This window comes from Arvicola amphibius, chromosome 14, assembly GCF_903992535.2.
Source record: "Arvicola amphibius chromosome 14, mArvAmp1.2, whole genome shotgun sequence".
NCBI lineage: Eukaryota > Metazoa > Chordata > Mammalia > Rodentia > Cricetidae > Arvicola > Arvicola amphibius.
Window position 1 is genome coordinate 62,912,312 of NC_052060.1, and position 72,089 is coordinate 62,984,400.

At 37.4% G+C, this 72,089-nt stretch overlaps 1 protein-coding gene across 1 annotated transcript; it reads left to right on the forward strand.

The window, feature by feature from the left end:
• The first annotated feature begins 658 nt into the window (after nt 1–658).
• Rpe65 (retinoid isomerohydrolase RPE65) lies at nt 659–17,944 on the forward strand. Its single transcript, XM_038311764.1, has 14 exons — nt 659–669; nt 1,723–1,805; nt 5,133–5,283; nt 7,797–7,904; nt 7,994–8,135; nt 9,934–10,081; nt 11,476–11,557; nt 11,759–11,891; nt 11,996–12,135; nt 12,629–12,758; nt 15,956–16,070; nt 16,158–16,252; nt 16,356–16,467; nt 17,793–17,944. The coding sequence occupies exons 1-14, from the start codon at nt 659–661 to the stop codon at nt 17,942–17,944; spliced, it is 1,602 nt and encodes a 533-aa protein (XP_038167692.1).
• Nucleotides 17,945–72,089: the final 54,145 nt, after the last annotated feature.

Here is a 72,089-nt window from a genome sequence, read left to right on the forward strand (position 1 = left end):
TTATCTATCCCAAATTACCATTTCAATACATTGACTATAACATAGGTCTTTAAAAATGCTAAGTAGATCATGTCATTCTTCAGTAAAGCCTCTTCTCATGAAAAGCTATTGATTTCCTTACTTTGTTCTACAAAATTGGACCTACCATTATCTCTAGACCAATGTCTTATTAAGGTTTCTATAGCTAGGATTACTACATGAGGATAGTAACTTATAATATAACCAATTCTAGATCATGTAAAATAGATATTTTTAAATAATTGAGTAAATTAATGAGGGTGAGAATGATAGCAAAAAGGTATTGGGTAGAGGGGACACCAAAGAAAGAGTGGCAACTGAAGTCAGCTAATGGACTGTAATGGCATGCTCACACAGTTCCTTTCTGTTCAACCCACTTCTCATTCTCCTTGGGAAGAATCCAGGTCTGTGGAAAACAGCCAAAACACTGCTATGGAAACACCAAGTCCAAATAATGTGTAAGCATCTAAAGTGCTGAAAGCCACTTCTGTTACCCTCCATCAGCTGAGGGGTGGAGAGGATTCCCAGAGCTACAGCCACTTCCGGGGGGATTAGATGGCATACAAAAAAGCCCTGGCTAAGGACTTGGTTCCTTGTCTTACAGCTGCTACCACTACTCTCTAATCTTCACTGGGAGAAAATGTCTATCCAGTAAGTATCTCTAAGAGACCTTCTGTCATGAATTATTGGTAGTAAATGGAGTATTTCAGGATGTCCAAGAGAGATAATATTAGGTAACAGCTTTCCTAAGTCCCTTGGGCCTGCCTGGAGTTACTTCTCCTTCCACTGACTGAATATGCAAAGTTTAAATGGTCGTGAGAGATCTATATATATGAATTGCAATGGGCTTGGAAGGCAGCTGTGAACACTGAGATGAGTTTTATGTCTTGTCTAGTCATTTCCTAGCTGTATGTCTTTGGCAAATTACATATGCTTTTAATCCTAAACTAATTAATTCTTAAAGGTTTTCAACTTCAAAAGTAATATATTAACACTACTTACCCTACTAGTTTTGAGAGATTTAAATGTTCAAGTATAATTTAAAATTCTTTTTATAATAAGTAATTGATAAATAGTAATTAAAATTAAGAGGTCTAGACAGGGCTGAAATTTAAGAAGTTATAAAACGGAAGCAAAGATAAGACAAAAGAAATAGGCACACACAAAACATTACAGAACCTGAATCTCTTGACCTAATTTTTGAAAGAGCGATAGCTCTTGAGGATTGGTAGAGACATAAGATGATGGGAAAAGCTAATAGCACAGTAGGGTGAATAATAAAGGGTGGTGCATCTGACCCTAAATGCTGATCTCATTCTGTGTGAATGAATGAGTTCACAAGAAGGTCAGAGATGCCTCAACTTGTGTGTCTCTAGGACAGGATAGTTCTTGAGAAGAACTTTGTGGGTATCACAATTCAGAAAGAGAAATGAACACAGCAGAACTAGTTGATATGTCCTCAGGGACAAGAAAACTGCAGAAAGTAGGTTTAGGACCATATGGCCACAGTTAGGAAAAGTGAGGATATTCTCTTTGACATGAAACGAAAGTCCTAAGCAGCATCCTATAAAACCCTAAGTAGACTGGGCTGCAGCCAAACTGGAAGGAGTCCTTAAAGCATCTTTCTCCAAGTACACTGTCTTTCATTTCCTAGAACTTTTTGAGAATGACCTATGCTTCTTTATCATTACTCCCACACTTTAGAATTGAACATCCTGCTGCTGGTTACAGGAAGTTATTCGAAACTGTAGAGGAACTGTCCTCACCACTAACAGCTCATGTTACAGGTGAGTCTCATTGTTATTACCTTGTTTGTTGTTTATTCTAAATTAGAGTCTTACTGTATAGCCTAGGTTCATGTAAAACATGACACCCTCTTGCTTTAGCCTCTGAGTACTGAAGTTTGACTCTGCTGAAAGCGTTCATTTTTGTCAAGATCATTTCTCTCAGGTTTCATGTTCACTCAGGTTTCCCAGTACTGGTTATATTTCCACAATACAGGGAAGGGATTATGGAACTCATTTGTTTTGTCTTCTTCTAAAATATTTTACTAAATAAAAATACATCAAATAAACGTGAATACAAGTCTAGTGTAACTATTGAGTTTTTATAAGCCCAAGACTTATTAATTCATGAAAAAAAAATCCATGAGGCAGGTAAGACAGTTCAGCAAGTAAAGTTAAAGGTTCTTGCCACCAAACTTGACAAGTCTGAGTTTGGATCCCAAAACCCACATCTAGGAAACCAACTACAAGTTGTCTTATGACCTCCCATGTGTTTTTGGCATATGCCTGTATGTATATAAACAGAGCGAATGATTTTTTAAAAATTGAAAGGATCTGAACCTAGAAGAAAGATGAAGAATAAGATGAAAACAAACAGATTTAAAACATCCAGGACTTTGAGAATTGCCTCTGATGCTGTTTTATGAACCTCGGGCATTAATATTAAGAATTTATTTCCTCTCCTTTACCTCTACTTGCCTTTCTCAGTGTGGATATATTATTGAACTGAAATTCCTTGACAATAAAGACTATACCTTTGTCCTCTTTAATATTAAAGTGCCTGTTCAATGTCCTCCATAGAGAAAATGTCTTATGAGTATTTGTCCAGAAAGGTCTTAAATGAGAGCCTAGTGACAAGAGTCTGAGAGTTTTTCATTGAAAGTTGGTGGTATTATGCCTGTTACATCAGAAGCACTTGCAGACGATAGTATTGTTATAATACTACTATTTCATCGTCTGTGGTTCCTATCAGCAGCTTAAATATTTTTGGATGGACCTCAGTTCCTTCACTTTATTTCTTCATTATTATTCTATTTATTTACTTATTTTACATACCAACAGGTTTCCCATACCTTCTCTCCTCCCATTCCCTCTCCCCACCTCCCTTCTACACCCCCTCATCCACTTCTCCTCTGTCTCCATTCAGAAGGCGTAAGGCCTGGGGCTGGAGAGATGGCTCAGAGGTTAAGAGCATTGCTTGCTCTTCCAAAGGTTCTGAGTTTAATTCCCAGCAACCACATGGTGGCTCACAACCATCTGTAATGGGGTTTGGTGCCCTCTTCTGGCCTGCAGGCATACACACAGACAGAATATTGTATACACCATGAATAAATAAATAGATAGATAGATAGATAGATAGATGATAGATAGATAGATAAATAAATAAATAAATAAACAATAAATGTTAAAAAAAGAAGGGGTAAGGCCTCCCATGGGAGTCAACAAAGCATGGCATATCAAGCTAAGGCAAGACTAATCCCTTCCCCCTTGCATCAAGGCTGGGTAAGGCATTCTACCACAGGGAATAGTTTCAAAGAGCCAGCTCATGCATCAGGGACAGGACCTGGTCCCAAGGAGCCCCACAAAAGACCCAGCTACACAACTGTCACCCACTGTCAGAGGGTCTAGGTCTAGGTCGGTCCCATGCCGAGTTCCTAGCTGTCTGTCCAGAGTCTGTGAGCTCCCACAAGATCAAGACATCTGTCTTTGTGTGTTTCCCCATCATGATCTTGACACCCCACCCTTGCTCATATAACACCCCACCCTTGCTCATATAATCCCCTCCTTTATTCAACTGAACTTCTGAAACTCAGCCCAGTGCTTGGCTGTGGATCTCTGCAACTGGCTCCATCAGTTACTGGATGAAGGCTCCTGTTTATCTTTCTGGGTCTTGGTTACCTCACTGAAGATGGTTTTTTTTTTTTCTAGTTCCATCCATTTGCCTGCAAATTTCATGATGTCATTGTTTCCCCCGTTCTGCTGAGTAGCAAATATTCCATTGTGTGGATACCACATTTTCTTTATCCATGCCTCAGCTGAGGGACATTTATGTTATATGGCTTAGCCATTAAAGGCTAGGCTCACACCAAAAAAAAAAAAAAAATCCTTCACTTTTTAAAGATCAACATTGATTTTGTGGGGATATTGTGAAGATTAAGAGGCAATTTAAATAGATTGACTAACCCAGTATTAGATACCAAGGAAGCAACAGACAGCAATCACTGTTACTATTATCAACTCTGTCCAAAGACCCCATGTGACTCATCCAGGCCTTGTTGGGTGTAATAGGATGCTATGTGAAATGTCAGTGCTTAGGCAAATCTTTTCTTTTCTTCCTGTTCTATAAAAGTTAATACTTCTCAGCTAGATGGTAGCACTAACAGTCTAGCTCTAGTACCAAACATCAAGAATGTGCTTCAGTCAAGGCAAACATTGTTTTCTAAATTTTTGTTTGTTTGTTTTTTAAAACAGGATTTCTCTGTTGAACAGTCCTAGCTATCCTGGAACTAGTTCTTGTGAACCAAGTTGGCCTCTAAATATCAGAGATCTGCCTACCACTGCCTCCAAGTGCTAGGATTAAAGGCATGCACCACCACCACCACCACCACCACCACCACCACCACCACCACCACCACCACCACCACCCAGCCTCTAATTTTTATCTAATGTCTGGTAGACTATTAATCTTGATTTGTAAGTTTCAATACTTTGAAAAATAAAGATGGAGTAAGAATTAAGAAAACATGTTATATTTTTCTAGAGGTAAGAGGACAGACCAAGCCTCACAGTGAAAGATGGAAGTCCCCAGTGAAATCCTGGGTCCCCCTCAATTTTCAAATAAACAAAGGCTTCTTAGTTCAGGCCCTAACACCTAGCTCTGTACCTTCTCTGCCACAGAGGATGAATTTCATCAAGCATGCTGATTTACACCCAAGAGAACTGACAGTTTTAGATTTTAAAAAACTCAGGATTCCTGTAGATTCATTTAAAAGGTTTTTCTATGTGGGCGTAGTGGTGTACAACTTTAATCTCAGTCCTCAAGACACAGAGGCAGATGAATATGAGTTTGAGGGCAATTTGGTCTTTAAACTGTGTATAGACCATCAAAGGTACCTCAGTGAAACCCTGACTCAAAATTTAAAAAAAAAAAATTCTATATCAACATACCTAGTTAAAGTATTTTGATCCATACTCCTAAAATCCCTCTACTTTTCAATCCACCAAATTGCATAAGAAGACCTGATCTTCTATCCAAAGGCAAGCTGACAAATGGACAGGCATCTAGGGAATCTAGTGAGTGTTACGACGTGCTCTCTCATTTTGCTGCAGGTAGAATTCCCCTCTGGCTCGCTGGAAGTCTCCTTCGATGTGGGCCAGGGCTCTTTGAAGTTGGATCTGAGCCCTTCTATCACCTGTTTGATGGACAAGCCCTTTTACACAAGTTTGACTTTAAGGAGGGCCACGTCACATACCATAGGAGGTAAATCAGCACTTTTATAGGACTGTCCTCACCGTAGTAGATTCTATTTCAGTTTTCTTCTTGTGTGAACTTTCATCTTCCTGAACACCGAACAGACCTCCAAACTCATTTCTTTCTTATTTCTTCATGCTCTATGAAGGTTTGTATATCAAAAAGGTCACCTAAGAATGCTAAAATGGGATACCTAGGGTAAAGAGCTCAAAGCAAACATGGCTGTTTTCAAATCCTGAATCCACCAGGCACTGCTTGTCTTCACTGATGACTTATGGAAGGAAATTGGCCTCTAATTCTTTCATTTGTCATCTGTAAAATGCAAGAAATGAATCTACTCAACACTCATGACTAAATGAATACTAAGAATGCAGTATGAAGAAGAGCTGCTATTAATGTAATTATTAGACTACTGTTAATCTTGTTTCCTTTCATTTTTATCACCAGAAAGATCTGAGAAGGTGGCTGGTGAGATAACTCAGAAGGTAAACTTTGCATGCCACTAAGCTTGACCACCTGAGTTCAATTCTTGCATGGTAGTAGGAAAACTGACTCCAGCAAGTTGTCCTCTGAACTCTATGTGCATTCAATGGCACATGCACATGTTCCTGTGTACATATACACACACACACACACAAACAAGTGTTTAAAATTTTTTTAGGAACTGGGAAAAAGAAAGGGTGATACAGAGGAGGGAAGGGTCAAATACGTCACAGAAACACCAGAGATAAATGGACCAATACAGAGCAGAAACATACAGGGGGAGAGAAGAGACACAGAGAAAGAGAGCCATAAAGTTTTTTTATTTTTGTCTTTGGTTTCTCGAGACACGGTTTCTCAACATAAAGTTTTTTAACAAGAATTATTTACTAAAAGGCTAGAGCAAAGACTCGGTACCTGCTCTGCCAAAGGATCCAGGATTCAATTCTCACACCATGGCTGCTGCAGTTCACAACTGTCTGCTACTCAAAACCAAGAAAAAATAATGACCTGCCTGACCTTTGTGGTCAACAAGCACACATGTAGGACACAGACATTCTAAAAATATCCCACATCAACACAGTCAATACCCTGATTCCTTTTTGAATGTTCAAGCCTGCTAGTCGTATGATCACTATGAATTTCAAGTGTTTTGAAAAGACGTCAAAGGAAGAGTAAGGGGAAACTGGAAATAGGATTTGAAATGTGACAAAAGAGAAATAGCGTCTGCCAAACATAAATTTTTCTAGTAAAGCAAATTTGGAATTTAGACAAAGTTTCCATATATCTTCTTATGTACACTTTTATATACAATCCTCTTCATAAACACACAAAATCAGAATTTACTTTACCCTCCATGTGATAAACCTTAGATAGCATTTGCCAGGTAGTCTGGGAAATAGTTCAGCAGATCTATTATCTGCTATTTATCTGTGGGAGATATAAAATTCAATAATAACTAAGTTTTAAAGTATACAATGAATTCTGAAATTAAAAACACAAGGTCAAAGGGATAATGAAAAGAATATAACCCAGCATGTTGTACCCTATAATGTGATGAGTTGTGTATGTGAAGAACCCATGTGTCATAGTTTGTTTTCTATTTCTGTAATAAAAATCATGGCCAAAAGTAATAAAAGAAATAATTCTGAAAGGATTAATTTCATCTTACACTTTACAGTTTATCAATACAGAAATCCAAGTCAGGAAGAATTGAGGAAATGGAGCAGGGACCATGGAGTTCTCTCTCTCTCTCTCTCTCTCTCTCTCTCTCTCTCTCTCTCTCTCTCTCTCTCTCTCTCTCTCCTCTCTTTTGCTCTCTCTCTCCTTTCTAAATTTGTCTTTGGAAATTTTAGTTCATGTGTATGTTTGAGTGCTTGTGCTACATCATTCAGTGTCTGCAGAAGCCAGAAGAGGGTGCCAGATCCTCTGAGAATGAAATTACAGATAGTTATGAGTGACCACACAGGTTTGGGGAATTGAATCCAAGTCCTCTGGAAGAGTAGCCAATGACTTTAATGGCTGAACCATCATTCCCGCCTTCAGCCAGCTTTCTTATACCACCTGCTCAGTTATGGTGCCACCCAGTGTGACCTGGAATCTCTCATATCAATCATTAATTTAAAAATGAATGCCCCATGGATTTATATAGGAAATTTGGAGGATTGGAGGAATATGGAGGCATCTTCTGAACTAAAGTTCCCTTTTCCCCCAAAGACTCTAGTTTATGTCACATTGATGAAAAGTACTGATCACACTGTGTATGATATAAGACATTCACTTTGTCTAACTTGGACCACTCTTTCAATCACATATGTCAATTATTTAACTTTTGGCACCTCAGTTTCCCCATCAATCACAGACAGTTTTAGAAGACTCAATTTAAGCTCTTTCCTTTTATGGTCATTCCAATAAAAGGAGTTGATGATTCTGTCGATTCTTTTTGAGTTCCTGATTCCAATTTGATGGAAACACGTTGAGTGACTCCCAGTTCATTTATCCTGTGTGAATGGATCCTTTTTCCATTTCTCAATGTCCTGCAGATTCATCCGCACTGATGCTTATGTTCGGGCAATGACCGAGAAGAGGATTGTCATTACAGAATTTGGCACCTGTGCTTTCCCAGATCCCTGCAAGAATATATTTTCCAGGTTAATAAAACCAAACTGCACTTTATATCAACCTTTTTTTGTTCATGAAACCTAAATTTAATAAACTAGAAAATCATTCACTTCTGCAGGTTTTTTTCTTACTTTCGAGGAGTGGAGATTACTGACAATGCCCTTGTAAATATATACCCAGTGGGAGAAGATTACTATGCCTGTACAGAGACCAACTTTATCACAAAAGTTAACCCAGAGACCTTGGAGACAATTAAGCAGGTAGGACACTGTGCTCAGAGAATATTGTTAAAGTACATAAAGTTGAAAACTTAGATTTAAAACATTAGGATAAATTCAAAAGAGAGAACATGAGACACATTAATTTTCAACTTCTTCCTGGTCACCAACTGCTAGGTATGTAATATATAAGTGGTGATATTTATTTCTTTTTTGTTTTTGTTTTTGTTTGTTTTGAGACAGGCTTTGGAGCCTGTCTTGGAACTCACTTGGTAGACCAGGTTGGCCTCGAAATCATGAAGATCTGCCTGTCTCTGCCTCCCGAGTGCTGGGATTAAATGTGTGTGTCCCCACGCCTGGCTATAATTTCTTTCTTAATCTATGACATTTTAAATACATACATTTAAAACAACTAACATTCATTCATTTATAACACAAATACTCTCTGAGACCTTTCCATGTATCAAAACTTTTGTAAGATACAGGGATATATCAATGAGTAGCACAGCACTGTCTCCAACCCATAAGATATAAACACCAGTATTCAAAAATTAGATATTAATGTTGAAAAACTGCCATTGGTAGTTCTAAACAACTACGTTGCACCAATTTGTCCCTTGTAGATACCTCTTATTATAAATAAAACTGTATTTTAAATGAATAGCATTAATCAAAATATTAGAAAATTACATATTTTACTGATGGCTTATACAGTATTCTTTAGTATTTCTTTAAATAGACACACAGTCTCAACCAGTATGTATTAACACATTTTTCAAGGTTTTGTTCTTGTCTTTAGTAATCAAAGAGGAACCCAATAGCAGGATTCAGAATGAAGTGAATCTTTTAAGAAAATATAAACCTAAGGGAAGCAGATACAAAAGTATGTGTCAAGGAACTTGTTTAGGGTAGAGAATGCATGTAGCTTCAGTGAATTTGGTCAAAGAACATTTAGAATGAGGGTTGCATTATCAAAGGCACAGAGATGGAGAAATAAGGGATCTGTTTTCATGAACTGAGAATAATCTCTTTAGACTAAACGTGCAGCAGTTCTCCGTGGAAGCTTTGGGCAGATGACTCTTATTTTATTTATTTATTTATTTATTTATTTATTTATTTTGGTTTTTTTGGTTTTTCGAGACAGGGTTTCCCTGTAGTTTCTAGAGCCTGTCCTGGAACTAGCTCTTGTAGACCAGGCTGGCCTCGAACTCAGAGATCCGCCTGCCTCTGCCTCCCGAGTGCTGGGATTAAAGGTGTGCGCCACCACCGCCCGGCTGGGCAGATGACTCTTAACTGAAAAGTTGCCCCACAGGCTACAGAGGCTTGATGGTCCCGATCTTGTCCACTAAATACCAGAAATGTCCTTGATCATTATGCAATTCAAAAATGGTTCAGATATTTTAAAATAGGTGTCAATCTGTAAACTGAAACAAGTCATCTAGAAGTGTAAGTAGTTTCAAAGGGAGCAATGGTACACAATTGCATAAATCTGAAAGCTTAAATAATTGGCTAGAAATTTGAAAGAAACTGTTTTCCTGATGGAAAGTTACTGAAAGTCTTTGCTCATAGGAATTATATAAGCATTTATACTTTAAGGTGTTTACTTAGAAATGGGAGTACAAAGGAGATAGGGCTATCTAGGAGCTCAATCATTGAATTCAGGACTATAAATAACATTAATGTGATGTAATTTTCAAAGAGATAAAAGAAAGGAGCTTGAATATTCTGGCATTAGTTTATTGACCTCAACCTCAATAATATACCCAGTGCCCTTTTTCACATAGTTTACAACTGAAGCTGACAGGACCCCCCCCCCCCACATCTGTGTTTTATTCCACAGGTTGATCTTTGCAACTATGTCTCAGTCAATGGTGCCACTGCTCATCCACATATTGAAAGTGATGGAACTGTTTACAATATTGGCAATTGCTTTGGGAAAAATTTTTCAATTGCCTACAACATTATTAAGATCCCTCCACTACAAGCAAGTGAGTCTGTTATCTAAAGTGCTGGAAATAGAGGATATAGATTATAGTATTAGAATTATTCTCAGGCTTGATAAGAATTCTCTCATTCCTATCCTACCAGATGACAAATGTCCAGAGGCAAGACAATAAACAATGATGACTTCAAAGTCCAAAAATCAAGGGGATAAGTTCTATTCTACAATGTTTCAAGACCTAGTGCATGTATATTTAAATATTATTTAAATTTATATTTAGCAAACATTTATTGAGAACTTATTCATATGCCAAGCAAAATATTGAGTTCCTATTTGGGTAAACTGAGAAATTTTGGAATGAGGACCTTACCATGATTTAAGAAGTCATTTATATTGTTTTCTCATGCATGAACTTTAGCATGCATAGTATTTATTGAACAGAACTTCATATTGGACAGAACTGTTGATATCACTCATCCACGCTGTACTTTTATGGAATATTTTTATGGAACTTTACAATACTATGAGGGAGTTTTGTCTACACTAAAACACTGCTTTACTTCCCTGGGCTTAAACCTGACTTCCACTTGTTCTAAGATGTGACTCTATAGTACTCTTTCAAATTTGCTGCTGTTTGAATTTTCCTAGGTTAGAGCATCTTCACAATGATGGGACTCAGCACAACATGGACAGAACTGAGAAATTAGAAGGGCTTGTTAAAGAAGAACAGTTTGGTGCTTCCAGGGTGGGGGTAGCTTTCCCTCCCTGAAAGACTGACACTGTTTCTAACTGTAAATGAAAGGCTGAAGGAAAAGAGCCTATTGAAGGGAGGATATCAGGGCCAGAGAAAAGAGGGGGGCCTGGGAGAAGGGAACCCCTAGCCCTATGAGAAGGTAGAATGGAGTTGGCCTCTGGAGTTTCTCCTATGTCCTCAACAGGAGCAGTTTGTTAAACTCCAGTTTGGGGTGTTTGTTCTTTAATGTCCATCTACAACTCACTTTCATTCCATTAGATGCCCTAAGGTCTGTACCTACTGCCATCTGTACAGGACCCTCAGCTGACACTTTCTTGTCTTCTGTCTGAATTCTTTAGCTGACAGCATGTCAATGGTTCCCCTCTATCCAACTGTCACTCCACTTTCCTGGGTGAGGCTTCTTTCTAAGACGTACAAATTTTTGTTCTTACCCCCAGAAGGTGCTGAGCAGCAACCTTAGGTAACTACCATTCACTCAAGAACCCCTTAATAACATGAAATTCCACTAAGATATCCCAGTGACTGAGGAGATGAAAACATGTTCTGAAAAAAAATTGTACACCTGGAAATGCACTTTTCGCTTGTATAAACTGTTTAAAATGCTTTATATAAAGGAAAAAAGATGATGAGGAGGATTATTATGATGATTATGATGATCAAAAGCCTTTAAAACTACTTTATTTCAGACAAGGAAGATCCAATAAACAAGTCAGAGATCGTTGTGCAGTTCCCCTGCAGTGATCGGTTCAAACCATCTTACGTACACAGGTAATTTGAAGAAAAGATCAAATGTAAAGATCTCATTTGTCTACCTGATCAAGACAGTTCCTTGTAGAAAAGTAAGTTTAAAACTAATTGATTTCATGTAAACATTATAGACCTGAATAACTAAATATACTGTATAGACCTCTTTCTTAGTAACCAAGAGCTAGCCTGCCCATTCATAAACCCATCTGTCTTTCTGAACAGTTTTGGTCTGACTCCCAACTATATCGTTTTTGTGGAGACTCCAGTCAAAATTAATCTTTTCAAGTTCCTCTCTTCATGGAGTCTTTGGGGAGCCAACTACATGGATTGTTTTGAGTCCAATGAAAGCATGGGGGTATGTCTGATTCATTTATTTGTTTACTAAGTTGTGATACTGTGGAAAGTACTTTATTTTCTTTTCCTTTATAAAATTATGAAAACATTTTCCTACCTTTCCAGGTTTGGCTTCACGTTGCTGACAAAAAAAGAAGAAAATACCTCAATAATAAATATAGGACCTCTCCTTTCAATCTCTTTCATCATATCAATACTTACGAAGACAATGGGTTTCTGATTGTGGACCTCTGCTGCTGGAAAGGGTAAGAAAATATGTTGGATAAATAACCCATCTCCAATTTCTTCTGGAAACAAAGAGCTTTAATAGAGGTGGGAGTCCTTATCCCTTATTGTGAATATATGAAAAGAGAAGTGGTATAAAATAGTAAAAAGTGTAATTGATAGTAATTAGAGAGTTTAGAAAATCAGAAATAGACTGGCCATCAGAACTATAGTTAATAATGAAAACCAACTGGATCTGAAGCAGACCTGAAAATAGAAGGTTCTGTGACTCTAAAAGTAACTTTAAATTTCATAAGTTCTGTAAGGTTCCTTGAATCCTCCCTCATTCTGAATAAGAGAAGCACACAAGCTGCTCTCTGGCTAGTCATTAAAAATACATTGATTCCTAAAGACACAGAGTGGAGGCAGCAAAGCAGAACAAAGAATATGTAAGATTGCTATTACTGCAGCATATCCATGAGGCAGACCTCTTGATTTGTAATTGTGTTCATGCTTGAATTCTTGTTTCCACAGGTTTGAATTTGTTTATAATTACTTATATTTAGCCAATTTACGTGAGAACTGGGAAGAAGTAAAAAGAAATGCCATGAAGGCTCCTCAGCCTGAAGTCAGGAGATATGTGCTTCCTTTGACAATTAACAAGGTTACTTCCTTACAATTGTGATTCATTTCTCTTGGAAACTGTCATGTCTATACATATAATCTTGACATTTCAGATCTGGAAGGAGCTTTAAAAATACTAACTAAATCTCTCATTTTACAAAATGAGGAAACTGAAACTGAAAAAAATGCTATGATTTAGAAAAGATAACTTCCATAGAACCAGTGACCTCTCAACATATTTTGCCTCAATAAACTACCACTACACCTTCCTTTTCTGGTAGGCCTATCACTCAGTCTTTGCTCCCATGCTGTCTTTTAGTATCCACACTGCTTAGACATATTATTTTAAAGTACCCTTCATAACATCTCTTCCGGTTTATGAATCTCAAGATTCAAGTTATCAACCACTACCTCCACTTTTCCACTTAATATTCAGAAACAAAACCTGACTTTTTTATCCCCTCCTCCAAAAAGTACACTTACCTGTAACAATTTCAAGCATTCTGAGACAATACCAACCTTTAATTGCTTAGATTAGATACCATGGTGCAGGGTTACTGCCTCTCTCATTTTCAAACTCCATTCACCAGGAAACTGTCAACTCCCATCTACCTTGTCTTACAGACTCTAATGTTACCAGCCTAGCTAGAATCATTTTCTCTAGATTGGATTTCTATAAAACAAACTTCTTTTGCTGAGTCCAATATTTCATTATTATCCACATTCACAAAACAAACACCCAAGTGTAGACTCAACATAGCATCAAAGGGATTTCTTTAAGGATAAATCACAGTGCGTTCCTTATCTAAACAAAGCCCTCTGTAGCTTTCCCTCATTTATCCACAGTGAGAGCCCAGGTCCTCACTATAACCTGTGTGCCTTACACAGTCTAAACCTACTAGCTCCCCACAAGCTCTCCTAAATACCACCATACAATCCCTAGTGCTTCTGGAACATGATCATCATATTTTTCCCAAGATCTGGACAGTTTTTGTTTTGTCTTGAGGGATTGTTTTGTTTTGCTTCTTTTTCTCCCTACTTGAATGCATTGCAGGTTTCCTCATCTAAGAGTATTTTCCACTGTTTTCAGGCAATCATCTAAAAAGTTGTGTGCATGTGTATGCATACTACTACATGCATATGTGAAAAAATAAATGTCTTTTTTTTTTATTTGACAATTTGACTACATGTCATTCTTATATATCCTAGCTAGAAGGTAGAAACTGCATTGAGCAGTTGAAATCTTTTTGTTCTTCAAAACTATAATTTTTTAAAAAATTTACTTTTCACATGGATCCTTCCTCAAAACCCTTAATTTTCTCTGAGGACAGTTTTATTTCACTGATAAACAAATTGAGTTCCTAAGATCCTATGTGACTTCCTGTGACCCACAGGAGTCTGGGGTACTAAGTCAGCTTCTGACCAAGCAGATGGTTTAAGACTGGGGTGGAGGCACACCCTAGCTCTGTTCCTTAGCCATGGTGCTCCATCTGAGGTACAATTTTCTCATGTGTGAAATGGGGGAAAGACAGGACTTACCTGCTGTGAGGGCCAAATGTATATGATCCATGCCAAATGCATTGCACAGTGTCTAGCATCTAAATAAAAACTGCTGATACTGTTCACTAACGTTGTCGTTGTGAAGTAGCAATGCTCTGCATTCGTAACAGTGATAAAAGGGGATGTTGTTCCAGTCCCCTTTGATAGTGCATAGTGTATGTGATTATGATAGTTCGGTATATAATGTCATCACTTCCCTATTGCCTCTCTTTACTATTGTTTTTCCTTCATGTTCTCCGTACCATTTTCCTTTTCACTCAGTTTGACTTTACCATTGTACACGTAGTTTCTTTTCAGTCAATTCTGAGCTGACCTTTCATTAATTATTCTCTTCCCCACTGTTCCCCTGCATGGAGCTCTGTCACATTTCCTAAACTTTTTGAGTCTTCAGAAACTTTGAATGGGTAGAAGTAGGAAGCCATCTCTATGCTTCCAGGCTGTGTCTCCAGCCCCACAGTCTGGCTTTCTCTGTTTGGGTCCGAGTCTTACCATGGCTCAAAACTTCTGCTTGTCACTGTCATCGGGACAATCTTCCAGTCATACCTGCTTTCTCACAAGTCCCTAGCATGCTGATTAATTCTATACCACTTTTACTCCCTGAAAAGTCCTTATTTCTTCCTGAGTTTTAAAGTCCTGTTCTTGTTTTATTCTGAAGTCAAACTTCAATTTCAGACTGTTCTTAGGCCTTGTATTTTGACTCCTTAAAACAGACAGAAAGTTTCCTACACACACTTGACATGGACACACTCACTGTCTTATGTTCTGAGCCACTGTAATACCCTGTCCTTCTTACCCACAAGCAAGTGCTACATATTTTCTCCTTTATCCTACAGCATTAAAAAAACCCTGGATTGCTGGGAGATGGTGGCACATTCCTTTAATCCCAGCACTTCGGAGGCAGAGGTAGGAGGATCTCTGTGAGTATAAGGCCAGTCTGGTCTACAGAGCGAGTTCCTAGACAGGCTCTAAAGCTACACAGAGAAACTCTGCCTCAAAAAAAAAATGAAAAAGTCCCAGATTATAATGCTTTTATGTGTTTTCCCAAATTCTATATTCACAAGCCACATGGGCCATTTCAGCCCTTCTTATAGCTCTCTCCCCAATACCTAATATAATCCATGATCTATAGGAGATGCTCAATAAACACTTGGGAAGTAACCAAATGACTACATTTTCAGTCATGCCAATTGCATTTGTAGCTTAGAGAAATTGTAGACAATTGGAGAATCCCTGAATATCCCTTTTTTTCCTAGTACCTAGCATGGTGCCTAGCACACACACAAGTAAATAAATGCTTAAGAAACCTATTTGCCTCACTGACTGGCTACATAGAAGAATGAAGTTTCAGGACAGGAAAGTGCCACATGCTACCTTTTCTGAAGTACAAGATAATTATCCAGAATTTTAAACTAATTAATATGACTGTCACATTCAAGTAGAGGTTGACATTATCTCTAAACAATGTGTTTCCAGTGAATCACTTATAACCTGTTAATATGCCATCTGAGAGACTTTCTAGTCTGATACAGTAGCCAGCCTCCTAGTCTGCTTTCTGTTTTGTTGTTTCTCCCAGTAAGGTGACCTCTGAATAGAGGAGGCAAAATTTGAGAACTCTACATTTACAGATGCTTGGATTTCCTTCCCTGATCACTGAGATCTCTGTTATCTTCTTCTAAGGCTGACACAGGCAAGAATTTAGTCACACTTGCCCATACAACTGCCACAGCCATTCTGTGCAGTGATGAGACCATCTGGCTGGAACCTGAGGTTCTCTTTTCGGGGCCCCGTCAAGGTAAGCTGATCTAAGGAAAACATTACAAAACAAAGATGTCCTTCTTAAAGAGACTGAGTTTTCCTATGTCTGTGTTCTGTTTTGAAGCCTTTGAATTTCCCCAAATAAATTATCAGAAATATGGGGGGAAACCTTACACCTATGCATATGGACTTGGGCTGAATCACTTTGTTCCAGACAAGGTAATGAAGCGCCTTAGTAACACCCAGTAGAACTTTGAGTCATGTGCTAGTCAACCAAAGCAGCTCATAAATTAACCAATTGCTTTTTCTTGGGCACAAGCAGCTCTGTAAGCTGAATGTCAAAACTAAAGAAATCTGGATATGGCAAGAGCCGGATTCTTACCCATCTGAACCCATCTTTGTTTGTCATCCAGATGCGTTGGAAGAAGATGATGGTAATGAAAGCAACGCATGTGTCTGAACTTCACTTTGTGGTGAAACTCTGTGTTTGATATTAGGAAAGGGGTTAGGCTGATTATTCCCTAACTTTCAAAAGTTATTCTTAAACTGTGAATTTTACAACACCCAAGAATTTAAATTTTTTCTGTGGTCAGGTCTTATTAATTGTTAATAGTAAAAAACAAATAAGCAAACAAAAACAAACACAGCAAAACACCTTTTGCGTCATACTGGAACTCTGAATGGAAGGGATGAGAAAAAGGTGTGACAGCAATAATTCTAGGTATTTGCTTTTCCTGACCAAAATATATTTCTGACAAAGTAGTAGAGTTATAGAAAACAAATAGAATATTCTAGCAGATCAATGAACGCATAGCTTTCGAACTCTAGTGGTTTTTTGTTTGTTTCTTTGTTTTAGTAAGTTTGGGCTAAGAAAGAATTCAGAGCCTCAACATATATTGAGCAACTGTAATACATATCCACAGTCTCAGTTAAGCATTAATGATAGCGAATATTGACTGCTCTTGTGAAAACTGGGTTCAACTCCCATTGCCCACATTATAGATCACAACCAGCTATAATTCAGGTTTTCCAGTATCCTCTTCTGGCATCTATGAGCACCATACATATAGATAGGTCCACAGACATTTATTCAGGCAAAGCACTCATACACATAAAAATAAGATGACTTTTAAAAATTAATGCCAATACAGGGAAATATACTCTACAAGATTAATATATTAAAATAGGAAAAGTGTAGAAGAATGAAATAAATAATTATGGGGTCATTTTCTGATAAATAGTTTGTACATTCATACTGCTCATTCTAAAGTATAAAATGTATGCTTTTATTTTGTCTGGAAGAAGTAAACTTACATATAGGTCTTGAAAATTATAATTAAAACACACCCTTTTGCTTTAAAAGTTTTAAAGCATGCATTTTTACTTTGTCATAACTTTTTGCAGTAAATAGAACAAAGACTATAGTATTATGTTACAGATAAGAACACAGATCCATTAACTTAGTCAACATTGGTGAGTTTCTACTTTGATCTAATAATTGTAGTAAGATGCTGTGGTTGCAGCTGTAAGAGACAAAGACCAGATCATTCCCTTTCTGGAGTGGTCCTAGTCTAGGAAGGAACAGTTTAGAGAACTCTTTCAAGTGGTCACACAGGAAGGTAATTGAAGAGCCAGAACAAGCTAAGTCACATAGTTTTCTATATTTGATAATGTAATACCACCTTACTATCTACATAATTTTAATGACAGATAATCTTAAGACCTGATTTCAAAATTTCAAAACTGCCTTAATTAACAGGTGTGGTTCTGAGTGTGGTGGTGAGTCCTGGAGCAGGACAAAAGCCTGCATACCTCCTGATTCTGAATGCCAAAGACTTCAGTGAAGTTGCCAGGGCTGAAGTGGAAACTAATATCCCTGTTACCTTCCATGGAGTGTTCAAAAGGTCATGAACATATTCCAGGTCAGCAAAAATGACTGTGTGGGTAAAGTCACTTCTTGCCAAGCTGAAAATCTGAGTTCTGAAATTTGTCCTTTGACCTCTACACACACACACACACATACACACACACACACACACACACACCACACACCACACACCACACACCACACACACACACCATGGCACATACATTTCCATATGCAATATATAAATGTAAAGTTTAACATTTTCTAGCAAGACATGTTTCTAATGACAAAACCAAGAAGGTCAACTAGCTCCCAATCTGTCATCAAATTCGGCTCTAGCTTGAGATCTATCATGGTTTTAGGTTGAAGATGTACATAATTTTTCAGGGCTTTTCAGAAATTACTGAGTTAAGCAAGTATTTCTTTAAAAATTAAGTGCTTACTTATAATATGATATGTTTTCTGTGTGATAGACATAAACTGAAAAATTATTTGAATCATTTAGTAATCAAATAAGAAAAATGTAAACTTTTAAAGCTGCCTATTTTATAATAACTGTTGCCTTTAGAACACTATCTGCCTATATATTTCACATTATTGTCTAATATTTAAGAATCAAAATCTTGTATACTTGATTTGTATGTAGCATTGCTTGGTCAAGGAAGAGAAAGTATACTTACTGTCAAAGTAAACATTTTTCTTAGACCTGGGAATGTCATTCAGAACTAAATAGCAATTATTTTGTGTGTATGTGTGTGTGTGTGTGTGTGTGTAATTGCTAAAGGATTTTCAAACTCATCAACTTTAACTTTCTTATTCTATAAGTTCATACATTATTTTATTCTATTTAATGTAATCAATATTTATATCTGATTTTTCAATCAGAAAACCTGGGTATAACTGACTGAGGACCCCATCAAATAAAGTCTCAAAAATTAAATTAACTATTAAAGGCTTATGTCATTAATGAAAGTATATATGATAGTGTATTAGGGTTCTCTGAAGAAACAAAATTGATAGAATTAACCAATATATATGGAAAAGTAAGGGAAATTAACACATAGACTAAATTAATTAAAGAAATTTCCTTTTAAGGTAAAGCTATCTACTTGAGAGACTGAGAGAACCATGACCTTTCTAGCAAAAAAATAAATCTGTTTTAAGGAGAAAAATTTCAGTTGAGTTAGTATAACTCTACCTGATAATAGCAGTTATATTTAAAATAACATCTGCTTATAGATAAGGTCTTCTTTTTCTATTTTGAGTATCTTATATTCGCCTTAGCCAATAGGGAAAAAACAATGAAACTTCTGATGTTCAAGAGGTTATTTGATGGCTGAATATAAACCTGTATTTCGGGGCTGGAGAGATGGCTCAGTGGTTAAGAGCACTGACTGCTCTTCCAGAGGACCTGGGTTCAATTCCCAGCACCCACATGGCAGTTTACAACTGTCTTATAACTACAGTTCCAAGGATCTGACACCTTCACACCAATGCACATAAAATAAAGTTAAATAAACCATAAAAATATTTAAAAAAAAAAATAAACCTGTATTTCCTATCACTTGGGAAGCTGAGGTAAATGGATCACAAATTGAAGTAAAACCTAGGAGACATAGTGAATTTAAGGGCAGTTGGCCTATATAGCAAGACCCTATATTAAAAGAGAGAGAGACAGAGACAGAGAGACACACAGAGAGAGACAGAGACAGAGAGACAGGAAGAAAGAAAATAAGAAAGGAAGAAAGGAAGGGAGGAGTAATTAGTAACTGTAAACAGTCTTGACATTACAAAGTAGAAAATGCAAACAGACATCAGAGAGAATCCATCTTCTAAAATCCTATTGCATTATGAACCTAATACTCCACAATTATATTAAATAACAAAATACCATGCTTTCTTATAGTGGCCTTATAGGAAGTATGGTGGTTTGAATAGGAAAGGCTCCCATATGAATTTTTGGTAATTAGGAAGTGATGCTACTTGAGAGAGAACAGGAGGTGTGACTTTAATGGAGTGTGCATGCCATTGTTGGAGTAGGTATGGCCTAGTTGGAGGAAGTATGTCACTGAGGGTGGGCTTTGGAGTTTCAAATGCCCAAGCCAGGGCCAGTCACTCTCTCTATCTTCCTGCTACCTGTAAATCCAGATGTAGAACTCTCAGCTACCTCTTGGGCAACGTGTCTGCCAACCATTCTTCCCTCCTTTCATTACAATAATGAACTAAACCTCTGAAACTGTAAGCCAGTCCCAATTAAATGTTTTCTTTCATAAGAGTTGTCCCAGTCATGCTGTATCTTCAGAGTAATAGAATACTGACTAAGACAGTAAGAATCTAGACACATCCTCTGAAGAATACAACAGCTATTAAAATTCAATATTGATGGGAAATAAACTCTGAAAGCCACCACAAAGAAATTAACACGTATGGGGTACCTACAATGAACTAAACTCCTTCCTTCCTACATTTATGATATAAAAATGAGACACTGATGCTTAGTTACTTTCTTAAAAAATAACAAAACTATCCAGGCATTGGTGGTGCACACCTTTAATCTCAGCACTTGGGAGGCAGAGGCAGGTGGATTTCTGCGAGTTCAAGGTCAGCCTGGTCTACAAGGGCTAGTTCCAGAACAGGCTCCAAAGCAACACAGAGAAACCCTGTCTCAAAAAAATAAATAATAATAATATTTATATTAATATTAATAAAAATGTTGAATAAAATCTACATTGAAATAAGACACATTCTCTTAAAATATTTGGTTTTTTAATAAAACCAAAAAATATTCTAATTAATTTAAATTTTTACTTCAAATAAAACCACTATTATACTACTTACTTAGTCACCAAGTCTAAGTACAAATATAAATTGTAACTGCTCATTAAATCCTACAATCTATTTATGAGTCCAAACCATTCTTTTTTTTCTTTTTGAGACAGGGTTTCTCTATGTAACTGTCCCAGCTGTCCGGGAACTAGCTCTTGTAGATCAAGCTGACCTTGAACTAACAAAGATCCACCTACTTCTGCCTCCAAAGTGTTTGGATTAAAGACATGTGCCACTACTGCCTGGCATAGTTCAAACCATTCTTAAATAATTAATAGCTTCCCTACTCCAACTATTTTATTGTGCTGGTTCTCTGCAAAGTTGTTCACGTACACTGTGTACTCTTATTTTGAAGTAAAGATTGAAGCTCAGCAAAATTAAACAGATTGGCTAAGTTTCCACACCATACAAATGATATTTAAAGGCATGAAACAAAATGAGATAGGAAAAAAATAAACTGAAAGTTTTGAAGACTGAGCACAATCCCTCTTGCTTCAACCCTGACTCCCCAAGATATTTCAAAAGTGTAGTGGGGCAAGTCAGGGATATGAGGAGTTCACAAGAAAGAACAGACAAAAATATAAGCAAAAAAAAAATCAAAGTAAGAGTTATAGAGCCAAGACATTTTTAAAAAATGTGTCCAACTATGTCAAAAGATATAATAAGCCAAATGAGAAGAGGACTAATCATAGGTCCAAGGAAGAAAGAAAGGGGAAACTGAAAACACAAAGCACCAAAAGTGTCTTAAAAGTTCTTTTCTATAAAGGACAGATGAGGAATAAGATGGCAGTGGGGTAGTTGAGGCAGACATAATCTAAAAAGGTTTTATTTTTATTTATATAATAAGGATAATAAAGAAATCATGAGGGAAAAGAAGAGTTGGGGATAATATCAAATAGGCAAAAGAAGATGGGACTTTGATGCTTTCTCGACTGGTTTCACATTGGCTAAGATCAGAAAGTTGACAGTCCATACATTAATAATAATATTTAAGATAATTTTTTAAAATTGAAGAGTAGGAAAATCAGAAAACCCAGGGTGGACTGGTGGATTGTTGGTTGTGTTTTGTGAGAGTCCTATTAGAGTAAGGGAAAAAGTACAAAATTACTACAAAAGTAGTAATTTCTAAATAGAATGCTTAAATCTCATAGGGTTAATAGTAAGGAAATGATAAGGTCAAGGCAAGAACAGAAATGTATGGCCAAGGAAGGGTAGGAAAGAGAAAGTCAAGTTACTACAATGGAGCATATGCAATTATTTAAATGAATGCTGAGAGTCTGTAGAATTCCATAGGCACTGACACATGGTCGCCGATACACACACACAAACACACACACGCACACAAACAAACCACACACACTCACAGAGAGTATTTACATGTGAGAAAGAGAGAAAGAGTCACAGACAGATGAGATAAAGACAGAGAGAGAAAGAGAGAGAGAAGTAGAGAGAGGTGGTTTGAAAGAAAATAATCTCCGAAATGAGTGGCACTATTAGGAGATTTGGCTTTATTAGAGTAGGTGTGGCCTTGTGCCTGCAAGCCAGGATGTAGGACACTCAGCTGCTTCTCCAGCACCATGTATATCTGTATACCACCCAGTCACACCATGATAATAAACTAAACCTCTGATAATGTAAGCCACACATATTAAATGTTTTTCCTTTAAAATATTTGTCATGGTCATGTTATCCCATAGCAATAGATTAAGAAAGGGAGTAGAAAGGAAGGGAGGAACACACACACACACACACACACACACACACACACACGGAGAGAGACAGACAGACACAGAGAGAAAAAGAATAAAAAATAAGGTCTTAAAATGTAGGAAGTAGGAGGCCACTTGTTGGTTCCAGGCCACCCAGATAGAAATAGTCACACAGAAACTATTAATTAAATCATTGATTGTCCAATTAGTTCTAGCTTCTTATTGGCTCTTACATATTAATTTAACCCATTTCTATTAATGCGTGTATTGCCACATGGCTGTTGCTTACCTGTTAAAGTTTCTTGTGTCTGTCTCTGATGGCTCCATGGCTTCTCTCTGACTTCACCCTTCTTTCTCCCAGAATTCAGTCCAGTTCTCCCTGCCTAGCTCTGTTCTGCCCTACCTTGCTCTGCTATAGCCTTAAAGCATTTCTTTATTCATTAATGGAACTGAGTGCTTTTCTGAAAGAGAAAAAAAATGGCAAGAAACAATGGCCAGCTCCCATAATATAAGGGGTTCAGAAAAGAAACAGTTGCTAATTTCAAATGATTTTAAAGATGTAGTACTATAAGTATACAGCTAAAGAAAACAAAATCTGAAATTGGAAGGGGCTTTTCTTGATGGTTCTCAAGTGGGGGAAACAACAACAACAAAAAAAAAAACAATGTCTAGATTCTTGCAGAATTAGAAACTCAATAATGAGATAGATAAGGGAGAGTATGTAGTTATAAAGGGATTGCTGATACATAAAATTTATGAAATTGTAGTGAAGTTATGAGTGTTGGGAGAGAGATTTATTGTATCCTTTGGGTATCTTTCCAGAGCCAGCACTGTTCATGTTCTCACACCTGCCTTCCACTGACGGAGGTGAGGAATTTGGATGGAGGTAGGCTTCCTCTGAAGACCCAAAAACTGTCATCAGTCTTGCTGATGGTGGCTGCTGGAAATGTGCTTACCCTATGACTGGATGCTCTTTCAATCACTTTCACAATCATCTGAAGAAGAGACAATTTTTCTGACTTTGGTGGATCAGACCTTGTTCTACACTTTGTTCATTCATTATACTCAACTAAGCCCCACAGCCACTCTGTGGAGTAGGCAGTTTTCATTTCTATTGGACTTGGTTCCCTTGTCTAACATGTCAGATGACTAGATTAGTGTAGAACAAGTTCCATAAATCCATCTATTTACTAAGAGAGCCAAACCTAGGTCATAACTTGGTGGGATTTCTGACTTCACTATGTCTTTTCCAAATATAATATTATTAAAGTCAAACTTGCTTTTACCTTTGACTGTAGCACTATAGCTGAAAACAATGTTTCTACAGTCACATATAGTTTCTGTCATCAAGGAATAGTTTTATACTGTATATAGTTGGGAAATAACTAAAATTCACATTTGTGGTGTACCATTTAAGATATATCACAACCGTTACCATGAATTAGAATTTGGTGCCAAACCACAGATGTTGTATATTTGGGGAAAACAACTGCATAGAGAAATGTTGTCACTATAGAGCCTGGGATCAGCTACTGGCAAGATCTGTTGACTAGGAATATTTATTTTAAATCTATGCCACATTATTTACTATTCTAGAAAACAGTCACAGGGATCCCCTGTTGGCCAAATGCAAATATTCACATTGTAGGAAGGAATAAACAAAGATGATAGATAGATAGATAGATAGATAGATAGATAGATAGATAGATAGATAGATGATAGGTGATAGATAGATAGATAGATAGATAGATAGGTGATAGATAGATAGATGATAGATAGATAGATAGATAGATAGATAGATAGATAGATAGATAGATAGATAGATAGATAGATAGATGATAGATAGATAGATAGATAGATAGATAGATAGATAGATAGATAGATAGATAGATGATAGATAGATGACAAAATACAATATAAGAACAAAAGAAGTAAAGAATAAATTTTTATAGAGACTAGAAATGATGAAAACAGGACAATCTATAACAGCAGTTGACTGCAGCAAGAAAATCACATAAAAGATGATGGACAGAGTACATAAAATGTGACTAAGAATCTATAGTGACACAGAAAATGGCATTAACCATTTACCAAGTTCCTCCTTATTGGCTCTGCAGAAGGATTTACTTCTGAAGGTCTACATAATTCTCACCAGCTACGGAGGTTTCTGCTACTTTTATTTTTTATAAAGGAAACTAAGGGCCAGAAAACCTAAGCAACTTTTAAATGACAAAGCTTACTTGGATCTATTCAGTTCTAAATTCTGTTGTCTTCTTAACCTTCATAGAAGCATAAAGGACATTCTTCAGAGAAGGAAATTAAGCTTTAATAGAAATTTTATCATGACTTTTTCTGAGCTATTCATTAGGAATAAACATCTTCCTACCACTAATAATGCTATTTAAAACTAGTTATTTCTAAGATTAAATAATAAGGATATTTGGATGGTATTTCATTGTTGGAGCTATTTAAAAGTTATTAAATAAAAATTTAAAAATCAATCAGAGTTGTTCACTGTAAGGCTCTTTCAAAAAACATTAAATTACTCTTCAAGAGAAAAGGAATAACTTTTTGGTTGTTGTTTATCTCTTCTTGACAACACAAGTTTGGTGTATAAATGACATAGAATAAATGTAGTATTTGTTAAAGGAACTAATACTAGAAGATGAAACTGATCTCAGATCAAAAATAAACACTTATAGTTCAAAAATTCTACATGCTCTTTTAAAAATAACACACACACACACACACATGTATGTATTTTATACCATGAAAAATAAAGACAATGATAGGCATAGTAAATTCATGAAGATAAAGCAGAAACATGGAAAAGAATCTAAGGAGAAACTGTAGGATATTGAAAATCTGGTATTCAAATCATTTTAAACCCATTAGTAAGATGTTAGTTACAAACACCAACCTTGCGAAATGAATGTAATAGTTCAAAACAAACTGACCTAGTTGTGTAAGCCTGTATTTCAGCTCCTCAAGAAGCTGTGCATAAGGAGCCTACAAGTTCATTACTCATATGTACTACAGAATATGTACAAAGTGAGTTTGGACAAGTTAGTTGTTAATCTCACTTGTCAACTTGCTAAGATCTAGAATTGCTTGGGATATAGGACTTTTGGCATGACTTGCTGTGGTCATTTAGATTAAATTAGTTGAAGTGGGTAGACCTGCCTGCCCATTGTGAGTTGCATTAATTCTATGGGCTGGAATCCCTGAATGAAAGGGAAAAAAATCTGAGCACAAACATTCATCATACTTGTTTCCTGATTGTGGATTCAATGTGACTAAACACCTTTTCCATTGTTATACCTTCCCTGTCATAATAAACAATATTTCCTGGAATTTTAAGCCAAAAATGAACTGCTAATTTTACAAGTTGTTTTATTGGATGATTGTTACAGCAACAAGACAATTAATAGATAGTATAGAACAGCTGAAAAGTGTGAAGAAACTTAAGAAAGGCACCAAAAATAAGCCAAACTTAACACAGTCATAGCTTCATTGCTACCCATTTCAGGGAAAGACATAGGACCTCATTCAAATGTATGCCAGGAAGCATACCTTGGATGTCGGTCCTAGCCTCAGGACCAGCTAGTACTAAAGAGCTTTTAATCTAGTTGCAGGTTTTAGTGAAACTGTGACTCCTCTAGTGGATGGGTCAACAATAAGAAAATACTACTTTCTTACTCTATAAGACTTTAAACACATTGAGAGGCATCTTATGTTTTAAAACTGAACTACACTATGTTTCCGAGAACAAAACAATAAGACAGCTGTTTATCACCTGGCTATTTAGTGTGATAAAGGCCCAGGGCTTTGGTAGTGGAGAGAAGGAAAGCATGATACCAAAAAGTTGTAAAAGAAAATATATGAGTCTCAGCTCAGGCAGTGAAGTGCAGAATTCTGATGTTAGTAGTCAAGACCTGATCTCACCAATTGGGAAGAACAATAGGCGTTGATAACTCTAAGGTCAACAGGTAGTTCACCTTCTGGAGCCTTATACCTGAGCCTAAGAACTCTGAAGTATAGCCCTTCAGCATGCTATTTAGGAGATTTTAAAAGTGTTGTCATTGCTTTCCACACTCCTAGTGTATGTGAGTGATATTTCAGCTAAAACTTTAGTCACTCCAGGGAGAATAGTCTAGAGATACTCAGGAGTGTGAAAAAAAAAAAAAAACCCATACAACCCACAGATTTCAAAGCTCAGTGTGAGAAGTTTATATTTAGGAATACATACATGTATGCATATATGTATATAACAGCAATTAATGAAAAGAATGAAGCCACAAATTTTTAAAATAGCAAGAAGAGGTATATGGGAGTGTTTGAAAGGAAGGAGAAATGAGAAATGATGTAATTATATTATACTCTCAATAATAAAATAAAAAGAAATTTAGGAGAAATCCAGAATTATAAACATATACATACACACATGTGCATGCAAAAAAAGGAAGGAAAGAAGGAAGGAAGGAAAGAAGGAAGGAAGGAAAGAAGGAAGGAAGGAAGGAAGGAAGGAAAAGAGAAAAAAGAAAAAGAAGCAGTGTGATCAGCAGAGAACCCTGGAACACAGAAAAGAGAGCTACTAAATTGAAGAGCACTGTGGTAAACAATTGTCCAATACAGGGTGAAAAAGATTCCATTACTTCAGTTGAATACTGACTCCTAAAAATAATTGGAAAATAATTGAGCTGAAAGTACTCTAAAGTTCAACGTTTTTATTCTCAAGAATATTAAGGCTATCACCAGGGCTTCTTCTCATTTCTATCTTTTGTTCACAAGTATCAAAACCTAAACTCTTTCCCTACTTTTGTAAGTATCCAAGTATATGGCCAGACTGCTCTGTCTTCTGAGTACACTCATCAGACATATTTAATTTGTGGCCTGTAGTTTTCATGTAGTCCAGTATATCTATGAATGCAGGTCCAACACAAATTGTAGGCTTACTTGGAACACTGTAAGATTGTGTTGCCATGTTTTATGCCTTTGTGGTTTTTGTAAATAAAATGTATGGTTCTTAAGCCTGAATTTTGTAGGTGATAATTCTGTGTCAAATTGTCAAAAGATTGGACAGCTTAAACCTACATAATCCCAAATAGGGTCAAGACACTTCTCTGGGAGGCATGTATAATGCAATATAATGTATAGGCAGTCTTCATGCTCTAATTTTTCTGATTGTTAATGTTTGCTGACATGTTTGTAATATTCCCTTATATGTCACTATGACTGATTTAATAAGCAAGCTGACTGGCTAATGGTTGAATATGATAAACTTAGGGAGGGAAAGCAAGCTGAAAATGATGAGATGAGGATGAGCATGTGTACTCTAGGGCATTTGTGAAAGTCAAATTCATAGAAACCGTCATGCAGGTTTCAGAGATTAAACTCAGGCCATCAGGTTTAGCAGCAAGTGCCTTTACTGGCTGAATCGTCTCATCAGACCAACTCTTTTTTTTTTTTTTTTTTTTTTTGAAACAGGGTTTTCAATGTATTTAGACTGGGTTTGAACTTGCTATGCAGACCCAGATCAGCCTCAAACTCATGATCCTCATGATTCCATTTCCACGTTGATTACAGGGCTGCACTACCATCCCCATCTTTGGGGATGGGTATATATGATCTTACTTTCATATAGAACTTCCATACTGTTACTGGGAATCAGTAATTATTGATATCTGGGGGGGTCTCTTACATTATAGTTACTGGCAGAGGTGGGTGTGGGGAACGATTCATTTTTCCTTAAGAGGCTGTCTACCAGAAGTTTGACCATGCTCCAGTGATTATATGTACAACACAAATTAGACTTTTTTTTTATTTGTGGGACAGCAAGGGTAGGGGAACAGACCTTGGAGGACTGGGGAGTAAAGGTGTGTCAGTACCTTGTGTGAAATTATAAAATAGTTAATAAAAATATTATGCTAAAAGTAAGTTAAAAAGAAAAATTCAGGGATATTTTATTTGTATTTTAATAAATAAAGCTTTCCTGAAGATCAGAGTGCAATGATAAGCCACTAAGAGGCCAGGAACTGGTGGCACACACCTTTAATCCCAGGACTCTGGAGACAAATCTCTGTAAACTCAAGGCTACCCTGAGCTACACAAGATTGATCCAGAAACAGATTCAGGTGGTGAGCTCATACTTTTAATCCCAGTACTAGGGAGGTGAAGATAGGAGCCATATGGCTGGGAGAGGGGGAGATAAAGAGGAAGAGTAAGGAACTCACTGGAGTGTGTAGTGTCTAGGCAGTCTGAGGATCGCCCCTTTGGTCTGAGTATTGGTAGAGAGGTAAAAGGTCTCTCTAGTGGCTTACTGCTCTGCTTCTCTGATATTCAGCTTTAACTCCTATGTCAGTCTCTGAATTTTTATTATTCATGCTGCAAAAAAAATCATCTTACTTTTAACTATGTCCTATAAGCATCATATAAATTTCATTTTCTAAGGAATTGTTACTTCTTTCTAACTAATAGATCCTGGGGTAAAGAAGCATAAAATAGTCTCCAGAAATTACAGAATAATAAATAATATTTGCAGTTCACAATACATATATTCACTTTGGTGCTGAAAATATCATTCCATAATTTGTTAACCAGAGTCATCACAACACAGAACCATTTTAAAAAACTACAGATGCATATAAAAGTAACTAAATTAGATGATGGAATTTTTAAAAAATGCTGTAAATGTTTGTAGGTACCAAAATGCAAGGACAGGAGAATTCATTCTTTCCTTGAGAAGAGCAGTTTCTTCAGAAGGTATTAAAGACCTCTAAGCCTGGTGATTCCCAAGGACAAACCCACAAAGGAGATGACTCATTTTCCAGGTTTCATCAGTAAATCACTGTTGAGATCACCCATACTTAATCTGAGTACTTCAAATGTATGAGTCACCCCACAAGTCTCTGCATTTTAAATTAGAAATGAGAAAAGATTTTAAGATAGTTAGTGAAGTAGCTCCTAAGGATTTTCTCTGAAATCAGACATTTTCTAGACTGTAAAAATACAGCACTTGTATTCTATACAGGCAGCTCATGACCAAGTGCATCCCCTGACAGCCACCTGGTATTATCACAAGAAAAGCCACTTCCTGTGGTTAGAGGCTAGAGGGAATTCTGGGCCATCTGCTGAAACTGCAGGTCCAGAGACACTTCTAGGTATGAGAAAACTTGCCAACAAAGGCCCAGGTATTTTTTTACTTTTATTAGAGATGCTATCATGTGAAATTATCTTCTCTAATGATGCTGTCATCCAGAAAGATGCCCAATGCCAAAGATGAACAACCCAATATCTAGTCACAGCTCCTTTGATGTTTTTCATATCAGTGACCTTCATCTCACACATCCAATGTATATTGCCCACATGCATCCTAGACTGCTATAACTGTCATTATTTGAAGTCATTCTGATTCTAAAATATAAAATTGAAATACTTCACATGCTGTATTCTCTCTTTCTCTCTCTCCCTCTCCCTGAAACAGAAACCTGGCACCTAACTTCTTCATTCAATTATTGAAGTTCTATTATTTTGCACATTTATTATTATAGTATTAACAATAATAAGTAATAGCAATTAACAACAACTCTTAACATTTGTTGAAGTGTTAGTTTATGATGGATTAGGTGTTTATAATATTTAATGATTTTCTTATCGTTTAGCTCCAGAGACTAAACGGACTAAGTGATAAGTGTCCTCACTTGCCCATGCTAAACCATTCCTAGATCATGAATCTTTCCTCTCTGCTAACCACTACAACTTAAGTACACATATGAGAGGACTAGAAAGGAATCCTGCTACATATTGTCTGAGTATCAGACTGTCTTTGAAATCTGATAGAAACCATGACTTTTTAACTCTTGAGTTTTCTTTGTCTGAAAGAGCAGCATCATACACATCACAAAGAGATATACCGCCAACACAAGCAGCAGGCAAGCCAACTTAGGCCAAAGCCACATTAATTGATGTCTGAATGCTTGATTAGCTCAGCTAATCATGGAGAAACAATTTCCCAAGCAGCCTGTTCATGGAACATGCCCTCTTCTCAAAGGAAAGTCTTTCAAGACAGGAGAGATAGTTCATCAGGTAAAGGTGCTTGCGGCTAAGACTGATGATTTCTGTTCAATCCTGCCAATGCTGAGTCAAGAAGCTTTCTCTCAAAGGAGCCATGCTGTTGCTTACTGCCAGCAAACATAGCCTATCTAAAAATACACGACTACCAAGAAGCTCCAATTTTGTGGGACTAGAAGCCATTTTTAAGCTTTCTTAGGCATTGTGTAGATGTATATTGCCACACATTGGGCACCATTTGTAAGCAGAGACTGTTTTTCATTTCCTGGCCACCCAGACCTTAATAATCACAGAGAAATTATATTAATTACAACACTGCTTGACCAATGGCTCAAGCATATTCTTAGATAGCTCTTATATCTTAAATTAACCCAAATCTATTAATCTATGTATCACCATAAGGCCATGGCCTGCAGGTAAGTTTCTGGCATCTTTCTCTTTGGGCAGCTACATGGCATCTCCTTGACTCTGTGTACTATCTCTCTATACCTCTATTCAGATATCCCACCTAGCTTTATTCTGCCCTTCTGTAGGCCAAAGCATCTTTTTTATTAATCAATAGTATGGATGTGAATCCCACATCATTACACTATAATGAAAACAAACATTTTTAAGGGAAATTTTCAAATTTGTACTTTCTTATGTGTAGAAGGAGCTGCGGGAATCTGTAGAAGGAATGGTCGCCAATCTGTAGATGGAATGGCAGAGGGCCGCTTCCTGCCACTTGACTAGCTTTACCCAAAATAATTACATGGAAGCTGTATTCATTTAAACAATGCCTAGCCCATTAGTTTCAGCCTCTTATTGGCTAACTCTCACATCTTGACTAACCCATATTTAGTAATCTGTGTAGCACCACAAGGTGGTGGCTTACCAGGCGAGTTCTAAACCTACAATCAACTCAGAGAGGAGAGGCATGGTGACTGCCTGAGGCATCTGCCTGTCTCTGCTTTCTTTCTCCCACAGTTCTGTTCTGTCTACCTCGCCTACCTAATTTTCTGTCCTATTAAAAGGCCAAGGCGGTTTCTTTATTAACTAATGAAAGTAACACATAGACAGATGACCCACCTCCATCACTCGTGCCCTTTATAATGAATGGGGTCTGGCCAATTTGAGAAATGCCTTCAAGGAATCACTTTATTTTGTGTTTTAGATTTTGTTTACTGTTTGCACACCATTTCTACCCATCCCATGTTTTCCTCCAACTCCTCCCATGTCCTCTTAAGTCCCTCTCAAATAGCTTCTTTATTATTGAATATCAATCCTGTTAAATCCATTCAGAGTTGCCATTTTTAAGATTGACCACTAGGGATTAGATAATTTATCATGGGGCTCATCCCTGAAGAAAATTGAATCTCTACCCACAGCAACAATTAATTGTCTGTGGTTTTTTTAATCTATGGGTGAGGCCCTGTGAAAATTTTCCCATCTACATTGACACATCAACTGGTACTACCATCATGCAGATCTTCTTTAAATGATCACATTGTGATGCTAGCTCAAATGCAGAGGTAGCTACAGAAAATCTGAAAAGTCATAATTGATGAGACACCTGGGATGTCTTTAAGGAGACAGTTAAGTAACAATAAAAGGAAAAATCTTTCTCACATTAAGAACAGGAAATACCACAGTGCAGAGTGCTAGACTCCTGTATAGTGCTGCCATGAACAGCTTGAACATGGAAGCAATAAAAGAGGGATACACTTAGCTGGGATTGACATAATGCCAATTGTCAGTCTATTAATTTGTATTTCATCATCAATAGTCAAAATGGTTTCATGTGCCAAAAAAAAAGGTTGGATAATTTTGTCACATATGAAAAACTGACTAATAAGATATAAGGCTTAGAAAGACTTATTTATAAAACTATGAGAAATACTCAGATATAAACAGAGGAATGTAGACAAGAATCTATTGTACCACTGCATGATAAAACAGAAACAGTGTGCTCCAAGGTTGTTATACAACCAACCATGGTTTCTCCAGCTGCTATACAAGAACTACCAGCAGATGGCAGGTGTCCTCAAGGTTATGAGGAAGCTAAATAAAATCCTATAGAAATATTAGATTTGAAAATATTTAATAAAACCTTCATTTCATATAGTATGCATTCACTCTATGTGAAACAGATGTAAAACTCATAAGCAACTCAGAACAGAACTATACCCCAAGACTTAGTAACAGCAATAATGGAAGCTGGTCCTCAGTTTCAATGGAGAACAAGGTAGCAAGAGGAAGCTAGGTCCATAGAACAACAAAATAGGGCTATACCTATTGATATTTCCCAATATCAGTTACTAGGTAGGGCCAAGATGTTGAATTTCAAAGGCAGATTGTTTTTTATGATGCCTTGGCCCTATGTTATTTAGAAGCTTTTAATGCATGAAGCAAGGTAGAAGAAACATGAAAGAGGCATGAGTCATTATTAAAATTATACAAGGCCCAAAATAAGCTTTCACTGCTTTTTGCAAAGATTGGCATCAGCTGTAAATAAAATAGTATCAGATCCAAAAGTCAGAGAAATATTAATTGAATCTGTGGCCTTTGAAAATGCTAATTCACAATGAAAAATAGTGATAAGACCTTTTAGGCAAGATTGATACCAATAGATAAATGGATTAGAAATACAGCTGATATTATATCTCATGTTTATGATGTTACTCTGATAGGAGAAGTAATGTCTAAGATTTTAAAAAATATAAAAATGTTAGTTTTAATTGTATCAAACATAGTCATTTGAAAAGGAATTGTAGGCAAAGCATCCCTAGAAACAATGTTTTTTCTAGAGATGATGCAAACAGAAGGCCCCTGCCTTCTTAAGTATATAGAAGGTGTGTCAAAGGCCTGCTTTGTACTAATGATTATAAAACAATAAGGGACAGGCAAGTTAACCCTTTGCCATTGTGAAATGACTTAGGGAGCCTTCCTCAGGCCCAAATATTAAATTTGGTTCAGTGGTTCCCTATAAGCATCAGAGAAACTTATCCACAGAACAATTAAAAGATTTAATGCCTGTTGTTAAGAAAAACACTGCTCATGTATTGTAGGAGGTGGTAGCACATGCCTTTAATCCAAGAACTTTAGTGAAAGAAGCAGGCAGATCTCTATGAGTTCAAGGCAATCTTGATATACAAAGTGGGTTCCAGGAAATCTAGGGCTATTGCACTGAAAAACTCTGTCAAAGAATCAGAAGAAGGAGGAGAAGGAGGAGGAGGAGGAAGAGGAGGAGGATGAGTCGTAGGAGGAGCAGCGTAGGATTCCTCTCGCTTCTGCGTCTTCCTCTTCCTTCTTCTGCGTCCTCTTCCTCTTCTTCTTCTTCTTCTTCTCTTCTTCTCTTTCTTCTAGTTCCGCTTCCTCTCTCTTCCTTCTTCTTTTCTCTTCCTCTTCCTCCTCCTCCTCCTCCTCCTCCCCTCCTCCTCCTCCTCCCTCCTCCTCCGCACCCAGCCGCGAGCCCCAGAAGTAATCAAGGATAGAACAGCTTCAGTAGACAAAACAAAAATTCATGAGTAATCATGAAATAAGTATTTTGGAAAGCTTCTATAAATGTTCAAAGATCAGAGCTAAAAATACAAAAAAAAAAGCATAACAGGACACAGTTTCAGATGCATGAATAATTTCACCAAAATCTTGGTATCCACATTGGCCTCTTAAAGAGGTAAATATTCAGGTTTTAGAGATCGGACGTTTATCTCAGGTAAAGAAAGTACAAGACAGGTCAAATGTATATGGCAAGAAGAATAGGAAAATAGCCGCGCAGCTATTTAATCCCAGCACTCGGGAGGCAGAGGCAGGTGGATCTCTGTGAGTTCGAGACCAGCCTGGTCTACAAGAGCTAGCTCCAGGACAGGCTCTAAAGCTGCAGAGAAACCCTGTCTCGAAAAACCAAAAAAAGGAAAATTAAATCTGTATATGACTGACATAGCAGTAAGTTTATGAAGATGTGACTGTTGCAGCAATGAAAAATACAGATTAATATTCCTCCAATCTCAGAAACAAACAAATAAAGAGTGCTTTTGAGAAATATATTAAAAGATATAATCAAAAACAGTTGCAGACCATTGAGGTTGCACATATCAGGGCATAAAAACTGTTGGTCATTCAAAGGTACCAACAGCCTTACCTTTAAAATGGTTAACTGAAAAACCTGTATGGGTGGAAAAATGGCCTTTGAAATCAGAAAAATTACAGGCACTAGCTGGTAAAGGAGCAGCTAAATCTTCAACATATTGAAGAAACAACCAATCCCTGGAGTTCTCTTATGTTTGTCATTAAAAAGAAATATGGAAAATGGAGAATAGTAACGGATCTGAGAGCTTTAATTAAGGTCATCAGACAGTGTGCTCTTCACAACTTGAAATTCCCCTACCTTCTTTATTACCTCAAGGATTGCCTATTGTATTGTGGTGATTGATTTAAAAGACTGCTTTTTTGCTAAACTTTACAGGAACAGGATATAGAAATATTTGTCTTCATGGTCCTCATTTATAATAATTCTCAACCTGTTAGAAGATATCAGTGGAAGGTCTTGTTATGAGGAATGATAAACAGCCGAACTTCGTATCAATATTTTGTACAGCAGTCATTAGAAATAATTTTAAGTAGTTTCTTCAATCTGTAACTTACCATTATATGGATGATATCTTAATCATGATTCACATATAGATACCTTGGATAAAATGTTTGATGAAGAAAAGAGAATCTTGTCTTGTTAGGAATTACAACTTGCTCCTGAAAAGAATATAATTAAGAGATTCTCTTAATTATCTTGAATATAGGATAGGTTTATAGAAAATTCAACCACAGAAAGTACAAATCAGGAGAGATCAATTATGAACTCTTAATAATTTTCAAAAATTGCTGGTATATATTAGCTGACTATGACCTATATTTGGATTAACTGTTAAGTAATTTATTGCAAACTATACAAGGTGATGAGAATGTAAATAGTCCAAGAAAATTATCAGCTGAGGCTGAAAAAGAATTGGCTCTGGAAGAAAAAAGTGACAGGATGCATTTGTGGATTACTTGGATCCAGAGCTTGATTGTATTCTGGTTATTTTACCTGTATACATTCAAAACAGGAATTCTTATGGAAGGAGAAGATAATATCTTAGAATGGATATTTTTAGCACACAAATGGAGTAAAAATTAAAGACCTACACAGAAAGGTTTTTCTGAAATGATTCTGAAAAGAAAAATGAGACACCTAGCTGAAATTTAAGGTACCATTTTCTAATGCTGAAATTATTTCTTTATGAGCAAAAAATGAACAATGGCAAAGTGTTTAGGGTAAATATTTTGGGAGCAATTAACAATAAACATCCTGAAAGCAGGAAATTTCAGTTTATAAAAAGAACTAATTTGATTTTCCCTCACATATTGAGAGAACCCCCAATTTCTGAAACCCCTACATACTATACTGATACAAACAAATCAGGAAAGATAAGTTATAAGTCAAGAAATGTGAATAAAATGGCTCAAAGTCATTATGATTTCATTCAAAAGTCAGAATAATATGTTATTCTCATGGTGTTATTAGATTTTCCAGAACCTGTTAATATAGTTCCTACTCTCAAATGCAAAAACAGTTACATATTGAAACTACTGAACTTATTCCAGGAGATTTAGAATTAACTTTGTTATTTATTCAACAAAACAAATAATGAAAACAGAAATCATCTCTTGTACATAACACCTATCAGTCCCATATGGGTCTACCAGGATTTCTAACACAAGGTAATTATGGAATTGATCAGTTATTGGTAGAAAATGTATCAGAAGTCTCAGAGTTTCATAAGAAATATCACATTACTAGCAATAGTTTGAAGAAAGATTTTTCTATCACTTGGCAACAAACCAAGGAAATATCTTACTTGTTCCCTGTATAACTAAATTTTACTACCTTCAGGAAGTAACCCAAAAGATACTGAAAGAAATAAAATTTGTCAAGTGGATATGTTTCATTTTTCAGAGTTTGGAAAGTTGAAGTATGTGCACGATACCATAGATACATATTCATAATTTCAATGAACAATAGCTTTAAGTTCTGAAAAGGATGATTCTGTAATTACACATTTATTAGAAGTCATGGCCATTGTGGAGATACCTGTATAAATTAAGACTGACAGTGCTCCAGTATATTTCTGCAGTAAAATAAAACAATTTTTCACATATTATGATATAAAGTATTTTACAGTTACACCACAAAAATCATACAGGACAAACAGTTACAGAAAGATCTAATTGCAATTTAAAATAAACATAAAGTGGAAAAAGCAGAGATAAATTACACTGTTCTTTTTTAACTTTAAATTATTTAAATGCTGTTGAGGAAGAAATGACAGTTGTGGAGAGACACTGGACAGTAGAGAAAAAAGCTGCTGAACTAAATCAGCCTGTGTATGTTAAAGATGTGTTAACCTCAGAATGGAAACCAGAATATGTGTTATGCTGAGGAATAGGTTTTGCTTTTGTTTCCACAACAGAAGAAAACTATGGATATCATCAAGATTAATAAAGATTAGGTTGAAACAGGAGAGATTTTTTTGATTAGGAGAGGCAAATTCATGTAATAACTTGGTCATTCAATCTAAACTACCTTATAAGACTAAAAATGCCTTTCATTTGATGAAACAGTAAAATATTATTAGAAGATAATACATCAGGAACCAGGCAACAGCATCTCCTCTGTGCACTCCACCATCCCCTACTGCATCAGCAACTACCTGAACCACAGGCCCTGCCTACAACCTGGAGGAAGAGGTGAGTGTCTAAGCTACAAAAACTATGGATACCATTAAGATTAATAAAGATTAGGTTGAAACAAGAGAGATTTCTTGATTAGGAGAGGCAAATTCATGTAATAACTTGGACAGCACTGTTCTCTTGACTTTAGCCCTCTGGGGACACATCCTATGCCCACCTCCAATTACCATATTTCCAGTAATCATGCAGCAGCAACTTCCCTGCCCAACCCTACCAACCCCTGCTGCATCAGAGACCACCACAGCCACAGGCTCCATGTGAACCCAGAGGAAGAGCAACCTGAACTACAACTATTAGAGGAAGAGATGGGTAGACCACAATGAAAGAATACATTCAACACAATAAAAAACAATTTGGCAACACCAGAAACTAGTCATTTTACAACAGAAAATCTGAATATCCCAACACAGATGAAGCAAAAGAAAACAATCTTAAAATTAAATTTATGAAGATGATAGAGACCCTTAAGGAATAAATGAAAAATCCCCTTAAAGAAATGGAGGAAAAGACAAACAGTAAATTGGGAGAATCCATTAAATACTTTAAAAATAAAGTTGAGAAAACCAAGGAAAAGCAATACACTTATGCATGTTTGCTAAAGAAAAATCTAAAATTTATGTATCAAACAAGAAGAACCATCTGGTATGGGAAAAGATAACAAAAATTAAGGGACTGTTCAATTGTCACTAATCTCATTATTCTTTGGCTTTTATTTGACTCTTTACAACTTTTTTGAGGTATAAATATTATCTCAAGATTGTTATGCATATATAAATTTTCTGTTTTGATATTAGTGGTCATATAGAGTAGTAACTAATTCTAGAAATATACTACATGATCTAGTTTTCTATGCATGATTTTGAGTTTGAGTCTGAAGCAAAGCATGTAACTAAGAATTAAGTGTGTATACCCCAGATGTATTTATGAGATTGTTGTCTTTTGATCTCTTAGAGATCTTCAGTAAATGACATTTAAAATGTTAAAAGTTTTCTGAAGTAAACAATGGCTATTTCTCACAGTAACCTTTGAGATCTCCAAGAAGATAATGGGACCCTGCAATTATGCAAGTACCTGATTGTAGTAACACCACTACGCTGAGGAACACTATCCAAAGGTAAGCTTCTGACCACAAACTGGACAACTTCAAAGCAGTTGGCTAAGATGGTCCAACTTTACATACTACTCCAGTCAGGACTTTAGATAAGCCCTGCACTTAGTCATCACACATAGACTAGACAACAAATGATACAGCTTTCTCAGGACTTGACCATTATCCTAATTTTCTCAGGGCCCCCTAATAATGCCATTGCCCCCAGACAACAGGAAGTAATTTAAAGGACAATACACTCACAATCCCAAGAGTTGGGGTGGTCATTTGGTGGGTTATGGTTATTTTTCAATGTTTAGGGGTTGGTGGCAAGTTGGTATTGGTCATTGTTAGGAAAGAAACTAAACAAAGGATGGTTACATTATGGTATTTCTTTCTTTTGCTCTATCCTTTCTATTTTACCTTAAAATGGGGGTGGGATAGAAGAATGATAGTATAAAAAGGTAGATTATTAAATCTGCCTTTAATCTAAAAAGCAACTACTAGTCTCAAATATTTTACACTGGTATGTATTTTTGTATATTGATACAAACTTAAAGTTATTTTTGTTACAGCATCCTTAAGGTGTTGTACTTATACAACTAATTTAAAATTGAGCTGTAAAGTTCTATTCCGTAAAACTACTTTGGAAATTTCTTGTTATGTACTTCCTGTTGCTTGAGGTTTTCTGTCCCACCCAGTCCTGCAGCCGTTCAGTCCCAAAGAAGTCTACATTAGTTATAAACTGATTGGCCTAGCACCTCAGGCTTATTAACTCTTATAACTTATATTAGCCCATTATTCTTGTCTAAGTTAGCCATGTGGCTCAGTACCTTTTTTGGCAAGGCAGTCACATTGTGCTTCCTCTGTGGCTGGATTACAACTGCAAACTGCAGAAACCTCTTCCCAGAATTCTCCTGCTCTCATTGCTCCACCTCTACTTCTTGCATGGTTGACCTGCCTATACTTCCTGTCTGGCTACCAGCCAATCAGCATTTTATTAAGAAAGTACAAGAAACAAATGTTTACAGGGTAAAATCATTGTCCCACCGCATATTTCTTGTGTACTCAATAATATTTCATCCTTGGGTCTCTGTTGGAGGTGAAGACCAAATAGTTATAATTTTATGTTTCCTTGTCAACTGAATTCCATAAATACAAATGCACTGGACATTGTGAATGTAATTATTACCTGCTAATTGTTCTTATTGCATATCATTTACTGTGCTAGAGTTAAAACCTTTCTCTTTTTATTTAGACAAAGGGAAGAAACATTGCAGAATATTTGATTGTACTGTGCACCCTGAGATTGCATTTATCAAATAAAAACTGGAGGTAAGGAGGCAGAACCAGTATCTAGAGTTAGCTGATAGGAAATAGTTATAGAGGGTAAAGAAAGAGTCTGGACGATGGATAGAGAAATGCACAGGAAGTAGAAGGGAGGGACTGAAAGTCTGTCAGTCTCTTATGGACTGGAGCAGTGGAAAAGGAGCTCTTTCTGTGATACTAGCCAAGGAAGAAGGTCAGTGAGCTTCTCCTCAACCTCTCCAAGTGAGCAGGTTTTCACCCCAGCTCCTGACCATGAGTCTTTATTGGTAAAATCACAAGATGTACACTTAGATAAAAACACCAGAGTGCCTCTCTCTCTCTCTCTCTCTCTCTCTCTCTCTCTCTCTCTCTCTCTCTCTCTCTCTCTTCTCTCTCTCTCTCTCCCCCTCTTCCCCTCCCTCTCCCTCTCCCCCTCCCCCTCCCTCTCCCTCTCTCTCCCCCTTTTCCCCTCCCTCTCCCTCTCCCCCTCCCTCTCCCTCTCCCCCTCTCCCCCTCCCCCTCCCTCTCCCTCTCCCCCTCCCCTCTTCCTCTCTCTCCTCTACCCTCCCTCCCCTCCCCTCCCTCTCCCCCTCCCCCCCTCTCCCTACCCCTCCCTCTCCCCCTCCCCCTCTCCCTCTCTCCTCTACACCTCCCTCTCCCTCTCCCTCTCCCCCTCCCCCTCCCTCTACCCCTCCCGCTCCCCCTCCCTCTCCCTCTCTCTCCCCCCCTCTCCCCCTCCCTCTCCCCTCTCCCCCTCCCTTTCCCTCTCCCTCTCCCTCTCCCTCTCCCTCTCCCTCTCCCTCTCCCTCTCCCTCTCTCCTTTCCACCCCTCTCCTCCTTGTGGATCAGATGTAAAATCTTGGATACAGTTCCAGGCCGTGTTTGCCTGTCATCCAGCTTTCTGCCATAATAAAATGGACTAACACTCTGACACTCTGAAATTATAAGCAAGCCTCCAATTAAATGTTTTCTTTTATAAGTTGCCTTGATCATGGTGTCTCTTCAAAGCAATGAAAAAGTAATTAAGACAGCCACTATTGCATTAGTAGAAACATCTTGCCTGATGGTTTGGTTAAAATAATAATTCTTTACCAGGAAGTAAACAGTCCTCAATGGGCTTCAACAAAGCCTGTCTATCTCTACCTTATTCTTTTTTATTTCTAATCCATGCTATGCTTTTATGTGCTATTTTAAATTTTAAGGAAGAAATGTCATGATATTTCAGTCTACCTTTACCTGTCACTGTTTTTTCTCTTTCAGAATTAGTGTTTTACCCAAACATAGGAGGCGGGGTCCAAAGCTGCCTAAAAGTAGATACCATCCAAGGACCTCCGTGCCTGCTCATCTCTAACTACATCAGCACAGCTGTTTCCAACACTTGAACACGACTGTGGATTTCTACCCTTTAATCCCATAACAAAACAATTGGGATTATGGCCCATTTCACAGTCTGTTTGGTTAATTTCTTTTGCTCTTGAAAAATTTATATTTCTTTTTCTGAGAAGAGAAATTCCACAGTAAAATTGTGGCAATTTCTACAATCAGAAAAAGAAAGAGAAAGAAAAAGAGGATCTTAAATGTTTCTAATAGAGTTGAAATTTCTGAAGGTTCAAGAATAGCAGCTTGAGAGACACTCAACCTGTGCTAAAATTCTAAAACTCATATGTATATATCTGGCACACAAACAAAAATGTTTTAAGAGACCCTTTCTCCTTCCTCCCCTCCTTGCTTTTTCTAAGATTAATCCAATTGGTAATTTTAGCCTCAAACTCCTACAATAAAAGGGGAGGGGTCAGGATCAGAGGCCTGACATGCTCCCCTGACAGCTTCTCACTACCACAAAATCTTGAAAATTATCCCTTTCCTCAAAATCATTTCCCTGCAGCAGAAAAGCAGTTTCTAAACTATGGGCTTTGTAGATGTGCTAAAGGCTTTCAAAATCTCTCTAATAACAATAATTAAAACATTCAAATGGGTTTTTAATTTTCTTTCTGACTAGGCTGTTCTCTAGTCCTCTCTAGGAGTTCCTATTGTTCAATCTTGACAGGATTCTCTGTTAGAAATTACAGCCTCATGCCGCTCAGCATCTTCATTAAAATGCAATGCTGCCAGATATATCTGCATGCATATGAATGAAGCATCTATAGAATAATTAAGTCATGAATAACACATCTCCAAGCATGGTGGCTCCTGAATAGGGAAAAGGTGTTATTTATGAACTCAAAGATTTTATATTATACTAAAAATAATTGTCAATAACAACCATTATTTGAGGATTCATTACTTTAATTTATAATTGCCTGTTATCAACGCCATTTTTAATAAAATGGTAATTTACAGTAGAAAATGGTTGTGAACTTTTATGCCATTTTGTTTTGTTTTGCTGAAAAGGCCACCCTTTTGGTTAGAGGGTGCATAATTTGAGACTCTTCTTTTGTTTAGATTATAAACTAAAGGCCATTAGCATTAGAGCAATTTAATGTGTCTGGCATCAAACTTAACAGTGACATATCAAATGAACCAAGTAGATGCTATTTGAGACAGAGTAAATTTATAATTTTTCCCAGATTCTGGGGCACAATTTATACAACTTTGTCATTTTTTTAAGTGGCTCTCTGTCCTTAGTTTCTCAAATAGCTCTACGATAGCCCTGGAAAAATGATTGAGAAGCCAGTCTTTTTGTTATTTATAACAATCCCCTTTAAATCATACCTGAGTTTATATTAATGAGATGGAATTTGAAAGTCCTAAGAGAATCGTAGGATGGGGGTTAGTTTTGAGGGCAGACATCTGTGTGCTCAGAGAGTTGTGAACACGACCACATTTCTACCTTCAGGGTGCCGAAAGTTAAGCTGGTAACCAATGGCCCATGCTTTTGTCAATCATGCCTATGAAATAAAGCCTTCAAAATTCGAGGGAGACCTGAGTTTAAAAGAGCCTCCAGGTCAGTAAGCAAAAGTGTATGCATATGGTGGACAAGCAGATTCCCTTGTCTCTGGACAAAGGGTCCGGCTCTTGGGAACCTAGCAAACACTTTTACCACCAAATGCTCCTTTTTTAAAATCTAGCTAAATGTAAGTAGAGTTTTCTTAAGATTTGTGACTTGCTTTGGCTAAGAAAACTCAAGTATGGGCATGTTATGAACATATAATTTAGAGCCAGTCTTAGACATTCAGAGGCTCGCTCCAGAAATAATATCTAAAGTAGGGGCAGTTTTGTGTAAATAAACTCTCAACTTTGGGACCCTGATGCTACTGTTAGATTAATAGTCTCAGAATTAAGTATATTCAGAAGTCATCACCTGTTTGCAGATTCAGATTCTGTGTTCTTTGTGTAGGGACACACATACATACACAGAAATGCTTTAAGTCATTTTGTATTTGACTGTACAGAAAGGAGGAAAACAGTTGATTTTGTATTGTCTTGTTTTTCTGTGCTCTCTGTTTTAAAGTAGTTCCCAGACTTTGAAAAAATATTACAGGATAAGCTATTATTGGTATTTTGATCTTAGCCATTCTGACAGGTGTAAGATGGTATCTCTGAGTTGTTTTCATTTGCATTTCCCTGATGTCTAAGGATGTTGAACAAACATCTCCTTAAGTATGTTTTGGCCATTTGAGATTCTTCTGTTGGAAATTCTCTGTTTAGTTCAGTACCCCATTTTTTAATTGGGTTATTTAGAATTTTAAGATCTAATTTTTTGAGTTCTTTATATATTTTAGAGATCAGTCCTTTGTCTGATGTGGGAGTAGTAAAGATCTTTTCCCGTTGAGTAGGCTGTCTTTTGTCTTATTGACTGTGTCCTTTGCTTTACAGAAGCTTCTCCATTTCAGGAGGTCCCATTTATTTATTGTTGCTCTCAGTGTCTGTGCTACTGGGGTTATATTTAGGAAGTGGTCTCCTGTGCTCATGCATTGAAGAATACTTCTCACTTTCTCTTCTATCAGGTTTAGTATGGTCAGATTTATATTGAGGTCTTTAATCCATTTGAACTTTAGTTTTGTGCATGTGATAGATATAGATCTATTTTCATTCTTCTACATGTTGACATCCAGTCATGCCAGTACTATTTGTAGAGTAAGGGGAACACTGATCCATTGCTTGTGGGAACAAATTCCTGAAATTCTGAACCAAACTAAACCTTTAGCCACTTACTTGCTCAGTGTTACAGACAGTATTAAAAGAATTATATAATCATTGGAAGGACACTGAAACAATTCTAGATTCATATCTGCTGTTTACTAGACATGTGGTCTTGAACAAATACCTTTGTCCTTTGTAAGTTTCTCTTCTTTTAGTTTTAGGTTTCATTTCTTTGTATTTAAATATTGTTAATTTATTGATTGGTTTGTTTGGTTGCTTGGATTTTCAAGACAAGGCTTCTCTGAGTAGCCATGGCTGTCCTGGAAATTGCTCTGTAGACCAGGCTGGCCATGAACTCAGAGATCATCCCCCTTCTTACTTCTGCCTCTGTGTTAGTAAGGGTTCTCTATAGTAAAATAACTTATAGAATTATTTATGTATATATGTATATATGTGTGCATGCACGCACACACACAATGCTGTTGATGCTTGCATTTGTGGTTACTGATCATTTTCTCATAATTTCTGTTTCTATAATTCCCTTAATTTGTGTTTTCTTTATTGTCTCCATTTTAGTTTTCAAGTCTTTAATCGTTTCTTTCACCTGTTTGATTGTTTTTTCTTGCTTTGCTTTAAGGGATTTGTTTTCTTTCAATTTTTTGTTTGACTTTCCCTCCATTTCTTTGAGGGAATTTTTCATTTCCTCTTTGAGGGCCACCAACATTTCATTTTCTTCTGCTTCGTCTATATTTAGTTGTTCAAGTCTTGCTGCTGTAGGACTACTAGATTTTATTGGTGCCATGTTACTCTTTGTGGTATTGAGGGTGTTCTTACCTTGTCTACCCATCTTTTCCCCTGATTGGTGTAGTTGGGACTGTGTCTCTGGTGATAAATTTTCCAAGTGCCAGTGGATCCAAGGTTGAGATCATTGCTCCTTGTGGTGTGGTCATGGCCATGGTTCCAGTCATGCCAGTGGTCACTCAGTGTTCCTGGAGGTCACTCAGCACTCCCCATGGTCGCTCTGCAATACCAGGAGTTGTTCAGACCTGCTGCCACAGAGATTGCTTGCTTGGGGCTGCTTCCACTGAGGTCGCTTCCTTGGGCCTGCTCCATCACAGGTAGTTGGCTCAGGTCTTCTCTGGCAGAGGTTGCTGGTTTGGGCCTGGTCCAGCTAAGGTAACTGGCTCAGGCCTGCTCCTACAGAAGTCCCTGGCTCAGGCCTATTCCCACAGATGTCCTTGGCCTGGGCCTGCTCCCTCGGAGGTTCCTGACTCACACCCAGTCCTGCAGAAGTCTCTAACTCAGGCCTGCTGTCTCAGCAGTCACTTCCTTATACCTGTTCCTGTGGAGGTTGCTGCCTTAGGCCTGCTCCAGCAGAGATCACTGGTCCAGGCCTACTCTGTCAGAGATTGCTGGCTCAGGCCTGTTTCCATAGATGTCCCTGGCTTGGGCCCAGTCTTGCAGAGCTCTCTGGCTCAGTCCTGCTCCCTCAGATGTCCCTGAATTACACCTGGGCTAGCAGAGGTCTTTGGCTTGGGTCTGCTCCTTGTATCTGCTGCTGTGGGGGTCATTGCCTCAGGCCTGCTCCAGTGGAGATTGCTGGTTCAGGCCTGCCCCAGCGGAAGTCAGACTTGGGCCCGCTCTGGCGTAGGTTTCTGGCTTAGGCCTGCTACCTCAGAGGTCACAGATTTACACCTGGTCCCACAGAGGTCTCTGGCTCAGACCTGCTCCCTCAGTGGTGGTTCCCTTGTCCTTTTTCAGGTTTTAAGTAGATATAGTTAGCCCCACATTAGCATACCAATCTGTTGATGGAGAATACTTGCACATTCCCAGCTGCTCAGACCAGAAATAACTATGCAAAACTATATTATTTGCAATATTGTTTGGCCAGTAGTTTAAGTGTATTTCTAGCTAGCTCTTACATCTTAAATTAACCCATTTTTTTATTATTTTATATTTTACCATGAGGCTTGTGGTTAGTTAACTACAGCAAGGTTCTGGTTGATGGCTCATGTCTTTCTCCTCTGGCAGCTACATGGCTTCTCACTGACTCTGTCTTCTTTCTCCCAGCATTCAGTTTAGTTTTCTTATCTAGCTCTATTCTCCCTTGTCATAGATCTAAGCAGCTTCTTTATTAATTAACCAGTAAAAGCAACACCCACAATTAGTACATCTTGATTTCTGAGAAGATGTCAGAAACAAGAAAATCTCTTCTTTCACCCTTCTCTTATGAAGCAGGTCACAAAGGCCTCATTACAGAGATAGCTTTCTACAGTCAGAGGGTATTCAAAAGACACAGAGACACAGAAGACAAACTGAACAACTAAGCTTCATCAAGCCTCCAATCTGTCCCTGCTATACCATACTCTCTTTGTCCAATAGTACAACATAAGTTTTTACTTCTCTACTAACTCAACATAAACACCTGATAGTTTCCCTGTTACATGTGTCTTCATTTCCAAGATCACTAGGTCACACAAACTTGTATTATGTAATTTGTATGTTTTTAATCTTACTAGCTTGCCTTGTGCTGTAAGTATTCCAACCATGACCCTGATAAGGGTGAGAAAAGTTTTTTACCTCTACAATCCTGACACTGTTTACTGACTTTACTTTCCTAAAATATAATGGAAACAACAGCAACTGCAGCTGTGACAAAGATCTCACAATATTTTTCTGAGAATAAAATAAAATGAAACAGTGAAGGTGGCATCAAATTTTTAACCAAGTCCAGCCACAATTTGGAAAATGCAAAATAGCCCTATTTTTCCCAATTTTTAAAAATTTGTTATATCTACCAAGAAGACCAGATAGAGATGAGGTTTAGCACATTCATGGTCCTGAGTTAGATTTGAGAACTGAAAAAGGAATATATATATGTATATATATATGTATATATATATGTATATATATACATATATATATATACATATACATATATATAATTTCAAATGACTACAAAAAATATAGAAACTACAGAGGCAGCCCATCAATCAAGAGAAAAGACAAAAAAACTGTAATTCCAGTTCCAGATGATCAATGTTCTCCTCCCTAGCCTGTGCAGGTATCAGGCACACATATGGTACATATACATCTATGAAATAAAATCCTCATACACATAAAATAAAAACAAATTTTAAAAACAAAAGAAAATGACTAATAAGTTATACAGTCTGCGAATAAATTTTCTATTTTATTGTTATTGCTATTTTCCTGCTGTGGCAATTTTTTATAATTTCTTCTCTTTTTTTTAAAGAAAGGAAGCTATCTTTTTTTTTATTTTACATACCAATCCTAGTTCCCACTACCTCTCCTCCTCTCATTTCCTCCACCTATACCCCCTACTCCACACCCATCCACTCCTCAGAAAGGGAAAGACACTTTGCTCTGGAGAAGGTCCAAGGGCTCCTTCTATATCTAGTTTGAGCACAGTATTCATCCAAAGAGAATGGATTCCAAAAAAAGCCAGTACAAAGAGTAGGGAGAAATCCAGATGCCACTACCATTGGCCCTGCAGTCTGTCCCAGCCATATAACTGTCACCCACATTCAGAGGGTCTAGTTTGGTCCTATCCTGGTTCTTTGCTTCTTGGTCCAATCCTTGCAGTGGTTGCTTCTGCTTTTGAGAACTGTTCTTGGTCTGCTCTGTACTGTCACTGTCTGTGTCTCAGGGAGCCACTGAGTTGTCTCTTGGCTTGCTCTCTTCATCCACTCTGTGTACTCTCAGCCTGTGCTTCAGAGTTCCTCTCGGTCCTGTCTCTTTGTCCTCTCTGGTAGTTGGACTTTGTATTTCAGAATTCCTCTGAGTTTGGTGGAAGATAGGAGGATTTGGGAGCAGAGTGGGACTTGTAACTTACAGAGTACGATGGAAGGGATGGTGTTGTTGGAGCAGCCTACCTGCAGGAAGCTTACCTGGTGGCTGGTAGAGAAACTGAGACAGGTGGGGGAAGGGGGCCCAGGATTTGCCTCAGTGTAGAGGGCCTAGAAAGTGGAATGTCCAACCAGGTAGGTGGCCACTCACCTTTTGGTCCTCTGTATGTAGCAGCAGACTGTGTTTCAGAGTTCCACTGAGGTTGCAGGTGTGGGGAGGTGGATAGGAGGATTTGGGAATGGAATGGGACTTGTAGCTTTCAGGATCCAGGGATCATGGCAAATTTTTAATAACATAAAACTGACCATTTTAATCATATGGGTGCACAACTGAATTCAATAAGAATACTCACACTGTCATACAACTATCACTCCATCTGTGCTGGTTTGTTTAAGAATGGCCCCCATAGACTTATATATGTTTGAATATTTGGTCCTCAACTGGTAGAACTGCTTGTGGAGGATTGGGAAGTGCACCCTTGCTGGAAGAGTGATATTGTTTGGTACCTCCTGCTTGTGAGCTCTCAGCTGTTCCTGGAATCATGCCTTTGTTCTGCCATCATGGACTCTAACTCTCTGAAACTGTAAGACCAGTTAAACACATTGTTTTACAAGTTTTCTTGGCCTTGGTGTTTTGTCACAATCATTAAAAAGTAATCTTAAAAAAGTAATATATTATCCAGATCTAGATCTCCTTAAGTCAGAACTAAAATTCTTATTTTAAACACTTATTTTTCCTTCCCCCTTCCTATAGCTACTAACTGCTAATCTATCCTGACTCTATGAATTTGACTATTCTTGATAACATGTATATGGAATAATATGCTTGTTCTTTCACATGGATATTATTTTTTATTTTAATTCACATAATATCTTCAGTGTTTATCTATATTGTGGTATGTACCAGAACTCCATTCACTGTTAAGGTTAAATAATATTCCAGTTATATAAACCTTATTTTTTTTTAATTTGTACCTCTTCTCTATAAAGATTTGGGTTGGTTGTCCTGTTGGGCTGTTCTGAATAGCACAAACAGCAGAGTTTCTCATTTCTTTAGGATAACATCAGAAATAAAATCCTGAATTATATGATAATTTAATACATATTTTGAGAATATTTTGCCTACTGTGTGGGCAATATTTTTCAACAGTGTCTATACTATTTGCATGTATAACAGCAGTACAGATGAGGCTTTTGATTTCTCAACATCACATTTTCTGGGGCCATACATGTGATACCTCCCTGGAGGGTACAATGACATCTTAGTGAAGTTGAGTTTCTTTGTGGTGATTTACATCTATAATCTCTTAATCAACAATATTAAGCATAATGTCATATTACCTTTAAAAATATATACTTTGCAAACATCTATTTCTTAAGTTCGGTGTTTTTCTAACTTGAGTATGTATCTGAATGTAGTACAATTCTTATTAAATGCACGTTCAATTCAGTGTCTTGAGTAAACACTAGATTCTTCCACATACTCTTAATGGTATTATGACTGATGTTCCAAACATTTTATTGAAAGGCTCTAGGACACAAAACAGATTTGGTCAGGCTTAGATGTCATTCTTGTTTCCTCCAGACCACCTGTATCAGTTACTTTTCTCCTTGCTGTGACAAGGTACATGCAAAAAAAAATCGACTTTGTAGAGGAAGGGTTATTTTTTTTCTCATAGTTTGCACATAGGCTTGTTGGTGGGAATATAATGCAGTTGGAACGCTGAGGTAAGTGTTGCTTCTCAGCTCATTTTCTCCTTTTTCCATTTTTGTTCAATTTAGGGATTCCAGCCCATGGCATATTGTTATCCGTAATTATAGTAGGTCTTCTCTCTGCAGCAGTTAATCCTTTCTAGAAACACCCTTACAAATATACCCAAAGGGGTTTCCATTATGGGATTCCAAATTTAGTAAAGTTGGCAATGAAAATAGCTTGCATATCGCCCTTCTGCATCTCCTGCTTCAGCAAAACTATCTAGGCATGTTCATGCCCGTATAAAAGAGCTTATGGTCCTGGGTTTTCTAGAACAAGAGTTTGTGTGTCATAGAGAACTGTCAGCAGGAAAACTCATACAAACAATACGCGTAGACCATTTTACTCTGATAAAGACCTATATCAGAGTAGTTTTTTATACTTACGTTATATAGTAGAGTATACTAATCAGAAACATTTTCAAGCTAAAACATGAAACTTCAAAAAGATTCTTTTCCCTGGAAACCCGGGAACCTCTCTAGAGTCAAGTCTCTTGACAACCCTCAGATGGCTCCCTTAATTAAGATATATGCTTCCCTGCTCCCATATCCACCCTTCCTGTATCCCAAGCATCCCATTCCTCTGAGCTCCCCCCATTCTCCCCTTCACGCTTTTCTCTCCCCATCTTCCTTTGGCCCCGTCTCGCCCCACCCTCAAGTTCCCAATTTTTGCCCGGCGATCGTGTCTACTTCCAATATCCAGGAAGATTACTATATGTTTTTCTTTGGGTTCACCTTCTTATTATCTTCTCAAGGATCCCGAATTATAGGCTCGATGTCCTTTAATTATGGCTAGAAACCGATTATGAGTGAGTACATCCCATGTTCATCTTTTTGGGTCTGGGTTACCTCACTCAGAATAGTGTTTTCTATTTCCATCCATTTGCATGCAAAATTCAAGATATCATTGTTTTTTACCGCTGAGTAGTATTCTAGCATGTATATATTCCACAGTTTCTTCATCCATTCTTCCACTGAAGGGCATCTAGGTTGTTTCCAGGATCTGGCTATTACAAATAATGCTGCTATGAACATAGTGGAGCAAATGCTTTTGTAGTATGATTGGGCATCTTTTGGGTAAATTCCCAAGAGTGGAACCCAGCTAGTTCCTTGGGCAACTGAGGAGAGGGAGCCTGAAAAGGCCAGTTCCTATAGCCATACTGATGAATTTCTTGCATATCACCATAGAACCTCCACCTGGCGATAGATGAAGAAAATGACTGAGCCCCACATTGGAGCACCGGACTGAGCTCCCAAGGTCCTGATGAGGAGCAGAAGGAGGGAGAACATGAAAAAGAAAGTCAGGACCGTGAGGGGTGCGCTCACCCATGGAGATGGTGGGACAGAACTAACGGGAGATCACCAACTCCAGTTGGAATGGGACTGATAGAACATGAGACCAAACTGGACTCTCTGAATGTGGCCGACGGTGGGGGCTGACTGAGAAGCAAAGGACAATGGTGCTGGGCTTTGATTCTTCTGCATGGACGGGCTCTGTGGGAGCCTTCTCAGCCTGGTTGATCACCTTCCTGGACCTGGGGGGAGTTGGGAGGACCTTGGTCTTAACATAGAGTAGGGAACCCCGATGGCTCCTTGGCCTGGAGAGGGAGGGAGGGGGGTATGGGTGGAGGGGAGGGGAGGGAAGGAGGAGGAGGAGGGGACGAGATGGAAATTTTTAAATATAAAAAATAAACCATATTAAAAAAAGAAAAAAAGATTCTTTTATAATGACAGTGTAGATACATATTCCGGACCCTTAGAGTCTTTTTGTAAGATTTATTTATTTATATTTTATGTGTATAAATTTTATGTGCCTTAATGTATGTCTGTATATATCACATATGTGCAGTACCTGAAGACATCAATAGAGGATATCAGACCCTGTAGAACTACAATTCATAGATGGTTATGGGCCACAACCTGGATAACTCTGGAAGAGCAGTCAGTATTCACTGAACCATCTCTTTAGTTCCCACCCCTTGAGTCTTCTTCCAATATCTACTGAAAGACTGGATTGGGAAGCAAGCCAAGAAAGCTTCCAGGTCCTGATTTAGGATGATGAAGGGATGAAATAAAGCAAGATTGTCACAGCCACTGACAGGCTAGCATTTAGAGAAAGTTTTCAGGGAAAAGTCAGCACAAAATTCAAAAGAAATCAAACTTTTATAATCAACTTATATAATCAGCACATAAATGTGCCTTTTGATACAGTGGCAGTGCATGTGTTTTTCTAACAAGAGAGATGATGAAACAGGCCTCCAGCATTGTTACCACTCTAGAATGACAAGAAAGAACAATACCTATGTTATATAGCCGGAAGATTTAAATTAAGGAGCCTGACAAGATTCAGCAAACACTGGGTCTGGCCTTCAGGGAAAGCAGGACTAGAGATAAAATGAGCATGGGAAATAGTGATTTTCAAATGACGTTTTGTAACAGAAATTACCTCCTCAGAGAGAGGAGAAATGTAAAAACTCCTCTGATGGGGCTGGAGAGATGGCTCAGCAGTTGAGAGCACTGACTGCTCTTCCAGGGTACCCAGGTTCAATTCCCACCACCTGTATAGTAGCTAACAACTATCTGTAACTTTTGTGCATCTAATGCCATCTCTGGTCTCTAAAAGCACCACACACATGCAGTACACAGAAATACATGTAGGTAAAACACTTGTAAACATAAAAATTAAAAAACAAAAATTAAAAATTAAACTTTGCTGAGGATTTTTGGGAGGTGGAGGGCAAGTGAAGTTAAATTTACCATATGAGGTAAATTGGTGACTGACATATCCTTACCTAAAATAAAATTTGTTTTTATTATTTTTATCATTATCATTATTTTAAGACATGGTCTCATATATTCCAGGGTGGCCTTTAATATATTGTGTAGCTAAAGAAGACCTAAACTTATGATCCTCTTGCTTCTGCCTTAAGGGTATTGGAACCATATGAATGTACCACCAAATCTTGTTTATTAGGTACAAAGGATTAAACCAGGGCCTTGTGCATACTAGGCAGGTACTCTACCAACTGAGTAACAATTCCTGGCAGAAATTATTCTCTTTTTCTTTTTGGGCCCCTTTTGGTCTCTATATCCCCTATGTAACCCATGCTGGCTTCAAAGTCACCATTCTGCCAGTCTTCTAGTTTCACCAGGCTGAGGGCAACCCATACCATGTTTTAGGCTTTGAAGATCTGTGCAGCTCTGTGACACTTTAGTACTTGCCTTTACTCCCAGAATTTCCAAGGAATAAGAAGTAAGATCTAAAATGAATTCAGACAAGTAAGTTATCAAAGCCTTAGAAGTGGGGTTAAGCTAGCCATATACTCAACAAAATCACTGCAACAGCAATTAAAAACAAATAAAGAAGATTAATGTACTTCCAAGTAACATGTTTTAAGATAGAGTCTCACTGTGTAACCCTGACTGACCTCAAACATACTATATAGAGCAAACTGGCTACAAACTCATGGAGATCTGCCTGCCTCTGCCTCTCAAAGGCTGGGATGATTGTACTGTGCCCAAGTAACTTAGTTGTGTATATGAATTTGATTTCAAGGAACTCAACTGTAATTAAAAATAAATTTCAATACATTAAATATTATTTAAATTAAATAAATGTTTAAAGGGTTGAAATTTTTTATTTCTAAAACATGCATTTAAACCTGAAGGCATATTATCTTATATCTATAATAGTTTTACCATTGAGACAAAGACAGGAAATTTTCTATGAGTTTGGGGCTAGCCTAGGCTATATAGTGAGTTCCAAGCCAACCTAGGTATATAATATGTAATACCTATAATACCTATATATATATATATATATATATATATATATGTTTTTTAAGAACAAAACAAAAAAATATTGAGTGAGGTAACCCTGACCCAGAAAGACAAATATAATATATACTCACTCATAACTGGCTTTTAGACATAAAGCAAAGAAAAACCAGCCTACAATTCACAATCCCAGAGAACCTAGACAATAAAGAGGACCCTAAGAGAGACATATATGGATCTAATGTACATAGGAAGTAGAAAAATACAAGAACTCCTCAGTAAATTGGGAGCACAGGAATAATGGGAGAGAGTAGAAGGGAAGGGGGAAGGAAGGGAGAGAAGTGAAGAAAAGTATATAGCTTAATAAAAACAATTTTTAAAAATGAAAATAAAAAATAAGTATGTAAATAAATCTTACATACAATAAAATTAGCAGGAATGGGGAAGGAGTATATCTCTGTGATCAATACATGAAGTCTGGGGTTTGGTCTCTAGTATTGAAGAAAAAAAATTAGAAGGACCCTCAGAAAGTAAAAATTAAATAATGAATAATCAGAGAGGAAATATTTTCAAGTAACAGAAATAGATGCAGGAATACTTCAGATAATACAGTCTGCCCAGGAATATGAAAAAACAGTTTAAAATTATAAGCTAGAAGAAGCAGCAGGATGAGAAGGAAAAGAAGAGCATTTAGAAGACGGAGCAAACTGGTAGAAATAGCAACAATGTGCATAGTTACTCTACATTTGGGGTAGAATGAAGATTTCCTCTCTGGACTATGTTTTATTGCGTTGTATTTGTTTTGTAGCAGAGAAAACACTGAAGGTAAATCCATCACAGTTTACTGAAGTGTAAGTCAGTCTTACTTAGATGAATTTGCTTTCACCCATTCCAACACACTGGGAATATTCATATCTGTTTAATTTTTTCTGTTTTTCAACAAATCTCTGTGATAAAATGTGATTAACTATTCCTGCTCAGTGCAGTAGAGTAAAGATCTTCCTCCATCAAAGCCATAGGAAGTATCAGGGCAGAGAATATATGTCTTCTCTTTTAAAATTTATTATTTGATTTTGTATGTGTGTGTGCTACACATAAGTTTGTGCACAACATGCCTGCTTAGTCCCAGAGGAGGTCAGAAAAAGATGTTAGATCACCTAAAACTGAAGTAATGAGATGTAAGTCACCATGTGAGTTCTAGGAATTTAAACTTAGTTTTCACAAGAACAACAAGTACTCCTAACCACTGAGCCATCCACCCAGCTGCTGGAACACCCAAGAGAAGTCAACTGTGATCCTGGCACCCACATTTTACCACAGTGGAGTAGGAGCTCATCTTTGGTTTTCATCTTTGTCCTCTCAGCTTTTACTACCTCTCTTTTCTCCCCTTATCCTTCTCCCCTTTCTCTCTCCCACAATGTTCTGGGCCATGTGATGTACAGATATAAAGCCATTTACTCTCTATAAAAGAAATCAGACTTTGAGTAAACCTGATGAAGAATGGCATGTGTGCATGTGTGTACACTCTTGTACATGCACATGAACTCATGTTTGTTGTGGTGCACAAAGTACAACAAACCTAAATAAGAATGTTGTTGAATATTGAAATCAATCCAGTGTCACTTACCATGCAGAAAGAATCAAATCTCTCTACTTGTGTCACATATTTTGAAATGTTTCTTTTACTTGCAACAAGATGTGGCTTATGGTATCAACACTGATTTACTTGAACTTTTCTACATGACAGATAAGATGTTAAGCAGCTGTGGTTGTTTGCATAAGAATGGTCCCCATAGGCTCATATATTTGAAAGCTTAGTCACCAAAGTGGCATTATTTGAAAAGATTAGAACAATTAGGAGGTATAGCATTGTTGGAGGAAGTGTGTCACTGGTGAGGGTGGAGGATGTGGGGGGTTGGTCTTTCAGTTTTCAAAATTCAATGCCATGCCCAACCTGTCACTCTCTGCTTGTGGATCAGAATGTAAGATCTCAGCTACTTCTCCAGCACCATGTCTGCCTGCTGCCACACTCCATACCATGAGCATGATGGATTAAATTTCTGAGCAAATTCCTAATTAAATGTTTTCTTTTGTAAGAGTTGCCTTGGTCTCTTTATAGAAATAAAACAGTGACTAGCACACCAGCCAATACATATATTTGTCCATAAAAATGATGATTCTCAAATACAATTAATAAATTACAAAAATTTTCCAATCATGGAAGACTTTATTTAGCATGACTTGTTTATTTATTATACATACTTAACTATGTCTTAACCTAGCATAATGGATCATCCCCAGCAAGGCCAATGATACCATATGTTCAGAGTAATAGTCTCAAGAAGGGAAAACCCTGGATACCAACACCATCCTTTAGGACTGCATCTTATGAGCCCAGACTGCATATCTCCCTCTGTTTGTGGCTTCTTTTTACCAAACAAAGTCTAGTTCACAAGATTCCCATTCAAGTGCCCTTTTAACTGGCAACATTATCATTAGGTGGTTAATTACATCACAGGATTAAAATCAATAAAACAAACTTTTGTTAATTCAGAAAGGTCTTCTCTCTAATTAGTGTAAATTATTGAGGTTCTTAATATGAATACATATGTGTTTTTGTTTCCAAAATTCTATTTATAAATAATGACTGCACATCCCACCCACAGACCATATGGAAATGATTGGGGATGGTTAAATAAAACAGGATTAGGTCATTTTCAGCACGTAATCAGAGCAATGGTTGTGGTTAGGCTTGCTATATAAACAGATGGTGAAGAGAATGACTCATGAACACCAGGATTATGGAGACTTTAGGTGTTCTCAACATGGAACTTCTAAGAAATTAGTTTGAAGACTGCTGAGCATGCACAGTAGAGCCCAAAAGGATGTGGCCAGCCCTTAGTCATTGTTTGTAGAGAGTTAACTACAACTTGAGTCATAAAAAGAAACATAGCTGCTTCCTTTCTCTTCCTTCATCCCTTTTCATCTAACATTCTTTCTCTCTTTTTTCTTCCTTCTTAAAATCATCTACTGATAGTCAAATATGTGACACTTACTGGCTAATTTTAAAAAACCTAATTGTGTTGGAGAAGGCCGCTTGTTGGTTTCTGGCCACCCAGAAACACGAAATAATCACACAGAAACTGCATTAATTAAATCACTGCCTGGCCCATTAGCTCTAGCTTCTTATTGGCTAACTCTTATATTAATTTAACCCAATTCTATTAATCTGCATATTGCCACGTGGCTGTGGTTTACAGGATAAAGTTTCAGCATCTGTCTCCAGCAGGGCTACATGGTTTCTCCTTAACTCTGCCCTTTTTTCTTCCAGCATTCAGTTTCGTTTTCCCTGACCTAAGTTTTGCCCTTCTATAGGTCCAAAGCAGTTCATTTATTCATTAATGGTAATCACAGCATACAGAGGGAAATCCCACATCACCCTAGGGCTTGGTAGTGGTGGCACATGCCCTTATTCCCAGCACTCTGGTGGCAGAGGCAGGCAGATCTCTGTGAGTTTGAGACCAGCCTGGTGTACAAGAGCTAGTTCCAGGACAGCTAGGGACAGAGAAACCCTGTCAAAAAAAAAAAAAAAAAACACCTGGTTCTGTGGACTTGACCCAGCCAATTAATTCTCTAAAACTCAATTTTTACATTTGAAACCAAAGACAAAACTGGAAATATAGCTTAGGGATGGAGTGCATGCCTGCTATGAATTATGCCATAGACACAATTCTGAACAGAAAAGGAAAGAAAGAAGGAAGAGAGGAAAAAAGAAAGAAGGAAAGAAAGAAGGAAGAAAGAAAGGAAGGAAGGGGGGAAAGAAGGAAGGAAGGAAGGACGCAAGGAAGGAAGGAAAAAGGAAGGAAGGAAGGAAGGAAGGAAGGAAGGAAGGAAGGAAGGAAGGAAGGAAGGAAGGAAAAGGAAGAAGAGGGAAAGGCAGATGCCTTTGTGTTTCTACTTATAGGTTTGTTTGAAAATTAATTAAATTAGAGGTTTAAAAAAAGGAAATTCAAAATTTCTGTGGCACATGCTATGCTTAACATCCAACAGCTCTCCAGTCATAGTGATAGCAGCACCCAGGAGCTCAGCTTCTGGGCATATGCTATCAGAAAACACAGTTTCAATTTTTAGCTCCACTATTTAACAGCTGGGGAATTTCTCTTACAATCATTAAGCCTCAACAGATTGACCAAGAAATAAAAAGGTCATAATAAATAAAAATGAGTCAAGGTTTTATTTTTGTTTCCCTTTTTGATTAGATTAATTACATTTAGGGATAACAGAATGAATTTTCAGAATTGCATTGCACCAGAAGCCATCTGAGTGTCCTCTGAATACCAAACAAGCGTCTTCGTTCTCTGTGCGTTTCTGTTTCTCTCCTGTTTTGTGTAATCCAGACTATATCCTCAAGTGAACCAACTTGAGTTCTTTAGTATAGTGTTGTGGCCTCTCACTATTCCAACATTAGAAACAGGTGGGAACAGCATATTGGGCAGAAGGTAGGGATTAGAAAGTCCCCATACTCCCTGCATGTTTAGTTATTGGTGTTCTAAGAATGAGGGTATTCTGGCATTGTGGGAGAGATTTAGATTGTAGTCAGAAAAGTACTGTTCTTAGGAGAAAAATAAACAAACAAGTCTTTAGGCAGAGGCTGCTTGTTCTTTCCCTGCCACCCAGACCTGAAATCAGCACACCAAAACTGTATTAATTACACCACTGCTTGGCCTCTTAGTTTGGGTTTCTTATTAACTAACTCTTACATCTTAAATTAATTTATTTCTATTATTTTATATTTTACCACAAGGCTCATGGCTTACTAATGAGGTTCCAGGATCTCTGTCTCCTTCAGCAGTTACATGGTGTTTCTCTGACTCCGCCTTCTTTTCTCCTCTATCTGTTTGGAATTCCCACCTTGCTCTATTATACCCTGTCGTAGGCCCAAGCAGCTTCTTTTTGCTTTAACCAATAAAAGTTACACATACAGAAGGATTTTCCACACCACAAGTCTTTGCTGCATGAATAAGGGATAAAGAGAAGAGAACAAGTATAAAAGAGGAAGAGAAATGGGGGAGACCAAATACAGTAGATAAACAGTACATAATGTTAAAAGGAAATCATAAAATCAAAAGTAAAATTTCTTAGTCATTCTTGCTCTAAACAGCAGAAAACGTCAGTATTACACACAGGTTTTTGGGGATACAATCTCTACAATAATACTAACAATGGAATTTGAATATATAACATGAATACCGAGAAATGGCATAAGAAATTCTTGCTAAGAACCTGTCTTAGCAAAATGACATAAATTGTGTGACTTATACACAAAGGTTTAGAAGCTGGTGAATCTAAGAGTAAAGTGACAGACATTCTGATGTCTGGTGACTTCCCACTTCCTAATTTACTCTGCTGCCCTCATATAGTAGTAGCTAGCCATGAACTGACCCTCTAGGTTCTCTTTGAATGTCTACAGATTCTCCTGACCTAAATTATGTCACCAAGGCCCCATCTTATAACATCCTGGCCTTGGCAGTTAGGAACTCAATGATTACATGTTTTCTCTTCAAAAAAACTAATAAAAAGAAAGCACTTTACAGATTGGGAAAATATGCAATATGAAAGTTGAACATGCCACTAACAAAATACTCTATTTCATGTCTATCTTCCTTCTTGATGAAAATAAAAAGACTTTTATAAAAGTAATCTTAAAAATACTGGGAAAGAATATTCATCCAATGGACCAGAAAGATGTCTCAGTGATGTACTATGAGACCACTCATTTGTTTCCTGGCTGCCCAGACCCAAATAACTACACAGAAACTATTTTAACTACAACACGGTTTGGCTAACAGCTTAGGCATCCTCCTAACTAGTTTTTATATCTTAAATTAACCGATCTATTAATCTGATTATTGCCACGAGGCTATGGCTTACTGGGTAAGGTTTTGTTATGGCGTCTTTACCCTTAGGCATACCCTTATATGGTGACTCTGACTCTACCTACTCTCTCTCTCTCTCTCTCTCTCTCTATATATATATATATATATATATATATATATAGATAGATAGATAGATATAGATATATATATATATATATATGTTTTGATTTCCCACCTGGCTTTACTCTGCTAAGCCATTGGTCAAACAGCTTTATACATTAATCAATAAAATTATCACATGTACAGAAGGACATCCCACATCACAGTGGTAAAGGTTTCTGCTGCTAAGCATGATGACCTGGGTGCTCCAGAATCCACAAGGTGGAAGAAATAAATGACTCCTGAAATTTGTTTCCCAACCTCTAGCAGAATGTTGTCACACATGTATGCAATATACACTCACACAAATACACGTATAGTTTTTTTTAAAAAAGAAATATATGTATATTCAAGGGAAGTACATGAAAGGGATTTGAGGAACGAAGAGAAAGGGGGAAATGATAACTCAAAATCTTTTTAAAGATAAAAACATAAATAGTCCAAGTTTTTTGAAATTGTGTGTGTACTCGCGCGTGTGTTGCAGAATCTCATTATGTAGCCCTAACTCTCCTAAAACTTTCTATATAAACCAGGCTGGTTTAAATATCTGCCTACCTTTGCCTATTTAATGTGTGCCAGCCAACCTTAAATTAGTGTACTAAACTAACAGGAAATTGATTCCGTGATAAATTTGATTAAAGCAGAGAATCAGAAGTTAGGGAGATGGTTCAGGGGGCAAAGTACCCACTGTGCAAGCATAATGATCTAAATTCAGATCCTCAACACTCACATAAAAGCATTGTGTATTAACGTGTTCCTACAATCCCGATACTGTGGGAAGTAAAGAAAGGAAGACTGGCCCCAGGACTTTCTGGCCAACCAGACTATTACAATAGGTGATCTTCAGGTTCAGTGAGACACCTTGTCTCGAAATAGAAGATTAAGAGCAATAGAGCAAGACATCTGATGTTGACCAGTGGCCTCCACACACACATGCACACACATTAACACATATATCCAATAAACAAAACTATTATTACAGGACCCCATAAAATTCTCCCTGAGAATCCTCTTCCACTCTTCTACTATCTTTCATTGGTCTAGTTGTTTGGGGGATTCCCAGGGAAGTGAGTCATGAGTAGTTCTAAATTGTTTAGATCATAATTGTTCTGTGATTTCTATGGTGACTAAAATCTATCCTAAATTATTCAATATCATGAATTTGAGAGGCAGAAAAAGTCTGTTGAGGTAATTTAAGCAATTTGTAACTTTCTATGTAAGAAGTCCCAGAATTCAAGAAGAACAGGGGATCTAATTTGGTCATCATTATGCTCTGTTCCTCACTGCTCCCCTACAAGCACCCTGTCCTTAAGTCCTGATGTACAACTTATGTTTCCCACATATGCCAAACTCTTTTCATCTTTTTTCATTTCAGTTTCACTTTGGGATACTCTTCCTTTTTGTTTTACCTGCTGTCTGTGTCAGCTTGAAGCTACTTTAACAAAGTATGAATCAACTGAGTAGCTCAAATAGCATTTATTTTCTTACAAGTCTAGAGGATAGTAGACCAGGGCGTGCTTTTAGACCCTTTGTTTTCTAATGTGAGCTCTGGTGTGGAAAAGGCACCTTTTTTGTGTTCCTTAGTAGAAAATATCATGAATTCCCTGATGCCTTTTATGAGAAAACTAATCCTATTTAAATTGCACTCCAGCCTTTATGACCTCATTTATCCTTAAAGACCCTCTCTCCAAATGCAGCCAGTGGAGATTAGGGTTCTAACATACAGGTTCACAGGCATTTACTCTATACTTCCCAAGAAGCTTCTCTTAATCCTTTAAGATATAATTCAAATCTCATTTCTTTTAGAAACCCTCTTGACCCCTGTGCTAGAAACTGTTTCCTTCTAAGTTTCTGTATTTCATATGATGTGGTGTTATTCACACTGAACAATAATGAATATTTTATGTAGAGTAGGAACAGTACTTGACTTGCTTTTTATCCTAACTTCTAAAACAATGTCTGGCACTAGGTGTTATTTAACATATTCTTTAAGAAAAAAGAGAAGAAACAAGCATTGCAACCTTAGCTTTCCAAACAATGGAATTACAATGCTATAATGTTAGTGGTTCTGATAGCTCAGTAATAAATCCAACTTTTAGATTTAGTACTATCTGAGTTAAAATTATATTTTTTCACCTGGATATGGTGGCTCGTGTCTATACTCCTAGGCCTTAGGAAACAGAGACAAAAAGGGTGGGCACAAACTCAAGGTGAGCCTGGTCTACATAGTGAGTTATAGGCTAAATTGGGATACAGAGTGAGATCCCATTTTAGAAACAATAAACAAACAAAACAAAACTAATAAGTAAATAATATGTTTTTCAACTCACCAAATATCTGGTTTCATTACTTACTGTGATAGATTTAAGACAATTCTTTATGGAGTGGGATAAAGTCTCATTATGTAGCTCAGCCTCACCTAGAATTTATAATCATGACTCTATCTCCCATGTTCAGGTATTGAAACATGTGTCACTGTGAAAGTTGATTTTCAATGATTCTAATTTTATCAATAAACCTCCTATTTAGTAGAATTGACCTTTTCTCTTGGATCTTGGCTTGTCTTAGTAATTTGTCTCTGCCAGAGTCACCATGTAGGGTTTCTGATGCTGAAATAAACACTCTGGAAGCTAAGGAAGAAGGCTAGCAAGTTCAAGTACAGTCTAGGCTGCATAACATGACCTTGTCTCACAGAAGGAGGAAGAATAGGAGAAGGGTGTGGGCAGAGCAGAGAAAAAGGAGGATATGAATTATAACACAGTGTTCTTCAAACAATTTTTCCTGGAACCCTGTCTATCATAGAAGGAATTCAGCAATCTTGAGATCATCATGTTGTGAAAAAAAGCTCAAGCTGATCATATGAAGAGACACTAAATCATGCTAGCCACAATTCTCAACTTTATGAAGCAGAAGTAGGCAGTCTTGTTGAACCCTGTCCTCCGAAGTGTACAAAGTATCTTTATATTACTGCCTCTGGTCTTATGTGTAGAAATATGACTATGCCCTGCCTCTTGGCACTACTATAAGACATAAACAGGTTAGAACTTGTAGAGCACTTGCCACATCTGGTTCAGGATAAGTACTTATAAACACTAGATATTATTTTTATGGGAATGTTTTTATTTCTGTGGATCAAAGCATTAGTAAAATTAATGATGGCCCAGAGATAAGATCTATGAAGTTCTGATTAAAGGTCATGTTAACACTTTGATGAATTTACACCTTGTAAGATTTGATTAATAACCTACATAGATATGAAATCCTCTTGCTAAGCATGCAGAGTTGCAGAGATAAAGGAACAGCCTTGGCCCCCCAAAACAGCTAATTTTCTTTCTGAGTCCTCAGAACTCTCACCTGGACAGAGGAGAGTGGTCCTCACATGCTTTAAATTTCTTATGTCTACACTACTGTTTCTCACTTTTTTCTCTACTGGGATAATGTGACACTAACCACAAAGCTCTGAAAAAAATAGATAGTGGTCCCTCCTCCCTGTGAACTGAAAATCCATTATTATCATTCAGACGAGAAACACAAACATACACTAAAGAAGTCCTTTGTTCCCAGTCCTTTTGGCTTCACAGCAGCATTACCCTTGGCATCAAGACTTGCTACTACAGATCCATTAGTTTGGGGGAAAATGAGTGTGTGGTTTCTCTCACCTCCTGCCTGTAAACCACTACAGCACCTATCATCTGACCTCTCCCTATAAATGACATTGTTTAACATATCCAAGGACACAGTTGTGGTTCTTTCTTTCCTAGAAAAGTAAAATGTGCTGATGCTTCCCAAGTCAGTCACTTTAGTGGCAATGCAAAGCCATACTCTGGTATTTGATGGTCTCTATTATAGGATGAAAACCCCCTTGATTTCCCTGTGCTCCTCTGTAACTCAAACTGGTAGACTGGTCTTTGAGTACTTTGTGATATGGTATGGTCCCACTAGTCTCCTCTAGGGCAGAATCTCTATGTCTCAAAAAGAGGAGCAGCAAGAAACAAAAGGGCCATACTACAGTACTTCCTGTTACTACAACTAAACACCTAATGTAACTTAAGAAAGGAAAGGTATATTTGGCTCACAGAGTCAGAGATCTTAATACACAGACACTGAGCCCACTGTCTCAGTCCTATGGCAAAGTGAAAACCATGTGGAGAAATAAAGCTGCCCTTTTCATAATGGCCAGGAAAAAGTGGACCAGGGGTCCAGTGTCCCTCTCAAAGGAACAACCTTAATGACCTTACATCCTTGGCCTAGGTCCCACTTTTTAATCTTTACTCCCCAACATCTTTCATGTTACATGTTATCAACCAACCTTTTAACACACTGTCTTTTCAGAACAAATCAGATTCAAACCATAAAAAAATATGTAAGCTGTGAGTACACATAAAACTAGTACCTTAACTCAATTAACTTGTGAGAAAAGGGAAGACACTAGGTGGTACACATATTAAGCCAATTTGGGGTCATTGAATGTGTTAGTTTGAAAATCACAGACCTGAGCTTTAAGTCTCCCTAGTACTAGCTGTTGGACCTTGTGAAAGCTATGCAGATATCAGCCTATTTGTAAAATATAATATTTAGCTCAAAGGACTATTTTAATAGAAGAGATGGTGTTGACCTCAAGAAATACAGCTTCTGCAGACATTGTTCATTAGCAGAAAGCATTTTCCAGTATCCAGGTTGCAGATGTGAGATTGAAGATGTTCTTGGAACCCAGGAAGTGATGCAAACTGTTTGGTTATCTTTTGGTCCCATAATTTTCATTCACATATATATTTTCTGTCCTCCATCATGAGTCTCCTTCCTGTCTGAGCCAGTGATAAATCTTATTCCGGAGACTTCTAAGTGACAATCCTGAAATAAAACGAAGATTTGATTTATTCTAATTGTTTCTCCTTAGCATGATTTTGGTAAGTTGAAAGATCTGAGAACAGAGACACCCTGACAAAGATAATGCAGAGCAGGGCCTTCAGCAAGCTGCTTAAGTTCATTGCTATAGTTTCCTCAGGTGTAAAATAGGGATAATAGGATCTAGGCCATAGAGTTACTGCAGAATTTATACATACTGAATTTTCAGAATACTGTTTAGAAAATAGAAAATAACATTTATATGTGTTTTCTGATATTACTTTTATTATCATTATAATCATACATTACATATTTATGTATTTTTGAGACAGAGTCTTTCTTACTATCTACTTCAGACTGGCTTATAACTTATGACAAAGCCAAGGCTGGCCTTGAATTTGTGCTCTGCACACCTCAGCCTATCCAGTGATGTAATTAAAGTGTACCATCACACATGTCCTGATTAAATATGTTGATTGCATCTTAGTAGTCATTCACATAGTTTAGCACAATTTGAAATATAGGTTCAAGAAATTCAGCCTCTAACTTCTCTTTCTTATATTATTCAGGCTTTTACAAAGTTCATCCCTATTCTTCCATCAACATTTATGATGGTGTTGGGTGTCAAGTAGAAACATAACTGTCTTGTGTCTTTAGGCCTTTCTACAGGGTAACCTAAGGCAAACCCTGCCATTCTCCTTTTCTGTCTACAGTGGAAAGTTCTTCCCAGATTATATGGACAATCAATTTGTTGTGTGCTCCAGGAAAAAAAATCAGTACTCTTTCAATACTGAATCCACATCTTTCCTTCAGCCTGGATTCTAGACAAGGCCTAAGGCAGCCTCTTTTCAGCGGCTCAATTCTCACTAGAGGAGGAAAATCTGCCTTCAGATGTTTCTTTCTCTAGGCCTTTTTCTGAGATAAGCAGCCCCCTTCCCCAGACTGTTTGATTATCAAATGTGTCAGCGGCACTCAAAAAAAAAAAAAAAAAAATCCCTGTATAAAATAAGCAACCAGTCCTCCAGGAAGACCTGAGGGTTGTCTTTGAACAAGTCGAAGGAGCTTCAGTGAATTAATGGATACATCCTCATTAAGCTGCAAATGCAGGTCACTGGAAGTCTGACTCCTAAGCTGGAAGTACAGTGCCTCTGCAGGCAGCCAGGATAAGGGATCATAATTCTCCACCCCCTGCAGAGCACTTGCTTCCAATATCTTTATACTCTCACGGTGATACCTGTAGAATTTTTTTCTTTCTTTCCTTTAATCTTTCTCTCCAAAGCAGTCTGGAGCCCCTGCTATGCACCAGATACTGTGCTTACTGACAGTTACATAAGGAAGATTAAGACACCATTCTTACTTTTAGAAAATTCGCACATCAGATAGAGAAGCTAAAATGTAAAGAATTTTGTAACATAATGCCAGGCTAAATTTGATAACCAGTTAATACTCTGATAGCACTTGGTACTGTCTCTTTCTGTCACTTATCACTAGCTGGTAGATATACTCATATATTTCTTTAATATATGTGCCTCCAAATTCACAATGTAAAGTATGAATTTTGCACTAATATATACTTAGTGATTAACACACATAAGACATAGTTTTAAATGTCTCCCCTGTACTGACTTCTAATCTTCACAACTACCTTAAAAGAAATACTCTAATATTATTCTCTTTTTACAAACAAGGAAACTGAGATATGGAGAATTTTTGTGAGTCAGATCATATAGCTGGTAAGCCACAACCAAGACATAAACATAAGCAGCTTGGCTCCAAATCTCTGCTCTCAATTATTCAGCTCTACATAAAAGGGAAAATAGCAACACTTTTAAAAAAGGATTTCAACTGTGATGATTTACAGTTGTTAATTTTTTAGAAGAAAGGTTCCTAAGTATACACACATTCTTTTAATTAAAATATAATTGCATCATTTCCCTCATTCTCCTAACTCCTCTTATGCCCATCCCCAGATTTCTCACCTGGTTTTCTCATACCCCCCCCCCCCGACACACACCCTGCTGAGTTCATTTAGTATTACTTGCAAGTATGTGATTTCAGGGCTGACCACGTAGCAATGGACGACAGTTAGGGTGCTCCTCCCTAGGAAAAGATGACTTTTGCTCTCAGTTTCCCTTAGTTGCCTTTAGTTTTTTGTCTAAGAGTAGATCACTGTGAAATTTCCCCTTCCATGTTAGCATGTCTGTTGGTGTTGTCCTTGTTTAGGTCCTATTTAGGTAGCTACATTCTTGAAGTACCATGGGTGAAGCTTCCCTACCACTTCTAGGAAACATACTATCACAGTAGATTTCTTCGTCCTCTGGCAGGAGTTCTATTGTAGATGTATCCATTTCACCAGGCATCCCATAATTTGTTATTCTCAGCAGTTTGGTCAGTTGTGGTTTTGTGTAATGGTGTCTGTCGTAAGGAGAAATTTCTTTGGTGAACTTGGAGCTACATTTATCTGTGGAATTAAATATCAACACTTTCTAAGCTGTTAAACAAGTGCAGTCTAGAAAAGTTTCTAAATTATTTCTTTCAACATGATAATTTTCATTCTTATAAAATCTTTTAATGTTCAGTGTTAAATCCAGGTAAATAATGTATTGGATGTAGTCCATAAAAAGGACAGGGGAGGAATGGCAACACCTAAACCAGAAGTTAAAAAGAGTATTTACTTTGGGAGCATGAGGACCATGGGAGAGAGTAGAAGGGGAGGGGAGAAAAATATATAGATCAATAAAAACAATAAAAAATTAAAAAATAAGAGAGTACTTACTGGAAAAAGTTCCCATCCCAAACACAAAGATCATATATTCATTGTCATATTTCTAACTTGATATTTGTTGTTATAAAAGTCAAGAAAGTCAGCCAGCTATTTCCTAAGAAAAACACACTCCATCACCACTACAACAGCTTAATTTATTAGCTTATGGGCGGTAGGTCCTTCCTGGTAGGTCTATTATAATTTAAAATGAGCCAGTGAGATGGCTCAGCAGGCAGAACCACACATCTCAGAGTGTGGTGATATGAATTTTATTCCTGGGATCTACAAGGCGTTGTGGAAGAAGAGAGCCGATTACTGCAATTTGTCTTCTAAGCTCCACATGCAAACTAGAATATAAATATGCACACACACAAATAGTTAAATTTTAAAACTAAAAATAGGTCTTTTTCTGTGACTATACAATCTTACCAGGTTTGTAAATTATTTAATTATTCTGTACTTTTTGAAATCAGAGTGTGGAGACATTTTATTAATATGTTAATTTTCTTGGTATTTAAAGCATGACATCACAAAAATTTGATTAAGATCCTATTTTGATGCTTGAGAAAGGACCAATGTAGTTGTGTGATCATAGGAATGCTCTGCAGGATAAAATAAAGCTTCCAAGAACTGGAAAGATCTTCTTCATCACAAATGAGCAGGTAAGTAACTCAAAAACTTGAGAGCATTGCCTTTAGTATGTCCTACCATTATAGGAGTATTTGTGTGTACTTAGTATTTGTACCAAACAGCAATAGTGTTGCTCAGAGACCAAAAGGGCACAGAAAAAAAAAAGAAAAAAAGAGAGACAGCATGATTAGCAGAGACTACTATATAAATCTTTTAATTCTTTCAAATTACAACACTCAAAATATTATGAATATTATGAAATAGAAGAATTGCTGGCCTAAGAAAACAAATTTCTTATTGGACTTGTCCTGTAACTTAAGTTGAGAAGCAATTAGCAACCCCTACTTGCTAAACAATTTATGGAATTGAAACAGCACTTTTCTACTAAAAGAGCAAAAAGTAAAAGTAAAACTAACCAGATGAAGATATATGTTACTTGGATTTTCAGAACAAGCATCATTCCTTCAAGAGAAGTGACTCATCTAGATTCACTGTCCTAGAAACCTGAAAGGAAGGAAGAATCAATGCAAGAAATGTTTGTGGGACAAAAGCAAACCTAAAAATGAAATTTTCTGAGCCTCTATGACCATCACAGCATGTTCTAGAAAGAATTGGAGAAAGCCCCGAAGAAGAAAGTCAGAATTTTGCTGGGACTTGGTTCCTTGCCCCCGTTTTGCCACAGAGAAAAGCTGTAAAGTAATAAATGGCAGGACCACATATGTCGAAGAGTTGTGAAAGCAGCCACTGAATTTTAAAATGATCTGAATCTAGTTATGAGTCCTGGACAAAAAGGATGCTACTGTTGATCCTAAAAGTTAGTTGCTTTTCTTCCAGAAGGACTAGGCATATTTTCCCACTAAAATCTCCTATTTCAAATAGTGTTCTGTTTTTGAAAATTTGACGATGAGAGCTTCAATACATACTATCCCCAAATATGACATTTAGCAATTGAGACAACAGAAAACATGAAAAGTTCACTAACCTTCTCCTTCCTCTTCTCCTGAAGTAGGACATAAGACTCTGCTGGTCTTTGATGGATATAGAAATCTTCAAGACAGAGGTACCCACTCTATTTCTGGAGGAAAACAACAGCCTAATTCTTGAAGACATAGAGATATTAAGAATAATGAAAAGGAACAAATACTGTTCAGTACAACTCAGTTTATTACCATGGAATTGTATCCCTATTTGTTCTGCTCATCATTCCTATCTTTATGTGCTCTCTTCACCAAACCTGAAGAGAAATACATATATACTTCTCTTCTGTTTTTAGGTAGAAAATCTTATCCAATGTATACAAATCCTTATGTGTCCTATGGTAGTTTCTACCAGATGGAATCATTTCTTCCAGGAGAGGGAGGTATGAGACTCAGTTGGTAAACAAAAGCTCACAAGTTTGAGGAAAAATAATAAAACAAACTTGAAAGATTCTCTGTGGACCCTCCCCAGCAGTATAAATGGAGTAAAGAACTGATCAGGGAAAAGACTGACCAGTCAAACTGCAGAGAGAAGGTATTCTCAGATTGTCCAGCTGCCTGCAAGCTATATGGAGACCTCCAACGTTTCAAATTTTCTGAGTGGTCACTCGTATGATTGAAATTTTTGATGATGCAACTTTTGAGTGATTCCTGCTCATATAGATGAACCTTCATCATTCCTGTTAGTAACCCTAAAATCTCATTGGTTTAGCAAGTTGAACTTTGGTACAGTTGTTATTTTGGTCTTTTGTGGGTTCCCTTTTTGAGATGAATGAATAGGTATTGGTGGTGGTGGTTGTGGTGTGTGTGTGTGTGTGTGTGTGTGTGTGTGTGTGTTGGCTCTTCCCAGGAAAAGTCTGTCACACAACAGTTGTCCTTGTTTTACAAGTAAGGAAACCAATATTCACAAATGTTGATGATGTGCCCATAGACACAGATTTCCCAGTGGTGACTCTTGCCCAGGTAGATACTGTCATACAAAGAGAGCTGGGGATTGCAGATAGATTCTCTGCAGGCCTTGACACAAATGATCACCGCTTCATTCCTCTATTATTCATCCCTCCCTGGTAACTGAAATATTTGAGTACTCTTATGTCATCCCTTGAATTTTTTTACTTTTGGCCATTGGTTTTGGTTTCCTTTGCTCATTTCTTTTCTCCTACAATCTTCATTATGAAGCTCCCAGGGGTCAAATTCTGGGTCTTCATTTCTTCATTCTTTCCTTATACTCTTCACTTTCTGCTGTGGGAACTCCTTCAATCAATAGCCTTTAAGATACTGGTCCACTTTGGACATGGTCTCTAAAATGTCAACGAAAAGCGTCTGAGGACCTCTCAGCTGCTGGACTCAGTTCCAGTTCCCATCACATGCAGAGGACTGCTGATCACTGCTATTTCTGTGAGTTTATCCCCTAATAAATAAACCTTTGTTGTACTCCACCCCAAGCAACTCTTTTGTATGCCAACAATTTTTGATTAAAATACACTCTTCCCCACACACATTTTTTGTCTGTCTCTCTCTGTCTTTCTCTTTTCCTCTCTCTCTCTCTCTTTCTCTCTCTCTCTCTCTCTCTCTCTCTCTCTCTCTCTCTCTCTCTCTCTCTCTCTCTCTCTCTCTTTCTCATACACATGGACAAACACATACAAATACCAACACAAACTATATCTGAAATTTTATTTGCATAATAAATTTTTTGCATAGTATAGAAAGAAGAGCAGAACCTATTAATGGTAGTTATCTCTGAGTGATGGTGGATTTTTTTGTTTGTTTAGGTTTACTTCCTTTTCCTCCTTAATATATATTTGAGGTGTGTATGTGCATTATGGTGAATACACATGAGAGTATAGCTTTTCACACTTGTGTGTTCTTCTATTGTTTTCTGTATTTGCCTTGACATAGGACCCTTTAAGGAACCCAACAGTTCTTGACTAGGCTGGCTGGCTAGTAAACTGTCCAGAACTACTGGTCTCCTCCCCCAAATTCTAGAATTACAATCCATACAATACTGCCTCACTTTTTATGTGGGTGATGAGGGTTCAAACTCAGATCTTCAAGTTTGTAAAGCATGTATTACCACTAGGCAATATCCACAGTCACTCAATTAAAACACACACACACACACACACACACACACAGTGTACTATATTTTAATATGACATTTTTAGATATAGTTTATGGGGTTTTTTGGGGGGGCTCCTTCTTACTGCTCTCCCCCACAGACTCCTGCTATCCTGTGTACCCTTTTACATCTAGTATTCCCCTTTGGGCTTTTAAGTTCCATGTGTGCTATCACCCTTTCTCTTCTTCCTCTAACCTATTTTTCTCTTCTCATGAACCCTTTTCAAGTTCCACTATCTACACCCTCAGTCACTCCCACATAAATACACATATATAAAATTTAGAAGCTAGCATTCATACATAAGCTAGAACATGCAGTCTTCTAAGTCTGGCTTACCTCACTTAGTATAATCATACACCGACATAGATAGAAAAACCTTTTCTGTGGTTGGATATAGAATCCTTTGTGTATTCCCAGGAGTAGTAAAATTAAATCATAGGATAGTTCTATTTTCAATTTCTGAGAAATGTCTATACTGATTTCCATAATGGCTATACCACTTTATAGCCCAGTAGCAAAGAATATGGATCCCTCTTTGCCCATGACTTTATCAGCATCTATTGTCAGTTTATTTTCTTGCTAATAACCATTCTTCCTTTAACAACTGCGCTGGCTGGTGTTGTGTCAACTTGACACAAACTAGAGTCATCAGAGAGGAGGGAACCTCAGTTGAGGAAATGCCTACATGAGATCCAGCTGTAGGTCATTTTCTCAATTAGTGACAATCGGGGAGGGCCATGCCCATGGTGCATCCCTGAGCTAGTAGTCCTTGAAAAGTTTCTCCCACCCCCTCGGTCTGGACTGTTTTTATTTTGATTTGTTTGTTTGGGGGAGAGGGGCTGTCACAGCACTCTTCAATGTTTCTCATTCTCAATATGGTTCTGCAAAAGAAGCTTCCTAGCCCCAAACAACTGGCAGCAGCAAGGATCACGGACTTCCACATGGACTTGCAGACTTTAAGTATGTGGGATGTGGAGTTAGAGAAAACCATTTTCCAGTCTGTAAGCAGCTGTTTTGTCCTATTGCCAGTGTTCTCTGCTTTCCAGAAGCTTTTCAGTTTTGTGAGGTCCGGTTTAATTGTTGATCTTAGGGCCTGCACTATTAGTGTTTTTAGGAAGTAGTCTCTGGTGTCAATGTATTCAGGGCTATTCGCTTGTTTATCTTCTGTCAGGTTCAGTACACATGGTTTTATGTGAGGCTTTTGAATAACTTAGACTGGAGTTTTATCCAGGCTGACAAATATGGTGCTATCTACTTTCTTCTAAACACCGACATCTGTTTAGACTTGCACTATTTGTTAAAGATAATTTCTGTTGTCCATTGTATATTTCTGGCTTCTTTATAAAATATCAAGTGTTCATAGGTATGTGGATTTGTATCTGGATCTTTGATTCAAATCCCTTGATTAACATGTCTATTTTTGACAATATCATGTGGGTTTTATTACTATAGCTATGTAATATAGCTTCTGAAAAGTTTTTGAACCCTGATAAGCCTCTCTGCAGACACAGGAATCCAAATCAGACCAAATAAAATCCAAATCAGGCCAAATCAAATAGAATTAGAAAAGGCT

Bases quoted from the DNA above. Each gene is read 5' to 3' on its own strand.
- Rpe65 (XM_038311764.1), top strand. The intron at 7,905-7,993 runs GTTAATAAAACC...TCACTTCTGCAG, and splicing joins TGCAAGAATATATTTTCCAG to GTTTTTTTCTTACTTTCGAG. The intron at 16,253-16,355 runs GTAATGAAGCGC...GGGCACAAGCAG, and splicing joins ATCACTTTGTTCCAGACAAG to CTCTGTAAGCTGAATGTCAA.